This window comes from Accipiter gentilis, chromosome 4 (assembly GCF_929443795.1).
Source record: "Accipiter gentilis chromosome 4, bAccGen1.1, whole genome shotgun sequence".
NCBI lineage: Eukaryota > Metazoa > Chordata > Aves > Accipitriformes > Accipitridae > Astur > Astur gentilis.
In genome coordinates, this window is record NC_064883.1 from 13,346,130 (window position 1) to 13,418,218 (window position 72,089).

General features: G+C 40.3%; 2 protein-coding genes across 6 annotated transcripts; both read left to right on the forward strand.

The window, feature by feature from the left end:
- The first annotated feature begins 13,200 nt into the window (after positions 1-13,200).
- TMEM196 (transmembrane protein 196) lies at positions 13,201-34,975 on the forward strand. Of its 5 annotated transcripts, none has more exons than XM_049798724.1 (5): positions 13,201-13,553; positions 25,456-25,512; positions 27,335-27,589; positions 29,474-29,547; positions 31,848-34,975. In XM_049798724.1, exons 1-5 carry the CDS (start codon positions 13,389-13,391, stop codon positions 31,852-31,854), a joined length of 558 nt encoding a protein of 185 aa, XP_049654681.1. In that variant the 5' UTR covers positions 13,201-13,388; the 3' UTR covers positions 31,855-34,975. The 5 variants fall into 5 exon arrangements, with proteins under 5 accessions (XP_049654681.1, XP_049654682.1, XP_049654683.1 ...); XM_049798725.1 differs by having other exon boundaries at positions 13,201-13,547; XM_049798726.1 differs by having other exon boundaries at positions 13,201-13,535.
- A 20,760-nt stretch (positions 34,976-55,735) lies between these two features.
- Positions 55,736-59,561, forward strand: POLR1F (RNA polymerase I subunit F). Its single transcript, XM_049798723.1, has 4 exons — positions 55,736-55,967; positions 56,133-56,274; positions 57,463-57,671; positions 59,095-59,561. Exons 1-4 carry the CDS (start codon positions 55,765-55,767, stop codon positions 59,486-59,488), a joined length of 948 nt encoding a protein of 315 aa, XP_049654680.1. The 5' UTR covers positions 55,736-55,764; the 3' UTR covers positions 59,489-59,561.
- The last annotated feature ends 12,528 nt before the right edge of the window (positions 59,562-72,089 follow it).

Here is a 72,089-nt window from a genome sequence, read left to right on the forward strand (position 1 = left end):
AAGAAAACAGGCATGTTATGAATTCTCAAGAGTATATATACAGCATTCTCTCTGCTCAACAGCAATGATTAAATAAAAAAAAGTCTGTAATTAATGTTTCTTTTTACATACTTTTGTAAATGGAGAGCAAAAAAGTTTAAACCAAAAAGCACTCATTTATTTCCAAAAAAGGAAAGGCTTGTTTAGTGGCTCTTCAGTTAATTGGAGGCCTTTATCTTGCCCGAAACGAGAATGGAAGTCAGGGACACAGCCTGTCCTCAAGAGCTGGGGCGGTTATCATGAACCATCTCACAAGGAAACCTTAAACAGTTGGGGATCTTCCTTTTAGTGAGGATACTCTCTTGCTGACAGACTCTGGGCCGAAGCATCATCATGGCTGTCCAAAACAACAGAACATTGTGCCTTCAGCTGGCATCACAGCAAAACCCTACTGATTCAGACCTGGAGGGACAACACGTACTGCTTGCTTCTACGTGAGCAAACAGCACTGGAGTAGGCACAGTGCTGACTTGTAACAAGAACCAGCTGCTGAGAAGGGCATGCTCTAAATCGAATCAGACAAAAAGGAAAGCACAAGGATTATTTCTATCTTGCAAATGGGAAGTGCAGAAAGAAAATAAGAGCCTTTTGAGAGGGCTCACATGGTGTCCATGTGTATAAATACCCGAAGGGAGGGTGCAACGAGGACAGAGCCAGGCTCTTTTCAGTGGTGCCCAGTGACAGGACCAGAGGCAATGGGCACAACCTGAAACATGGGACGTTCTGTCTGAACATCAGGAAACACTTTTTTACGTTGAGGGTGATGGAGCACTGGCACAGGTTGCCCAAAGAAGTTGTGGAATCTGCCTCCTTGGAGATATTCAAAAGCTGTTTGGACATGCACCTGGGCAACTGGCTCTAGGTGTCCCTTCTTGAGCAGGGCATTGGACCAGATGACCTCCAGAGGTACCTTCCAACCCCAATCATCTTGTCATTTTGTGATTCTGTCTCATCAGCACATCTGGAAACCGACCCTGCCACTGCTCATCCTCAATCCAATGGCGCAGGAAGCCCCTTCCTCTGTGCCTCAGAGCCAAAGTTATTTGTGGAATAGTTTATTCACTCATTTTTATATTGTTTTCAGGGAACAACAGGTTCTTACTTAACAGACTCCATGACTTAATGAGAAATAAATACTCTGATCCTTATATATATTTAGATCTCTTTATGTTGCTCTGGAAATGCAGGGGTTATACATGAGCATGTGGTGTAGAAACAACTTACCTTGTCAAAGAAGTGTTTTCTCTCATTTTTACGTCTGCTGATGGCACACTAGTTTCAGTCACATATTCCTGATTTATAGTGATATTAGGGAATACAGAGTATATCTGGATGGGGCTTTTTTTTATTTAACTTTAAATGTGACTAAATTTGGCTTAGTAAATTTGTGGTGTATTTCACTAGCCTTGCAGATTTTACTCTGGTGAATGTTTTCTGGTTTATTTTTCCAAGTTGCGATGCCCTGTTTTCTTCTTTATCAATATTATATAGATAGGGCCACGTACAAATGGCTTATCTGTCTTTGCATGCTAGGAAGTTTTCAGAAAAGGCTTTGTTTAGATCCTAAACAAGTAAGAACACCTTTTGGTTGACATATTTAAATTATTTGAATGCTTGACTGGGGCAATCGCATTCTTCACTGAAAGTGCAAATATTCCTTCTATATCGGTAACCAGAACGAGGAACGTTAAATAATTTGAAGCAATGCTAAAACAGATACAATATAAAAAGACAGTCTCCTGTAAACAACATGGGGTTTTTTTCTATGTTCTTCAAATTCCGTATCTTGGTTTGTAATCTATATCTACAGTGAGGGGAACCATAAATGAATTACGAATGACAAGACAGTCTTACAGGGGTGATGGTTTTCCCTGAGGTACTACAACTCTGAGAAACAGCTGAAGAATAAAAAGGTGTATGTGACATGGTAGGAGTAGGCAAAGTTAAAAACCATAATTATTCTCTAATTAAATACGCATGCAGCAGGCTTTTATTCATATCCATTCCCACAAGGTGGATTCTTGGGTGATAATTCATTGGTTCAGCTCCACCAGATTTAAAACAGATTAATGTACTCAATTCTTAATTTTAAGTCTATTTAAGTCTGTAAATGACAGAATTTTATTTGTTTGATCTAGATTGAGTTGCATTTGACCACATTAGCTGGAAACCAATTAAAATATGCTTATTTCAATGATATTTTATATTTGCCTTCCAATTCCCAAATATCATGGCGGAGTAAGCAGAAATCTATGCTGTTATTTCTAGAGTGCTATTGAAGGGAGATGAGGTACCATGGCCAGAGGGAAAATACGTTTTCAGTTTATTATGTTTAAGCAACCTCTCTTTATTTCTCCAAAATATTTTTTTCATAAAAGCATCTGTTCTCTGAACTGTCACCGTTTTTCATGTAGGCATCTTGCAGACATGATACATTACATTATATTTTAATTTCATTTTAAAAATAACTTTAAAATATCTTTTAAAACTAGAAGTACATTTAGCATTTCATTTTCAAAAGGAAAATACTGTTTGGGGGGCATTTAATTTAGATTAAAAGTTATTTTTTGAGAAAAAAATATACAGTTCAACTGCCTTAAAAATTATTCCTAATACACTTGGAAGAAAAGGCTCAAAGGGAAACATGCTGAAATGGCTGGCAGGTCATAAAAATACTTTCCACTTTATTTTTTTTTTTTTTTCATGGTAGTGTTAAAGTAGTCAAAAGATGCAAAGCGAAATCAGTACTTCTGTGGGTATGGTTTAAATGGAGAGAGCCTGGAACAGCAGTGAGGGAAATCATGCTTTCGTGAGAGACAGTCTGTTCAGGCCCAGTGAAAGAAAAAATGTAAAAAGCAAATGGGAATGAAGTCTCCTAGAGATGGCTGAGATGGCCTAAGGCAGTGCCCTTTCTCCCCTACCAAAGGTCTGATGGAGTCTCTCTCTCAGAGCAGCACAGTCCCAGCTCTGAAAGAAAATGTCAGTCCCATGAAGATAACCTGCTCCATTCCATCAGAGGCTGCGGTGCTCGCAGGTGCATTTTAAGGAAGGCACGAGAGAGTCTGTGAAGGCTTTTAAAATACACATTTCTTAGAGTACTATTGTTTTATTTTAAGATGCTTTGATTTTCTCTCTACACACACAAAAAATCCCAACCCTCAAAAACAATTATGCAGTAATAAGCAGTTTTTAAAGTAGCTTGGTGTAATTATCATACGGAGATATAACACACAATGTCAAGAAATGTATCAGGAACATACGTTGGGGAATGAGCTTTGAAAACAAAACGCAGCTCTGTGATCACCTTTTCAAGACAGAAAGCACCAGGCAGAAGTGAAAATACTATTGCAATATAACTGTTAGAAATTATTACAAAATCAGTCTTTACTATTAGCTAGTACTCACGGTTCTGCTAGTTGGGAAGGTATGGGGTTTTTTTGGATTGCTTAGCTACAGTAATTGCTGCCAGATGGATGCAATTTGAAGATCATTATTTGTAATCCTTCCTGTGCCCTCAGTATTTTATCTTGAAACAATTGCAATTAAGATGTTTCTCAGTAGTTTTTTTGCTGAGACACATTCTTTTCTTGCTCACCCAGGTTAAAATGCTACTGAATTAATCATTGTACAATTTAGCTAAGGAATATAGCTTTGTTGATACGCTGTTATTTTTAACATTTAATTAGAAAGAGTCAGAGAGCTGATTAGCAGTACAGTATGATAGCACAGATCATTAAGACTCAGATGCATACCTAAGTGCACTATCTTGTCCCACCACGTGCAGGTGGCAATTACCTGTGTAAGCAGAGCTCTCCTGGCACAAAGTGCGGCAGTACCTAAGTGAGGTGAGATTTTGATGATGGGACCTCATTTCTTTGTCAGATATGTGTGAACTGAGCTGACTGAAACCCATGGGAAACACGTGCACCACGGGCAACCAGCAGTCCAGAGGACTGGTGGTGTGTCTCTAGGGATGGTTATTTCAGATACACTTGCTCTTCAGAGCTGTAAGACCAGATTTCTAACTTATAATATTATATCTACAGCATATATTCATATAAAGCCCAGATGTGATTCTATGAGGTGAAAAAAGAGCCAGTGTGCCTTTGGCTTCCTCCTGCTCTTAACACTGGCCATTTTTGCATAAGCTCCCTAATCCCATGAAAGTGATGTGACTGGACAACTTTCCCAGCCAGACTCCAGATCGAGCTGCTGCTGCTGCTAAACCGTCATCAATATACAGAAATTATTGACCAAAAATGGTCTCAGCGTTATAGATGGATGCAGTAGGATTTTAGTCTAGCAATATACCCTGTGTTGTTTCAGCTGTAAAAACTATTTGTAAATGTTTACCAACTAATAGCCATTACACAGGTATACCCAATTCAAATTACATTTCATTATTTCATTCACTAGAAAGATTTCTACCAACTAGACAAAGAATTGGATCAGACTATAGATCTTTGATAAAATCGTATGTTACAGAAACTAACAATTTGCTGGGTGTAGTCCAAGAAAAACTGATTTCCAAGCATGTTGACAAATACTCGTTCAACTCTATGCCCTCTGAGCTTACCATTTTGGAGTCCTTTTTCACTTTCTCCATGCAATCTGTTTCTTATAAAACATTATTATTACTGTTTGGTAGAGAAAAAGGGTGATAGAGGCATGTACAGCTGAAGGCAAACCCCTTTGTTAACCATTAATTCCTATTTCTGCCTAACATTGAAGAAATGGGAATAATTAAAGTTTAGTCCCCAAATACTTTCATTTTTATTTTGATTTCTTTTCTGTACTCTACCTTGGGCACAAAAGTTTAACAATTGTTTTGCAGAAGTATAATGCAACAAAAGAAAACCCAATTCGAAATCTCGTCAAGTAACAACTCAGATGCCCCATGCTGAAGGACTTTGCTAGACACAATGCATCTCATCAGTGGAAAAAATTACTCAGTGGGAAATTCTGATCTAATTAAAAGAGCTGGCAAAGGAGAAATAACCATGCTCCTTATTCATCTGCAAAACTATCCTAACAGGCTTCAGGTTAGGGCTCGTAATGGTTCGTCCCAGCTGTTATCTCTTTCATGACTCATCCAAAGAATATGAACAGGCAGGAGCTGGAGCCTGGACTCTGCCTTTTTCTACAGTGTATTGGATGCCCAAAATGGGAGCAGATACTGGTCCTGAGGTTCTCAAGTGCTACTTTCTGGGTTGGCAGTTTTCCTAGTTACTGCAGCAGAATAAATCCCTATCGTGCATGAGTTACACAATCTGTCAGTCCACTTAAAATGTACGGGTTTGTTCTAACCCTCGTTCAGGCCACGCTCCCATTTAGGCAAAGGTGAGCTGTGTGAATCTACATGATGGAGGCTGTAATGACTCTGATTCAGCAAAGCCCTTTAGTTCATATTTAGCTGTACATGTGTTAGGTTCATCCTCATTCAGGAGAGCGTTATTCATAAGGTGAATTTTGAACACACACTTGAGTGCTGTACTGTATGAGGGCTACTACTAAGACACCTTCTAACCTTTATCACTCAAATATGCTGCAAGATTCTTAAAAATTATGACAGATCTATAACGTACTGAGGTTCTAGTTAGACATTCATTTCATGGCATTTTAGGTTTGAGAATGCTTTATTACAGCCTGTACTGTAAGAAAATATTTTGACTGCATTCAGATTGGAAGGGTTTAATTGAATCTCCATTTAATGGACTTCTGTGGAATATGAAACTTACTTACCCACAAAGTGAAGGCCAGAGACTGAAAGATGGCAGAATGTCAGAAGGGTTATGTAAGTCATGCAATTCAAAGAGCACTTTAATTTACTATCCTGCAGAGACTGTTTATACATTCTGTTTATATAGCAAGACAGTAATGATGTTATCTCACTTTTACTTTGTTTTGAACATCCAAGGTTAATGTATTAAAGCAAAAAAAAGGTGACTAAGTCAGGATTTTTCCTGGGCATTACATTGAATGAATTCCATAGAATAAAGATTTGTGTTCCTCTCTTTATTTCAGATCAGTATGCTTAGTGTTAATCCCAACCAGCAGGGTAAATGGGTGAAGACGTCTTACAAGCAGAGACAACATAAATGTCATTTGAAAACTGCTCAGTTTATTTCAGAGGACAAGATGAAAATGAGATGTGTTCAGAAGATGTCAGTGAGATCCTTGTGGCATAGCTGGTGCTAGGAACTGTATCTGGTAACTTCTGTATGCTTGCACCTAGTATGGTAGTCCATACTTAAACTGCAGTAGCTTCAAGACTGTAGGCAGATTTCAGAAATTGTCTGAAGAAAATGCTCACTGTCTCAGTAGATTTAATGATTACTGAGTAGAGTATAAGAAAGCACTGCATAGCAATGGCTTCTTAAATTTGTAGAGCTCCTATAAGCATGCTATATACCTCTACAAAACCTCTCCATAGCTTCACAGCTTCATGAGTGGAGCTATGAGATGTACTATAGAGCTATGGAATAACTTCTCTAGTGGTTCAAAATGAGAGTGAGAAATTCAAAGTGCCTCTATTTAGTGTATTACTGCAGATGACCTTCTTGGCAATCATCTAGGCAAAGGTCCTAGATAGAACCTTTCTTTCTAACTTAGATCCAGAGGTGGTGTGAAAATCATCCTGTCCTGTCTTGATTTCTTCAGAGCATCCTCTCCTACTAAGAAACCTTAAGAAGTGCTAAGATGTGGATTGTAATTATACACATCAGAAAGAGAGAAGCTGGAGATTTTGACAAGGACTCACTCCTTCAGTATGAGACCCCATCCCAGCCTCAGTTTCTCATAAACAACATACATAATAGCTTAAGTCATCACTTTGCTCAGGGGAGCAGATTATTTGGTCAGACAAGGGACTTAATGGATCAACATGAATCTCTGTTCCTGCACAAAGCAGTTTTTGCCCCAACACTTTTTAAGTCACAGCCCCGTGGCATCAAAACGAAAAGTCCTCAGCAAGGTTCTTCTGAATTTTCTATGCCACGCTATTTATACTTTTACCTTCTTGTGGAAGGAATGGCATTATGTGACCCTTCTATTCCACTCACATATTCAAGATATTCATGTGTAAGGGCTTGGGTTTGTAGCAAGTCCATGCATACTTGCAAGGATAAACAAGTGACAAGACCCCGCGTTACTTTCTAAACACTCTCACTTGCCATCCCCTTCATGCCCTACTGAACTGTCCCATCTTCTTTCTCACAGCCCTAGCCCACCAAAGTAACCACTGATTCCTCCTAAATTCCTTTACCCCCAGGAGCACTGCTGACACTTCCCAGCCCTGTCAGTCCCCACTAATCCCTCTCCATTCTCCTCCTCACCCTTTGCCAACAAGCTATGCTGTCATCATCACAAAATTGCATTTGCTATCCCCAAAATAAGGACAAAAGTGGGTAGAAAAATGTAACGCTTGCCTAGATTGTTAAGAAGACAAGTTTTGGCTTTGTTTTCCATCCTCATGGAAACAAATACAACAGGTTCCATCAAAATGTTCTCCCCCTCCAGCTTTTAGCATAAAACAACCTCTCGTCTCAGAATAATAAGTTTCTGGCCTCCGGTCTTGTCAGTCCTGAGCCCTCTTTGCGTCTGACCCCCAAAAGCAGATAGCTCCAAGCCTTTCTTCTCCATGGTAGGGAGAACTTTTTCTTCATTTTTCTTTAATCCTGAATCCCATGGAAATGTCATGTCAAGACCATTTTTCCGTACATCTAGATCTTACTCAGCAGGGTACAATCCTAGACAGATACCATCTCCAGAACCACCCCACCCCCCCCCACCACCCCCCTTTAACAGTTTAAATCACTTCTTCCTACTAAGCAGGGAGAGCTCCTTCTCAAAGGAAACTGTGCTAAGAGGCCATCACTGGCCCTAACCACTTTGGAAAGTGTGTACAGTTGAACTCTTCTATCTCCCTAGTAAACAGCCTGTCCATCCTGTGAAAGAAGGTAAATATTTTAATAATCGTCTGATAAATATATAATTACTTCATACACAGTGTTTGACCTTACAGTTCAAAACAGTTCCTAGAGCAACCAGTTTTCCATTCTGCCCCAGATTCCCCAGCGGGTGGCATTTCCTTTTAGTGAATCAGAGTTGATGGGTCTACAAAACTTATCCTGTGGATTACCGAATGTCATTTCATCTGATTTATATCCCCCAGATCTCTATGACAGCCTGTTTAGCATGGCACTACTGCACCAAGAAATGCACAGGAACTGTTTTACAAGTACCAAATTCATGTTAGTAACGGAGGAGTACTTGTTTTCATTGGGCATTTCAGTGCTGTATATTATACTCATGAACAGAACTGCTGGGTGAACATGGGTCTGCAGATGTGTCCCAGGGTCTTCACTGGCAAGGAATTATCTGCTGTAGAGGCAGGGAATCACAGTTCCTGTCTTTTTGGATGATCATCCTTTCTTGCTGTTTCCACAGAAACCATATTAATGTAGAAAGAGCGTTTATTTAACAGGACACTGATGTTGGATGAAAGAGACCTCGGTTCAGCTACAGACTTTATGTACAATGTTAGACAAGTCACTTTAAAGATTCTGTGACTCATAACCTCATATGTAACATGGGCATAAGTAATTTCACATGTACTCTTAATTAATGTTTTGATAAATAGCAGGAGACTGAAGGAGAATCCTTCTCCCATCTGATCAAGCTAGTAAAAGATGCCTTGAGGGGAACAGACTTTTTTACAGTTCTAGACAAAAGGGCATAGTTAAGAATAAATCCAAGAAAAAATAATTTATACCCACTTTTAACTTGGGCTATATAGAGTCCACCCAATTTTCACTACCCAACCCAAAGCTAAAAACATGCGAGATTTTCCATCCAACATCAATGACTGTCACAAATCCTCTAGCTTCTCTTGAATGAAAACGTATGCCAACTAGTTTTAGAATTTTTCATCAGGTTTTTGTGTGTGTTATAAGCCAATACCTTAATGACTTGGTCCAAGAAATACAACTGAGACCTAACAACCTTAACAGCCACATAAGTGCCACAGATCTCAGCTTTGCTGGGGATAAGCTACTCATTCAGCAGAAAGTTTGTCTGAGTATTGAATTTTAAACAGACAAAATCAATGACAGTCCCTTATCCTCTCCCATACAAGATTCTGACGGGGTTTACTTCCCATTTTAAAACATTAGTGCATGCTAATTTAGAGTATGAACAAACTAAGGAGTAAAATGTACTAAGAGCTGATTTTGCACAAAAAAAGAGGGAATGTTCTAAAGGCTGTTTTGTACACATTTCTATAGATAGGACGCAATTGATACAGCTGGTTTTAGAATGAAATCAATAGGCATCTCTTTGTAGAACCCAAGGCACTGTATCACTGCAAATACTTAAAAGGCATTTGTTAGAGTGCTGCTTTCCATTGCTTTTGCTTCAGTCAAACTTAGTTGAGGGGTGACAAAACAGTGTGAAGTGATGGAATCTGCAAAGTAAGGTGAAGGCAGGTGCCTGTGAAAAGAAGAGGGTTTGCAAGCTGCCCTTGAGGCTGAATTTTTCCATTTCCTAAAGAATGTCCTGGTAGAAGTCATTTAGTCTACGTCATTTATTCCAAGATAGCTCAACAGGTATTCCTTGGGACTGGCTAGAAAATAAATCCACAAGTTAAAACAGTAATCCATCTTCCAAGATCATGCAAATTTCTGTTTATTTGCCCAAGACTGCTACCTTATACCTGCATATTAGTAACACCTATGTTTAGGAAGTGAGTACCTCCTCTCTTGGAACGGCACCAACTTACTTCTCATCTTCTAAGCAGCCATAGGATGGCTGTACGGTTTCCATTTTATTCATAATTTACCTAGGCTGAATTGGATTCAGTGGCCTGAATTTTGATTTAATGCTACAGGCCCAGTTCTTATTCACAATAAAGATCTTTACAGTGTTGTTTTAGAGATGCATGGAATTAGGGAATAAATAAATTCAACCACTTTAACAGTATGTATTCAGCTATGAATGCATGCTCAAAAGTGTTACATAGACCTGGTCATTTCCAATGGAGAGGCTATCACCTTCTCAGCGTCTCTTCTTCTGGTCATCAGAGGTGTGTAAGAGGGACTTAGTATAAACAAATCTTTGTAGTCTGATTTCAATTTCTTCATTGCCAGTACTATGTCATTCAGTTACCCTTCATCCCACTGCGTGACTAGAATCTTTTTTGTCATGAACCATTTTTAAAGTCTCCAATGATAAAAAAGAGGAAAAAAAATTCCTTCAAAGAAGTCAAGAAGAGTAAGATTGATTACTTTTGTTCATGAATCCAACATTTTAAATTAAAAAATCCAATGCCCTCATGACTCTAGTTAATTGTACTTTGGAGATGGGATTTCAGTATTTAACTTTCTGCAGTCATAATGAAAACTTGCCTGTACATTGAATGATTTTTTATTTTTTTCCCCTAGTACTTCATCACAATCATTTTGTTATGGGAATCACAAATACAGGAAACATTTCAAAACCAGCCAGTTGAGACAGCAAGCAGTTAAATAACTCTGGAAAAGAGTGCCTTAATGCTGCAAAGATGTAAGCATGTGCTGAAATGTATGCATGAATAGTCCCATGTGTAAAGTTAATTGCCTAGATCAGCACATAATGATGATGCAGCACCATAGTACAAATAAACTAAAGTGATTACATGGACAAAGACTGTATCTTTTCATTTTAAAAAGATAATGATTAGAATATTACATTTCCTTCCTGTCTTTATTTGAAAGGGTGCAAACCAGAGATAACTCACGCAGCTCCTCCTGGGCAGTCTTATTTACTCTGACTGAGGTCTTGCTTAGCTCTTCAACTCTCTGCAGCCTGCAGATTAGAAAGCAGGCACCCAGAGCACTTCCTCTCCTGCCACTGGACTCCAGTTTTATATCCCTGTTTTAATAACTGTCGCATGAAGTGATCGCCATCTAGGATGCACTTTTCACAAGGTCTTTTTCCCACCGTCTCTCTAATAGCTTATTATGACTGAAGTGGAAATGTTACATAAAACAAGCTGTTTATGGAAATCTTATTTCTGTCACATGAGCTCTACCCTGATATGATAGGCGCTCTATCCGGCTGCAAGTATTAAATATATTAATTATATCTGTCATTATGCAGTTCCCCTTTTACCACCACTGGTTTTTATCCTCCTGGTAAAATATACTCCGAGCAGTAAAATCATTGCACCTTAGCACACTTTAACGTTTATAACAATCTGACATAATAAGGATACTGTCATTGCAGAAACACCTTCCTACACCCATGTGGGTACTTGAAAATCTGTGCTTTCTCCATCCTCCTACATAAATGAAGTAGCTTAGGAACTTTTCTGCTGTGCCTTGATTTTTAATGATAAGAGATGTCAGGTACCATTTAAAACATAAGAGATGAAAAGGGGACAATTCAGCTTTAACTATAATGCAGCTTTCCTTCAGAGGTAGTCACCTGTTCTGCTTCTGTGAAGTGGGAAAAGTGTGAGAAAATATGAAACAGATGAAGTTTTAAACTAGAAAGCATTAAGATCCTATCTCAGGACCCCTTTCTCCCACTCCTGGATACCTAAAGAAAGTAAACAGCTTAAGGTGACAGACTTTGATGCCAGTCTAACTCCACTCACAGCAATTAAGTATGCAAGACTTCTACAAATGAGATCTAAACTCTGGCCTGTAATGGCAGACCTAATCTTCTGAAGCATATGTAATAACTACCTATAGCTTGTTCTTCTGCACTTTAGCAAGTGCTTATGACAGTGATTCCATGGCTGCCTTCTCAAAACACAAGACACAGGTTTTGGAGCCCAAAGAAAAAGTTCAGTCAGGACCTTGCTAATCTTATGCTCTTGCCTCCAAATTGCACCATCGAAATAATGGCTCAGTCTAGGCTGCCCTTCGGGATTCTGACGCCTGAGTGTAGTAGGAATTCTACACAGGTTAAGAATTCTAGATTTTTGCATACAAGGAAAAATTCCATATATGTTTTGTTTAGAATAAAAAAAAAAAAAAAAGCACGTATATAGAGAAAATTAGCTAAATCCTGGAGGATGCTGACGATTTTGAATCGCGAACTAGATTTGGGGCATGTAATTGTGTAAGCAGTGCTTTTGCCCCGTTGTTAAGGTAAACGTTCAAAGGTTGGTGATCCATATTTAGGAGAGCCGAGGTGCTAGGTTGAGTGCTGGAGTGTTACCACGTTGTGCGCCACATCCGGGTTGCAAAACTGCAGTCCGAGTGGCGAAGCATTCCCTGTATCTGAGCCACAGCAATAAAGGTTGGTACCAAGCGATCCAGTACGGCTCAAGTAGCAGCTCTGGATCTCTTGCTATGTTTTGCTCCGCTGCTCATTTGCTTTAGGACTGACACAGTTCTGGCCGTTGTCAGAGTGACAGGGATGGCTACGACAGTGTTTTGGAAGAGAGCAGAGAGTTTTGCAGTGGTGAGACATGATGGACTCCAGCCCTTTTACTACTACAGGAGGAAGACGGACTTCCTCCTGAATTTTGACGGCAGCCACTTGGGAGGGGGGAGGCCTGCGCACACCCCATCGAGGGGGCTCGCCTTTTAGGGAAGCCTTGCGCGGCGGCAGCCCGCGGCTGGCATCGCCAGGGCTCTCCGCCTGCTGCCGCCGGCCCGGTCGGGCGCGGGACGGAGGAGGTGTGCGAGCCGGGGTGCCGGGGGGAGGACCGGGGGAAGGTGCCGTGCCTTGTGGCCCTGGGGCGGGGCTGCCGTAGCGCCTCGCCTGTGCATTGGGTCTAGATTCATACATAAATATAGCCGGGGTGGGCTCGCCACACTCCTCTCCCCCCCAGGAAGAAACGGCGGGGGGGAGGAGGGGGAGAAATAAGGGGGGGGTGTGTGTGTGGGGGGGGGGGGGGGGGGGGGTGTGGATAAAAAAAGAAAAGGGAAAAAAAAAAGTCCCAGTGAGGTCATTTCAATGAGAGCGCAGGAGGCGATCAGACAAGGTCGACTTTTCCGGCGGAGGCGGAGGCGCAGCCCCTGAGGAGCGTGCTGCTGCATACGGCCCGCCGCGCTGCCCAGCCGGCCGGCAGCGGCGCCCTGTCCCCGCCGCCGGGCCGGCACCTTGGAGAGCTCCGCGGCGCCGGGGCCGCGCTCGCTGCCGGCGCGGCGCGGCGCGGCGTTGCGCGGGGCCCGGCGGCGCCGGGGCCGCCCCGCCGCCCCTGGGCAGCGCCCGCCGGCCGCGGATGCGGCGCTCCGCCCCGGCTGCCGGCGAAGGAAGAAAAGTTTGGGGGCGACTTAGGGCCGCGGGAGCGCCGGAGGAGAAGGAGGATGCGCGGTTTCCCCGGCTGAGCGGGAAGGAAGGATGACCGAGGGAGGATGTGCACCAGCAGCCAGATCATCGGGAGCCTCCTGGTGCTCTCCGTGCTGGAAATAGGGTTAGGGGTGTCCAGCGTGGCCGTGGGGGCGGTCAGTTTCAGCCTGGTCCTCACAGAGCATAAACCTCAGCTGGGAGACTCTTCTCCGGTATGGAGCGGGGTGTGTGTACGTTAGCCATTTCACTCTCTCTTTAACTCTTTATGGTGATGATCAGACTGTGCGAAGGCATCCCCTTCCCTTCCCTTCCCTTCCCTTCCCTTCCCTTCCCTTCCCTTCCCTTCCCTTCCCTTCCCTTCCCTTCCCTTCCCTTCCCTTCCCTTCCCTTCCCTTCCCTTCCCTTCCCTTCCCTTCCCTTCCCTTCCCTTCCCTTCCCTTCCCTTCCCTTCCCTTCCCTTCCCTTCCCTTCCCTTCCCTTCCCTTCCCTTCCCTTCCCTTCCCTTCCCTTCCCTTCCCTTCCCTTCCCTTCCCTTCCCTTCCCTTCCCTTCCCTTCCCTTCTTCCCTTCCCTTCCGCGTGTGCATGCTGCGCCGAGAGCCTCACCGGGTCCATTTCAGATGTGCATGGGGTACGGTCGGGATACTCGTGGGGCGAGGGGGGGAGGCACGGAGGGGAGAGATGATGTGTGTGTTGTGGGGGAGACCCCTTCTTTCTTGGTCCTTTTCATTTTTCAATTTTGCTGTGAACAATTGAACTTTCTGCGAACCCATTCTCACACCTGGGAAAGCCCGATGCCTCGAGTGGCACATGAGCCATAGCTTACAATCTTTAAATTGACTGTGAGTTTTGCTTTTAAAAAAGAAGAGCCCTGTCCCTTATGGCGAGACTGTCAAAAGGTGTTTTAAAATAATGTCAAGGGTACGACAGCTGAGTTCTGAGCTTTTGGAGGAAAAAGAGAAAGAGGAAAAGGGAAGGAAAAGGAAAGATATGTTCTCATGATCGGGGCACCCCAAGCTTCTTGTAAAATGAACAAAAAAAATCAAACACCAATAATGGGTTAATAGAAGCAGCATGTTCATATCGCAGAGCACTCCTCGCTTCTCAGAAACCTTTCTTATTTTTTCCAGTTTGAGATATGCATGTTTCTAGGAAGAATTTTCCTCCAAATGGTTATTTATACTTATGAAACAAAGAGTAGGAAATATTGAGTATTCAGCCTAAACATGAGTGGGCATTTTTGAACTCCAAGGCTGGTTTTCGCCAGCTTGGATTGTACAGCAGTATTTCTAAAAGGATTGTTTGCTTTGCTTGAGATAAGATGATAAATGCAAAACACTCTTGGTTATTCATCAGCGTAACCTCCTGTAATTTATAGATTCATTCTGACAAAGTGCTTTGTGTAATATTCCCACTGTCAATAATTTTTAATTATCGACAACAGTCATAAATATTTTTGGCAGTATATAAACACACACGTAATTCTGCACTGCAGAACAGGTAGGTGAGAAATGAGAATGAAGACCAGATAAGATAAGGCAGTGGCCAACAGGTAATGATATAATCAAAATCACTTCAAAGACGGGGGTTTCTGATCATTGCTGATGAAGAAAAAAAGATTACTCAAAAACATGTGTCTATCTGAAGATTTAATGACAGAGGGCAATATTCTGGGTTTCACTGAAGCCAAAGAGTTTTGGCCAGTCAGTGAGATCGGTATTTTATGCAGTGATTGCATTTTGTGACAATGCTATCATAGCTGATACCATTTCATGACAATGCACATTTCCTGCACGACTGCCTCATTCATTTTTATGGTTTCTGTTACCCCAGAGTTCGTACTAGCCATAGATTAAGATCTTCTTGATGGCTTGAAGGACCTACAATCAAAGCAAGAGACAGATGTAGGATAAAAGGATGTAAGGGAGTATAAAGAAACAGCAGACCAAAATTGATTGGTGTAACAGGTGGTTGCATTAACACAGCAGCAGTCTGGCTGATTTCAAGCTGTTCATAGGTAGAGTTTTAGAGAGGAATAAGACAGAGGACAATGAAGTGATTTTGCAGATGCTTATAGGAAATTCTTCCCATATGTGGGTGCAGAGGCACCGAAAGGAACCCCAAGGGACTTGTTTGAAAACGTAACAAGTGGGTGAAGGATGCCCACAACCAACGCCAGCAGAGACAGGCATCAGCTGCTAGGAACTGAGCAAACAACTGCAGCTTGGGTAGGCAGAGAGAGGCCACAAAGAAACTGTAAAGTGGAAGCAAACAGCTTATGCTTCATGTAGTAGAGGAAAGGAGAAATCACAGAGATATGCAGGGTGGGGTGACACGGTTATAAAGGCTTACTTACTTTGCCTTGAACTAAAGATCTTTGGTGTAAATTGTCACCATTATGGCACCCTCTCTGTACCACTCCAGCCATTCAAATGTCTCATAGGTTGTGTTCTTCTGACTAGAGGACTAGCAGGTGCGACAGGACAAGAAAGCGGCCAGAGATCTACCGTCCTCCAAGGATGCTTAGGGCCATGGGTAACTAGGTCCAAATTAAAACATCTGGAGAAAGGTTTGTTTTCACAATCCTCAGAATTGTCCTGCTGCAGAAATGGCATAAGACGCCTTTCTGCTCACTGGATCTTACGCTGACCTTATGTTGCCTGTATTAAAGAATATGTCTTGCATAAAATTTGTTATTCTGTTTTTTCCAATTCACACTCTTGAATCAAGGTTTCCCTTTGAGAAATGAACATGAAGGACAAGGAAGGGACATTAAAGGAAAAACTAACACTTTGACACATTAGGATGCAAAACACTGGAGTTAAGTTGAACAGTGTCATGTCTCCTGCTGTAATTTACCTGGAAATATACTGAAAGCTTTTGACCCTGTTCTATCCTTTTATGTGGGTGGAACTCAGCAGAGGCTCAAGTTCATAAGGAAGTAGATGAAGATAGCATCACCATGGAAACCCTAACCTGAATTCCTAAAATTTGGGCATCTTAAAATCATGCACATTCTATCTCCTATACTCGCCTCCCTGTGATGCTTCACATTTGATGCACATTAGCTTTCTTCTTAAAAGACTTGTTCTTACTGTTCACTGTCTCCATTCAGCCAGATAATTTACTAACATACCTAACTTTAAGCATGTGAATTCCACCCATAGGATTAGAGGTACAAGTGAAGTTAAGCATGGGCTGAAGTGCTCTGATCGTTGCATGCCCTGCATTATGTATAAGCAAGCCAGGGAAAGTGGAGTAGACAAGAATGAAGAAATGGAAAGCCTAGATAATGTCTGCATCAAAAATGCATGGAAATGAGAAAACAGTTTCTAAATTTGTTCTCATTGGAGTCGAGCTGGATTAAGATAGTGAGAGTTGTTTAAAAAGCAGCCAAAAGAAAACAACTGAAGGTGTGACTGACTTCCCAAATTATCTGGAGCATGTTCAGATGACTATCCAATTTATTTTACATCATATCCACGGCTGCTAAATTAAAAAAAAGAACAAACACCATCAGGAATCTAAGGTGAACGTGTTGTTGATTTCTGGATTTTCTTTCTGTTTGTTGTGACTCTATTGGTATAATCTACTCCACAGGCTGTACTCAGTGTCACTCAGATTTCTTTTTTCCAGACATTGAGATATTTTTCTGAAATCCACCATTCCAGTTCATTTATATGACGTACTATAGAAATGATCCAACCAATGAGCATGCTGAACCACTAACACTAACATAGCAAGAATGACAACATCCATAGCAAAGGCTTTTGCACAAACAAACAAACAAAAAAAATCAGAAGATAATAATTCAAAAAGTACTCACAGATATTTTTTAAATGGTCACATACTTTCCCATCTATATTTAGAACATAATGGTTGCATCACTATGAGTAGTGACTATATATTCTCACACACACACACACACACACACACAGGTATATGGCTCTAATTCTCATTTATTCTGTAGTGATGAACAAATTCTTGCTATAAATGAAATCCTCTCAGAGAGAGAGAGAATGAGAGACAAAAGCCACATCTTTAGTCAAATATGCCATCTATCTTCATATGCAAGAGAGATACCTGATGATTCACTTACAGCTATGCCCCTCAAGATTAATAGTTTTTTCCCTTACAAAGACAAATATTTAAATGTATTTGAGAGAGATACATTCTCTGGATGTTTCTTGGTCTGTCCGCCTGTCTGTAGGGGCAGAATTATTTCCATGATTTGTGATTTTAGCACAATGGTAGTCTTCCTGCGCATTAAAAATCTGCATTCATAGTTTGGCTACAGAAATCTGCTCCAAGTTAGCACTTGAAATATTTCATTTCAGTGACTTTTTTTTTTTATCCATGATTTGAAGGAAAAGAAAAAGGGACAGTCAGTGTGGAACTCTCCCAGAGCAAGAACATCATTTTAGACTGTTAAATCAATGTTGGTGGCCTAAAATTTTAAAACATTAGATTTTACATCTAGTTTTTACTGCTGCCAAGTTTCCTTTGGAAAGAACAGTCAAACTAATTTTTTTTTTCTTTTTCAAAAGAACACTAAAAAATTCACATTATTGTTTAGCATGCAGACAAAATGCAGATGTGATCCTACTTTATTTTAACATGTGCATTGCATTTGCATCAAACTGACCATATTTCTGGCTGGCTCCTGCTCCTGATGAAATGGATCGTAGCACTGTCAGTGAGCTCAGTGGAAGCTGGAGGGAGTTCTGTATCTATAGACGAGGGAGGATGTATGAAACGTGGGACCTTCTTGCCTTGCATGGAACCAGGACTATTCACACCAGCTGAGAAGTCTTTCAGTAGGTTTTCTTTATCATTCAGACCCTCCAGAAGTATGTTCTGTACCTATGGATGAGGGAGGATGTACCAAGCGTGGGAGCTTCTTGCCTTGCATGGAAACAGAACAATTCACTCCAGCTGAGAAGTCTTTCAGTACGTTTTTTTTTATCATTCAGACAGTCCAGAAGCATAAACCAATCTGGATGACGGTCTGTCCAAGGGGACTTGTAGATGCTGGGTTGTATTTAAAATGATCTGTTGAATATAGACTGACTTAAACATATGCTTAAATGTTTTGCTAAGACTTTAGTTCACCTGCAGGGAATAATCTTTAATTTATTACTTCAGAGACCCACTTCTAAATTTCCTTGTGTGTTTCTAAAAACTATTAACTATTTTTAAATCATCTCTGCAGGCCTAGAATCCAATGAATGGAAACACTAATCACAGGGACTGGGATAGAATTTAAACTGCTTGAATATGGCTTGAATCAGTGGGAATTGTAGCAGCACCTGAGCTGAAATGACCAAACAGCACACTGCCAGATCAAGGTACTAGCTCAGATTAGACACATTTTAACACTATGTCTCACTTCAAATAGCAAAGCCCCTCCGCTCATCATGACAGAGTCAGTGGGACACAGGGTTAGGTTGTGGCAATGCTGTTACTTCTGGTTCTGCATCTGGATGACTTGTAGCCAGCTAGACATTCCTCTCCCCGCAACCCTTTGCATTGGACGCCACCACCATTAGAAGTTTTCATCCCCCCTTTGCAAAGTTTATTGTGTCTCTCTATGGAGGTAACAGGCAAACCTACCACCTAGGCTTGCTTTTTTTTGCCCATTGTCATTTTTTTCTAGTTTGATGCCTCTGTTTTCATGAGTGGATTCTGTGCCCTTTATGGCTGGACTAGGAAAACTTAAGCCTTGCTCTGAAATACTGCTTTGAAGAAGAGTTACAATTAGAGATACCTTGTCTGCTCAGTTCATCCCTTAGGGATTTCAGCTTTTTTCTCATTTGGATGGAGTTGAAGCAATGAGATTATTAAATACAATGGTCCTTTCTAGACATTACTAATTTCACATTTCTGGGTATTCTTATGGCAGTCACATGTTTATACAGTTTTAGTGTAAAACAGATTTTGTGGTTTACCACCTGATAAGAGTAGACCGAAGGGAAGCTGTTGATTCTGTCTTGATGGTTTATTCTTCCAAGTAGAGGATTATTTGAATAGGTATGAAATGCTTGCATTTTCACTGTGTTGTATTCAAATTTGGAATAATTTCCCTTCCTCTATTTCATCAGATACATATGGATGACCCAGAACATGGGAGGGCTTTCCACAGAGTGTATGTAGTTTAGGCTGCTTCTTTGTCAAGAACAATAACTAGGGATCAAGCAGTCCTTATATTCAACAGGTTTTCTCCACCATCTTCTTCAGCCTCTCTCCAGAAAGATTTTTCCATAGATAGTTTTCATTTTCTCAATGGAATTACACTCACTATTGTTTTTGCCTCCTCAAAACAGAAGAAAGAAAGGTTTCTTAGCTTCAATATATAAAATAAAAATAGTTCCTTTTCATCTGCATGATGGAAACCAACAAATGTTTGGCTCTCTGCAGATACAACTAAAACTGAATCTTTTTTTTCAGACTACCAGTAAGAAAGCCCCCCTTTTCCAGGAGAAAGTGAAAGAGGCCAAGTCTTTTGTTCCAGGAAATATGAAATAGGGATGGATCCAAACCACAGAACTTGAATCTAAACTGAGATTTCAGTCTCCTTACCAAAATTTCTGGGTGTTTAGATCTGAGGTTTCGTTTCAAACCCATATTTAATATAACGTAAATTAAAGCAGGCTCAAAATAAACATTCTCCTTTTCTGGGAGGTCTTTGGTTCTTTATTCCAAAGTTCAACAGACCAAAAGAGAGATTTTGAAATATGCATATTGAACATAAGCAGGCACAGCTGCAGGGTGAATGGCAAAGCCTTCACAGACAAATAGATGCTACTGCATCACCTTGCAGTGACACTAGTGCTATCAGAGGGACTCTGACTCTGCTAGGTCCCTGGCAAATCTTCACTGAGAGGGGAACTGAGGCACCCACAGCCTACTGAGTCGCTAAGTAGCTTTTGTGCTTTGTAGTACCTTTCTTTGGACTTTCTACCAATCACCCAAGAGCGGTTCTGCCCCTATCTATCATTGGATGATACATTCAATCCCTGCCTCCTCTGCTAGTCTTGACATGAAACATCATGTATCATAGGAGGTATGAATAAGTCTGCAACCAAAAGTAACCCCAGAAGCACTGGGAATTGGTTGGAAGTAGTGATCTATGTAGGTTTTTAAGTAAGATTTTGGAGCTTTCAGCCTTTTATGATTTTTCTGATGAATAATAATTAAAACAAAAGTCCAACAGTGGAACATCTGTTTCAACAACTCCAGCTGAAGGTCCTTTTCTAGCTCCCAGGGCATTTTTGAGGGCTTATTAATTTAGTTTATCCTCCATGAAATGTTTTAGCCTTGTTGTCGGCATGAACTGTGAACACTTCAACAATTGATCATTCCTTATAAGGAGCTTATCTTCAGTGATACATTTCTTTTCCACTCCTGATTTATTGTATTTTCAGTGTAAGTGTGTTAACCTTAACTTACTTCAGGTTTGACATGGTTAGAAAATGTAACTACATTTAAAGAGCCCAAGAGGTTGGTAAAAATCAACTGAGGATAATCAATGACCAAATAGAAAGGAGCAAGTCCTCACCATGACAGCATTAGTTAGTCATGAGTAAACTGTAGTCCAGAGTAGCTCAACAGTTACAAGCCAAGTTTAACTGGTATGACATAGTGACATGAAGATTAAGTCTTTCAGGGTAGCCAAGAATAGACAGAGTGGCAAGACAACAGAGCCCCTGGTGGCTGTATTCCAGTTGGCAGTATGATAAAATAGAATAGTTCAAAATTAAAAGACAAACAGGAACAAACATAGGAAGTTCCTTTTGAGTCTGATTTGTACTCATATCTTTTTTCTGGTAAAAAGAGCTAGTGTAGTTTCTCCCATCTACTTTTCGCTACTACTGATCACAACACTGAGACATCAAAAATTTACAGGAAATTACTATAGCATCAACAAAAAAAAATCCCGAGTCCCTAGCTATTCTATCAAAAAAGCAATGATCAGAATCATTCACAAAATGTCCCACTAACTTCCTAACCTTTCTAGAGATCTCCACATTGAGAAGCCTGGCTAAGGCAACTCTGCATGAGCAGTGTTCCTGAGCCCCAGGTATTGTTAATATTCTCTCTGTAAAGCAGGTTTCCACTGCCTCCAGTGAATCAGAAGCCTCTGTAGCCTCAGAAGAGAGTGGTAAACTTGGCTGATCATTTTCAAAGCTTTGCACAAGGTTTAATCGCCTGACACTGTGGCTCAAATTCATCCATTACTTTTAATAGCAAAATGCCTGCTGTCATAAATAAATAACCATACTGGGTTTTGGGCAAGCCTTTTCTCTGTGAATGTAACACACTGACATCTAAAAAAACCACCCAAATAATATTAATCTTTTGCTACTGTCCAAGTGCTTTTCTTCCAAGGTTTTTAACATGTTCAGGCACACTAGTGCATTCAGCTTCAGCACTTGTTTGTCTCATAGTCACACAGATTATAAAATTTTGGCATGACCTTCTCAAGCTAACACAGAAGAACGTGGAAGAACCACGAATACCCAACTCCTCTGAGTTAGAATAGAATAGAATAGAACAGAATAGAATAATTTCAGTTAGTTTTCTGTTGAGTTCTTTAACTACAGGACACCTTATTCCTTGCATATATGTATAAATACTATAGATGTACAGAGAGAGAAAAATACATATAGAGTACACATACAGACCCTGACACAATACAATATTATCATAGAATCATAGAATATCTCAAGTTGGAAGGGACCCATAAGGATCATTGAGTCCAACTCCCTGCTCCTCGCAGGACTACTTAAAAATAAACCATGTGACTAAGAGCATCATCCAGACGCTCCTTGAACTCTGACAGGCTTGGTGCTATGACCACTTCCCTGGGGAGGCTGTTCCAGTGCCTGACCACCCTCTCGGGGAAGAATCTTTTCTGAATATCTAATCTGAACTTTCCCTGACGCCGCTTCATACCATTTCCATGTGTCCTATCGCTGGTCACCAGAGAGAGGAGATCTGTACCTCCCCCTCCACTGCCCTCCTTGAGGAAGTTGTAGGCTGCGATGAGGTCATCCTCAGCCTTCTCTTCTCCAAGCTGAACAAACCAAGTGACCTCAGCCACTCCTCGTACGTCTTGCCCTCGAGACCTTTCACCACCTTGGTCACCTTCCTCTGGACACACTCTAACAGTTTGATGTCCTTCTTATATTGAGGCACCCAAAACTGCACACAGTATTTTAGGTGGGGCTGCACTAGTGCAGTGTAGAGTGGGACAATCGCCTTCCTTGACCAGCTAGCTGTGCTGTGCTTGATGCACCCCAGGACATGGTTGGCTGCCAGGGCACACTGTTGACTCATATTCAACTTGCCATCAAGCCAGACACCCAGATCTCTTTCCATGGGGCTGCTCTCCAGCCTCTTGTTCCCCAATATTTATATATAACCAGGATTACCTCGTCCTAGGTGCAGAATCCAGAACTTGCTCTTGTTAGATTTCATACGATTGGTGATTGCCCAGATCTCTAGTCTATCTAGATCTTTCTGTAAGGCCTCTCTACCCTCGAGGGAGTCCACAGCTCCTCCTAGTTTAGTATCATCGGCAAACTTACTTAATGTACATTCATCTCCTGCATCCAGGTCTTTACTCCAGGTAGTCCCTCAGATACTTTGACAACTATGGAATACAGTAGTCACCCCTTGTTTTTGACGGGCCAGTACCTTAGGGATGGCTGATAGCTCATTCACTATTCTTTGGGTTTCAACTGGTAAATACATTAGGTAATATATATGTATATGTCACTAGGGTGTGTGTCCTGTCCTTGAAAACCAGTAAAGAACAGCAGAACTGCCCAAACTGGTAGGTTCTAATGTTGAGTGAATCTGTAATTTACTTGTTGCTCCTTTGGTCATTTGCAAGGTTAATATAACTTGTTCGTTGCATTCCCTTCTGGCTAGCAAAGACTGTACAATGGAAATAGAAAGTCTTCTTCAATTGAAATAAATGGTAAAAAGAAATCCATTGACTCTAATAGGAGCAGAATTAGAGCATTCTTGAAAAAAATGGGTGACCTATTCTTTCAGCTTTGAAGGTATATTATCAAACCCTCAGCTTTTTAAACTAGCTAACATACACTTGTTACAAGTTGAAACTATCTTTGATGATATCTTCCAGATTCTTTCTGTAAGCTTTCCAGAACTCATGAAGTTTTCTTTATACAAAATTTTCCTTTCAATTCTATTCAAACATTACAGAGAGAAATTATATTATTAATCTGCTTTATCAAATCTTACTGAGTAGAACTTAATTACAGTGATTCTTTTTTTGAGGTTTCTGCATTAATTTTGAGAAATACAAAACACTACATGTGAAGATCTGAAGCATGCCTTCAGCTGAAGGCAATCTGCAATGACAAGACTGGGAGTGAAATTCCAAAACTTCACAGAAAGCCTGAGTGAAAACTTAAAAGACAGGTGTGTGAGTTCTGAGCTGCAATCTCCTCTACCTGTAGGAAAGGGGCAGAAGGAGCCCCACCCATTGGTTTTTCGATTGTTATTCCAATGGGTGAGCTCTAGTAGCAATTACCAGTTTTATGTCTTAGCATGTCATGAGGCATTCAGCTCCATGGTCTACATGACCCAGCCCTTTCCATAATCAGATTGGTATTAAGTCCACATCCCATACTTAGTGTAGAGGTTAATAATATACAAAATTTAACCATATTCATTGTGGGGAACTGATTCAATGGTCCTAACTCAGAATAAAAATACATCTCAAGGCTTATGCTTAGCTATATACATGACCTGCTTTAGTTGGAGGGAGATAAACTATGTATTAAAGCACCTCCTCAACTGATACTGAAGCTGCAAAATTTTGGAGGGTAAATGAGATGTAAATGAAATATGGTACACGGACCCTGAATGCTGTATAGAAACTAGGGTGGGTTTTTTGTTTGGTTTGGGTCTTTTTTTCCCATTTCTTATGTAACAGCCAGATCTGTTCTGTGATTTAATCCTAAATCAAGGTCAAGCAGAGCTTTTTCCTAGGAATACCATCTCAGTGCAAAAAGGATGTGGAAAAACCCAGTTTTAAAACTACTGAATTACTTCCCAATAGGGGTGTAGGGTTAGCTTTACTGAAAATAAGCAGCACAGATTTCTTAATAAAGGAGTTTATGAGGTATTGGAGGTATCAAAGAAATCTTTTGATAGTATTACAAACACCTGGAGAAAGCTCTATTGCTTTCGTACCACTGTTGTAGTTCCTACCATGACTGCTCCCTCAGGGTCTATTCACCATTTCTCTGGTTCAACTTTTTTGTAGGAGAAAAGAGAGACATCAGAGAGCATCATCAGTTTTTGATGCAGGTCACTAAAAAGCATCAACATCTATTCATATCAGCTGGTAGGGGTGTTCCTGGTGTTGTTAATTAGTTGTTACCTAATGCATGATGTGACAATTAGCAGATCAGCTTGTGAAAGGGAACTAAATGAAAAAAGTAGAGATACCTTCATGCTCTCTCTTGCAAAGTGGGCTATCTAGAATCTGAAACAGATTTTCCTGCATGCTCAGTGTAGCCACACCAACAGAGGTACTTGTATTTACACCTGCACTCACTGAGGTGACTGAATTGCATTCTTGCCCAGAGTTCCACTGTAGTGAGGACAACAATCCATGTATGATCCCCCCGTGGTTCAGAGAGTAGGATCAGGGCATTAAGTACCTCAGCTATGCTTGAAAGTAGATGATTTGGACCACTGACTACTACCTTGCTAAATTTTGCTGAGGAAAAAAAGTAAAGAGTAAAAAGGCCTCTTTTGCTTGCAACATTAGGGCTTTTTTTTTCATGTTTTGTTTACCCAAGCTATGCTTCATGTTTTATTTACCCAAGCAGCTTAAAAGTAGGATTATTTTTTTTTCTTTTTTTTATGAGTAGTCATCCTCAGTCTGACCTCTCATTCCAGTTTCTTCCTCTTGGATAAGCGTGCTTATGGTTGAGTTATAACTTCCTGAAAGATAAGGTCTGTGATAAAAATGATGACAATTGTAACCATTGCCTAACCTACTGTTGTGGTCACAACTACAGCAACACAGCAGGATTTAAACTTGAGACCTTAATTGATAATTTAATTGTGGGTTGTTTTTTTCTTTGCAGTTTCTGCTTTGTGGCATATGTGGAATATTGTGCGCCAAAAAGAAATCTGGACTTGTTGTAAGTTTTTCCACTGCATATATAATACATAAGTATTGGAAAGGCATACTTATCTAACTTAAACTCCTTATTGGGGTCTTTCTGTGTCCAAGTGTTTCTGATAAAAAGTCAGTAAAAATTATTGCAAGTCAGCAGTCCAAAAAAGCAGTCAGCACTTTGGGTTAATCAAGTAAAACAAGGCAGTTCTGAAATGGCCTACTTAGGTCATATCTATTTAAGCCATGCATCCCTATTCATACCTGCCTGGATAAATTTGGATGGAAAACCTCTTGACAAAAATTTATGCCAAATCAATAAAAAGTTCCCCAATAATGTCACTGGATTGTGTCTTGTCTCCTTCAAAAACAAACACTGGGCTGCCACGTCAATGAGGCTGCTGACCAAGTTTGATTCTAGATATCATAGCTGTTCACTGTTTTAATAAGTTCTTTTTGCAATCAGAATCATGTATAAGCCAGTTTTAAAGTGATGGAGGATGTTTTCCGTCTCTTCTAAGAATCAGAAGTACAGCCATTTTTCTGACTGCAGCAAAATGGTGTTATTACTACTCAAGTTGTAGCAGAACTTCATGTTCAAGACATGATCCAATTGTAAGTGATAATGTCTGGCTTAATTTTCTGTCAGCTTGATTATTCTGCCATATACAGATGGAAGTCACATAAGTGTGAAGGGACTCAAGATCTCTCTCAGATTATTGTTGAATATCAATGAGTTATCCTAAACCCTGTTACAATTACAGTCTCATTTCTTAAAGCATATGGACCATAATCAGTTTCTAAAAGTTGTCTGTTCTGGTGGTCTCATAGAACAGTCAGTTCCCAGTGGACTGCATCATATAGCCTGAATGACACACTCCTGATGATGAAAGTCTCATCATGTGTACAGAAGTGGTCTGTAAGGCTCCATAAATTGTTTTTACCACAGTAGATAAGTACATATGCAAAGCCATATTGAGTAACATCAAAGGCCCATATAGGTCAACATCTGACAAACCAGCAGTATCAAGGGAAGTGAATAAGACAATAATTTAGCAGTGTCTTTATAATAATGTCTTTTGCTCCCAAGTAATTTGTGGCTCAAGGACATCCTGAATCGGGGTGGCATCTTTGTGATTAAACTGATAGGAGGTCTTTAAAGGTCTCATTAATTGCAGCCTGTTTCACATCCTTCTGAAGTTCCCAGAAATATTTTAACCAAGTTAAAAACAAACAAACAAACAAACATGTAGTCACCACACTGACCTGTAGAGCTGCATCACAGATTTCTTTGTTGTTTCTCTTGCTTCTTTGTCCAGCACATTCACCTCGAACACTTTCGAAGTCCCCACAAAAGCTGTAGAATGCCTCCAAACTGCTCTCTGACTGAACAAACTAGAATTGAACAGGAGACAGAGTCAGAGGGCACACAAAGCAAGAGAGATTCACTGCAAATATGAGGCGTTCACTCCTGAGGAGTGGTGAGAAACTGCACAATAGAAAATTACAACATATACTGTCATGTTACTGTTTTAAGTAAAATGCTGCAAATCAGAAGATTTGTGTCCTAGTAGTTCTTCCATTGACTAGCTTTTAACATGACCAACTCATTCTACCCAGCTTGATCTTACACGCAACATCAGTCTTAACTCTTGTACACCAGAAGGTATTGTATTCTCTTGGAGCTCTGTGGGAGCTGAGAGAGTTAAAAATTAGTGTCTGTGCAGTGTTTTGTATTCCATGATGCTATGGAAGCATTGAACTATGGTTAGTCTCATTTTTTATATGAATGAATCTGTCTCTGAAAAATGTTACTGTGACATAACGTCTCTTGTCTTTCCTGACAGATGATACTTTTTTCTGCCTGTTGCATCTGTGGACTAATCGGAGGAATCTTAAATTTTCAATTTCTTCGTGCTCTGACAAAGAAGTCGTCTGCCCTCTATTCTTTGCATCTTGCCTCCATGTCTCTTGCATGCATTGGAATTGGTGGTTGCACCCTTTCTTCATGGCTCACTTGTCGGCTAGCCAGCTATGAACAAAGGCGAATGTTCTCAGAAAGAGAACATTCATTGCATCACTCCCATGAAATGGCAGAAAAAGTGAGTTGTGTGCCCTCTCTTATTTGTTCTGCTTCTCCTAAAATGCTACTGTATGTGTTAATGTTTACAGTTGGCAAGAGATGTATTCAGTTTTCAGTTTTATATAAGAAAGAGCTTCTGGGAAATGAAATGCTGCCATTCTGTGTACGCTTTATTATGTTGCATTATATTGAGCTATTTTTAGGTACTGTATATTTGCAGTACATCCATTTCAATGAAGTACATCCATTTTCAACATAAGTCCATTGTATAGCTATTCAAGGGCTTAGCTGCTAAATATAGCACTTCATAAATAATTGGAAGCCTTATTAATATGGATTATCATGTATTGTACTATGAAAAGGCACAAAATGCTTTCTGTAACCACATCATTGCATGCTTCCAGGATTTAATCAATTTCTTCCTCTCCCAAGTACTCAGCTTATAAAGTAGGTTATTTAAACACAAAAGCCACAGTTCACAAACCTAGATGACTAAACCTAAGCACCTAAGGCCATATTTAGACACCTAAATGAAACTGGTCTGATTTGCTGCAGCACTGAGCATTTACTGCCTTTCTGTGTTAAAAGGAAGCTTAACGAGGCATCTAGGTCTATGTTTAGGTGCCAAAACTTAAGCTCCTGCAGTTGAGCACATAGGGCCAAAAGAATTAATTGAATAGAATTCTTGAAATCAGCATGGGATTTACAGATCTGATTAACATTTGAGGAGTAAAATGTTCACTGACATCTTGTGCTTTACATTTGGACTTCATATCCAATGTCTTTCATTTGAGAAATGAGTAGAGAAAGGAACAGAAGTCAAGTGGACTGCCCATCTAAAGCTCCATGTGCAAGTTTGCATTGCAACTCTAAAAGTTCAACAGTCTGTACCATATCTACTGAGACCTCTGAACAGCAGAGCGAGGATTAATTCACTCAGACTGTAGAATGTTTTCAGATTCCCTGACAAAACATGATATAGCAGTTAATTGTGCATTAAGTAAAAATTACTTGTCACTATTCTTTAGTTTCTTAACTGAGATGAGACTCCAAGTAGAAATATAGACTGAATTCACCTTAGACTATATTTGAAATGTGTTTTAAAAAGTTAAATAGTACAGGTTACAACAGTAACATGAAGCAGGGTGATAAAATCGAGAGAAGAGATACATTTCTCCCTCTCATTTGAAAACGAAGCAGAACTCTGGTGAGCTATGTAGGCAAGTATGAGCATGGTCTTGCAGATGGTAGGCTAGATCTTGCCTGTCAAAGAGGCTCTTGCCTCATCAAGGACAAAGATGAAGCCCATTTGAGAGAAGAAGAGATGGCCTGGGAAGGAAAACTTTTCAAAATACAAACACCTTTCAACCCTATCAATTGGTTTGGGCTGAAGATGACCATGTATAGCAGTAGTTCACTGCCTCTTTTCCTGGGCTGTTGACCTACTGAGCTTTTAGAGACTTAGCAGCGAGGACTGTCAGATGCCCACTTATCTTGGGTGAGGGGCCATGATGCATGTGCAGAGCAACCCTATTGCACATGCTCAGCGAATGTGGGATGTGGCCCACCGATGGTGGACTCCCTGTATGTGTGTTGTAGAATCAAGTATGCATGCATAGATGGTCTGATCTGGGACTTCTTAGACCTACAGCCTGTGGACTGCCTCCTGCTGGCAGGTTTGAGTACGTTAGCTCAGGGCATGCCCCTAAAAAATAATGAAGGCTACTGAAATTACTGAAATATTAAATTTACATTAAATTAGGCCCTGATTTAGAAAATAGCTTTAAAGTGTTTCATATATGAGACTATTTTGTATATTTATACTGATATACAGTAATATAGACATGTACTGCATGTGCATTTTTGTGCTATATTTATTGTATAATTGTTATATTTATATTAGAGATTGAGGGGTATTGAAATAACCGACCTGCCCAGCTGCCCGGTGGTTCCCCCGACACCAGAGTTACCTCCAAGGTACGCTGAACACTAGGGAGCTACCATGTTGTTATGTCACTTCAGGAAGGGCCACCTCTAAGAGGAAGTCATAGTTTCAGCTAATCAAAGTTGGCTGATGCTGTGATGTCACTCTGAGTCAGGAATGGTGCTTCCAGGTAGTGACATAATTCTACGTGGTGAACGCTGCAATCTGGAAGTAAGTTGAGTATTTAAAATATTCACCCTAGTTATAGACATCCAAATGCTCCTATTTGGATGTTGCCACCATTGACTCACTCTGCTTCTAATCTGTGTGCTCCTTCATTTCTTGAATTCAGCAACATTTTTTAATTTATTAACACTTTTATTTTTGAAAATAGAAATATTGGGGAAAATAAATGGTTTTTAACATTTTCTGAAACTATGATGATATTCTAATAGCTGATGTCTGCAGTGATTCAAGTGATAAAGCTGACAAAAGGAAATTTACACTCACTCATGAGTAGCCTTCTGACAGATCATTACCTGTGGCTGACCGATAGTTAATATTAAATGTCTTTAGTATTCTTGGTCCCTTTCCCAGCTGACTGATATCTTCAGCGTAGATCCAACAAAGGGTTTAGGCACCTACAAACAGGCAAAATACAGCGCTTTGTTTCAGAGCAGACAACCCACAGACTGGGATCCAGAGTCCAGCGTTAGGCATGCCTGTTCCTCCTCAGTATATGAGGAGAATAAGGCACCATACAAAAGCATCCAACACCATCACCTGCCAAATGGAGAGCTGGGTAGTAGAAAATGCTCAAAATTCAGTAAGTTTACACACCTTATTTTCTCTGAAGCTCACGCTCGATTCAGGAGTATTAATTGGCAAGGCTACTTGGTTTGGTGGTTCTAAGTTTACTTTATAGAGAGAAATAGGATATCCTTTCTTTGAAAAACTGTGCAGGGAACAATTGTCTTGTGATCTACTTTAAAATGTAGCTAGTAACACCTAAGAGAGGAGGCACTCTGAGTTCTGGTCTCTGCCTCGCAAACTATTTATAAATCAAATATTGTGGATTAAAAGAAGAGAGAGAAAGAGTCAGACTAGGAATAAAGACCAGGTCCCAGAATTTTCTTCTCTTTACCAAGAATGTCAGCTACTATGTTATAGAGCCTGACTCACTCTTTCTGCCTTTCTCTGTTTAGCCCAATGAATCTTCCTTTACTTTCTTCATAGAAATTTCCACAAGAAGGGGGACAAACAAATCCCTTTCCTTCCACATTTTCTCCAAAGTGTAACTAGGGGGTAGAAGAGGTGAATTTAACCCTTCCATGCAGAGAAGAGCTTCTGGTTCTTCTGCAAATATTTTAGAACTAGCCTAACAGTGACACCTCTACCTAAATTTTAAAAAAGAATAGCCCACACTGCATTTTTATGTGTGCCCATTCCTCTTGGCATAGCTGGATGTTCTCTGGGATCTGTCATGGGACAAAAGCAGCAGGTCACTTCACTTCTGCATCTGGATTCAATTTGGTATGAAATAGGCCTAGGACTTCTCAGAATAAGGCCATTCTGAGCATAAACTCTATGTGGCTTTGCAGCCTTGAAGGTCAGAGAACTGCTTAATTAATGTAGCTATCTCCAGGTTTAGACAGCTGCTAAGTAGGTATAGTTTGGATTGCAATTTGAGAATTAGAAAATCTAACTCCAAACAAATCTTGGTTTGGGTACTTTAGGATTCTGACTCATGATCAGGTCAGTTTACTCCAGGATGACTCATCTGCCACTTGAGTAGCAATTGCTGAACTGCTAAAAACTGTAGTCTGGCATATTAAGGGAAAACCAAAATCAGTCCCATCCCAAGACAAGCAGTCAAACCCCTTACATTCTGTTTGGATCTAGGCCTACTTCCCAAATGTCTATCCCAGCTAGCATCAAATGGTATCTGTTTGTAGCAGGTCAGCACAGAAAAAGGTTTGAATGGAAACAAAGATTCAATTACCATCTTGTTCCTTTGTAGATTACCACACAAGCTTGAGTTGATGCACTTTCAAAGGACAATGTCACAAAACTTGCATAGACGCCATCAATGCTATATATGTTGTCTGAGAGTAATGTCCAACTCAATCAGTATCAATGAGTCTATCAGCTTTCAAATGTACTTAATTTATGTAGGAAGAAATGTGATCTCTTTTTTTTTAAGTGAGGTTTATCAAGCCAAATAAAAAATGTAGTTTTTCTGAATGTTTGAAATTCAGAGTTTGTTAAATTTTTATTACAACCTTAGTTAACTGAATTTCAAATACCATAAAATAATTGTAATTTTAATCAGTGTTTTCTATTCTTGTTCTAGGAAATGACAGACAACCTAAGCAATGGTGGCCCACACTTGATTTATAATGGAAGTGTATATTAAGAGATTTTAGAAAGTCATGGAAAGAAGAGGTTTTAGAATTTTCTTCAGGAAAAAAATAGACTCCAAGAAACTGAGACAATGGAACTATCTTAGCTTTTATGGCTCAAATGTCACAACTGCAGAACAGCACAGTTGCATTTCCCTCTTAGAAACATGTTCAAAACTTGTCTTCTAAACATTTTGCGGATATACAATATTTATTCACTTCCTGGCTACTCTCTTTTGGTTTTTTGTCTGAATAACTTTTCAGAATTGTAATAGTATTTGAAATAGACTTCTCAAGACTCTTCTTCTCATGAAGATGCAAAAACCAGAAAAAAATAATTAAACTGGACCACATTTAGCCTGGTCACAGGATTCCTAAAGAGAAGAGAAGAGGGCAGAGGAAGGATGGCTGAGGGGAATTTTTTTCTCCTCCCCACTTAGCAGCATCTGGTGTAATATGATGGCTTCAGGTCATGTGGCATGGTACCAGCAATGCATCTGCACAGTCCCCCTCCCCACACTGCGAATGCATCCAGCCTCACTTTTTCCAGTAGATCGTATCAAAAGAGAGTGCAAATTACTCTTCCAAAAGGCTCCCATTTCACATTCAGAGTGTAAATGAACAGTGTGCTGAAAACACCACCCAATGTCTTTGTTTTGAAAGACAGAATGCTCTAAGAATGCCATAAATCAAAACCTCAACAATGCCTTGTTGTAAAGAAATTGTAAATATTTCCAATTTGTGAATGAAGTATATTTCGTAATTTGTTCATAAAAGATGACAAATAAAATTAAATCTAAGCCAGAGATTTTAGAGAGATATTTTGGAGTTTTTTCTTGTTAGAAAGATGTTGCAAAGCTGAACCATCACACTTGCAGTTTTGCACAACACATTGAAAGGATCTTAAAGAGGTGAAGCAAGCTCAGAAAGGAGAAAAACGAATGCTGAACAGAGGTATGGTCAAGGTCAGAACACGCTGGGAATTCTGCACACCCACAATAGTTTGGGGTCTGTTAAAGCAGTGTGTATGTTAAGGCAGCAGTTTTAACTGACCCCAAACTTTATTGTAAGACCTACTGGCTCATATAGCCATGAAAAATGGAAGATGTAATCTGTAACAGAACATATACAGCATAATATTCATATAAAATATTCATATAAAATCATTCATTATTACATAGTGAGTCTATCACTGTGCTGTGAAGCCCAGCACTTCAACATGAGTTTGAGATGTGAGCATTATTGATGACTGGCATTCGGTGGTTTATACCTATGTTCCCAGATGAATGTGAAGAGAATCTTATTCCAGCCATGCCATAAAAACCTCTAGAAATTATATTAAATTGTTTTGTGAATCTATATGGTATAAAATAATCTTTAATCCAATTTTTTTTAGGATTTTCTAAGTCTGTAAGGGAGCTTCCTGTCTAATTACAACATATGACACATCTTCACTGTGATGTAAGTCTCTCCCTTAAACTTCATGCAAATTAGTTGGATGGCTAAGCTTGTGAGTCAAAATATGGTCGACCTTATAAGGCTTCTCTTCACTTACCTATTGTCTCAAAGGATATAAATGTGGTCATAGCAAAAGAATTAGGTGTTAAGGCATCCCTGCTCAAGGAAAGTGATTCCCTTCCCAGGTCCTACCAGCCTTTAGACTGTCTCCCTTACTAAATTCCTGCTTATTTAGGCTGTTTATAGGTGCCACTGCCTCTTCAGCTTGATGCTTCTCTTCCTCAGCAGCAGGAAAACATGGGATATATCTGTCTCCAGTATGTGCCCCTTCTGGGAGCACTTTTGCTGCAGCTCTGGAGACAACCTGTCAAGGCAGGACTACCATCTAAAAGGGCTGCAGAATTTCATACAGGTTGAAGAAATCACCAGAGGTCATTCTGTGAGAGTCCCTTCCTCATTCCACCAGTAAAAAGCCTGTAAAAGGGCCTTATCAAAGAAAAGCAAAAGTAAAATAAAAAATGACTCAAAAATCTACATCAGAAGTACCAGGCTGAGGTTCATCACTAGCTCTGTAGGACAACTGTAAAATCATGGTTCGAACAGAGGTATCTTGTGACACCTCAGGACTAGGAATGGTAGTTTCAGAGAGTGGTTTGGAATTGCAGTTCATAATCTGCTCAGGAATGACATGAAAGAACAGACCATAATGCCACCCATTTACTTATCACAAACATTTCACTTCCTGGCATGGGAGTAAGAGTATGGGATGGTGCGGGGGAATGGTGATTATTCTATACCCAACACAGTAGTCCAGGCAACAGCCCCTTTATCATGCTTTGGAAGGGAAAGGAGGACACATTCTCCAAGCTCACAATGTTTGAAGCCTTACTGTGATTTATGAAATACAACCACACCACTGCTACTGCTTTTCAGAAGGTGCTGGGAAGAGAGAGAGAGGATCTGGGTTCCAGAGAACAAAAGATTCAATTGTTTGGGGTTTTTTTTCTTCTTTTGCTGCCAAGCCTGTAGAATGCAGAAAAACTGGCTGGTCCCTGCATTAATAAAAGCCTTGAAAATGCAAAGCTGGAATTCAAAAGACTTAGGAACAAATGTGACAAAGATGACTGTTCCTACCTGAGACATACAAAGAGGATCAGAATTCTTAAATTCAAAGGAAATTACCATAATATATGGATGTGGTAGGGGAATTCTAGGAAATGTTTCTGCATGTTTTCATTACTGGTACAGCTGAAAGGACACTCATTCCACTTATCCAAATGTATGAAAACCAAAACTTTCAGTTTTCAGAATGTGACCAGCTAACATATCTACACCAATAGCTTGAAGGCTGGGCACCAAAATCCATTTTAATCTAAATAAGATGAAGCATGTATTGTCCTTGACACAGTTATTTCTGATCCATGCTGCTGTAAAAGCAGATGCTGGCTCAGATTCTCTCAGAGACACTCAGCCGTTATGTATTAGGTCAAGCAACACTCTTCCTGAAGGGGCTTACTTATTGAACTTTGTGCGTAGAACTTAGCTGGTAAGTCCTTAATGTGTATTTTAATATTTTAGGCTATATTTTAGGCTATGCTTGACATTTCATAGAACCTCAGCATATGAGAAACACACACTTGTTTTAAATTTACAACAATCAACAGTTCTTATTGCAAACTGTGCAAAAAGTGCATATAATATGTTTTAAATCTTTGTCTTGCATAATCTTCAATATATATTTGTTGCATTAAGACATATGATTTTCCCTTCAGATGGTCTAGGGAGGTATGAAGAACAGTGGACCAGGTCAGATTCAATAGAAAATTTATATGCAGTAAGCCATAATCACATTCAGTCATATCAAAATTTTCTTTGAGAGTGTGATTTTGAAGATAGAGGGAAAAGAGAGTGTAATGGCTTAAGCCATTTTTAATCCTTTCAGATCCCAGTCCCAGGCAAGTTAAGGAGTTAAAAGGAGCCTTTTATAATTAAAAGCTTAGAAATATCTAAAAGCAGACTGGTATTAGACTACCATACCATTGTAGATATTACTGCATAATCGTTCTGCCTAAAATTATTCTAGCTAGCTTCCCTTTCCTGTATCAAAGTGACACCTTTAGCTCCACTATAAACCTCCAACAAGTTCCACAAAGCTGTTGTACATGCACCTGGAGACAGATTTTGAAGAATATTTTTAGAACTTGTACAAGGGCTAGCCAGACAGACTCACAGTCTCGGGGGGGGGGGGGGGGGGGGGGGGGCGGGGAGAGAAAAAGAAAAAGCAGAAAGTTCTTTGTAAAATATAATTTGATTTGAGTGAAGATGCTAAACGCACCCTAGTTTAATATCATCAGCCTGAGGAACTCTGAGTGAACTTGGGAAGCTTGCTCAGGGAGATGTTTTTTTCCCCCTAATTATAAAATTATGAAAATGTGATTCAGTGTTCTGAAGGAAAAGAGGGAACTGGGTGAGATGAATCAGTAGCTGGAATTTCAGCAGAAAGGTGTGTGCCTGGAGAGACTTGTTTGGCTGTGAAAGTGTTGTTCTGCTTCAGAAAGAAGCAGCTTTGATTTGGAGCAAAAAGTCCAGCTTTGTAATCAGTAGAAGGTTTTTTTTTTCCCAGAGATCCTTTCTGAAATCCAGTTTTAATCCTGCTATAAACTGCAAAATGTGTCATTCTAAAAATATATAGTTATGGCATGTTGAACAGGTTGACCACGTACATTAATTAAAAATATCTCTATCCATGAAAATAGCTGTTTTGATGAACTGGCGTAATGTGCAATGGGAACACGCTGGGAAGGCAGCCAGGAAGAGGGACCACAAACCCAACTGAAAAAGCCTTGAACTGCAAAGTGTCATAACAGTGCTGCATATAATTCTACTGATGTAAACCAGGTATATGAGTCAACACAACTTCTCTTTGTAACCCTAAGAAAGCAGACATAGATTTAAAAGGAGCTAAGAGCCGTTAGGATTTCCTGCCTTATTTCTCACATCCCATTACTAGTAGCTAGTGTGAGACAAATCAAATGATGTAACTGGGCCCACAAACTTGTGCAGATCCTCTCCCACATCATTAGGTGAAACTTTTTTCTCTCCCTCCCACTTCATGCTGGTTCAAGCTAGGAGGTCATGTCTTATATCTTCCTTTATCTCTTCTCTTCTGTTAAAATACAGCTGTATCCTTTAAAGTCTTTAGTACTGAATAAATTCTTACCTTCCCTGCCCAGAGAAAGCAAACAGATCATTGCCTTCATTTTACAGGCAAATCTAAATCTAAACCATGAAGTCCAAACACCCAGGCTGACAGTATTAAATTCCTGTGGTTTGCTACACTTACTGATATCATGGCTGCCTTCCCCCCTAAATCCAGGCATAAACTCCAGGACTGCTGACAGCTAAAATTTTTCTAAGGACTATTTATTAACTGTGTAGCACCCTGGAAAAATATGTGTATCAGAGCTCCTTTGGTAACCATTACACATAAAGGACAGGAGGTTAATACTGATACCCACACTGTGGTGGCAGCAGCAGAGAACCTGAAAGGGCCCAAGAGTTCTGGATCTAAACCTCACAAAAGGCATGGGATTTTGTATGATCATATTTGTGCAAGGGATTGTTTTTCTTCTATTTTATCCTTGCTAAAAATATTGCATAAAACTATGAATAACACTGTTAAGTTTGTAAATTATGACATTCAAACATGAAGAAATGTCTGAATGGATTTTAAGACTAGATAGCACCTTATGATCAACTAGTTTTTCCTTCTGTATAGCACAAGACATGATACTTCATCTGACAATTCCTGTATCAATCACATAACATCTGGGTGAGCAACATATATTTTTAGAATGAAATTGGATCTTTATTTAAAGACTTCAAAAGATGTAATCTATTACTTTCCTTATTCCAGTGAGCAGAAACTTTCCCACTTTAAAGTGATTTATTTCTATGCAGAATTTTTTTGCTTTATTTTCCAGGCACTGGCTCTCACTATGTTACTGTCTGCTAAATTAAGGAGCCTGGGATAAACTGGGATCAAGTCATGTCTTAACCTTCTATTGGGTCAGCTTCTTAAATTCCCTCACTTTGGGCAGATTTCCAGACATTAAATATATATATATATATATATATATATATATGTTTTATTTCTTTCCCAAACCTTTTCCAATTTTTCCATGTAAACTTATTCTTTCTTTCCTGTGCATAGGAATTATGTCAGTACCTTTAAGTACTTATCCCATTCACCCCTGCCTTACCAAAGTTACATTGGACCAACAGCCAGCAGGCTAAGAGTTCTCATCTCATCTCTTTCCCCGATTGCCTTGAACTAATCTTTATACTATAAGAATCTTAAAATTCAAAAAAATTTCATACTCTCTTGGCTTTCTTTCCCCAGTTTCTTCTCAGACAAATGGCCTATTTTACCCCTAGGAGTAATGAAGAAAATAAGGAATTCTTTATGTTTTAAAATCTGTCTCCTTCCCTGATTTCTATCAGTGGATAGAAAAATCTTTTGTGTGGATTTGTTTCAGGCTGGCAAGTTTACTTTAACACCGTTGCTTATACACCTAGGATCTTAAAACGTTTACACCATGCAATAAGGAATTCTGCAGAACCCCCGTAATCCTCAGATGCAGAACCAGTTACGGTGTAGTTGTATTAATGAGACACTCCTAACCTGAGCTAATTAGCCATGCTGAGAGGTAGGGCTGACAAACCTGAACATAGAACCACACACATACGAATATATTGCTTCTGCACATTACAGATCATGTACATTAATGCACTGTGTGGCACAGGCACACCTGTAGTGCTTCAAATTCATGCCTAGCTCTGCTATAGCTAGCTTTCTAAGCCAACTGTCAAACAAAGCTGAAAGACTAGACAATTACATTTCCATCTGTCAAAAGAAAGACATTTGCCTTATGTTAAATGGCATGCTCAAGAGGGAGTCACCTTTCTTCCCCACCTTATGGTACATGTGAGTTTTTTCAGAGTCTATGCTATGGACTTGGGTCATAACAGCCTCTTGGCAAGTAATGGAGCCGGAATGAGCATCCAACAAAACAGCTTCAAGGATATATAAATACTAATTTGTTGCAATTTGCCATTCAAGAAAGTGTTGCAACATTCTTAACTCTGGTAATTCTACGGCTACAGTGATGAGCTTGTGTAGGCACAAAGGAACCAACTGCATCCCTGTTGCAAAACTGGAAAATTTGGAAAAAAAACTAATTCTGAGAAAAAGAGCTGAATGATGTATTGGCACATCATACATCTAATGGCAGTAAAATAAAAAAGGAGGAAAAACAAGGTAGGTTTATTCAATATACTTTTAAATTCTTCACTTTCATTTTAACATTTTTTTGTGTGTTCAATTTATTCTTGTATGTCATGTTTGTGAGTCTCCTATCCTGTATAGTATTATATTCAACATTTGGTTTGAAAATCACACACACATAAAAAATAATGACATTAATTGTTCATGCTTTATGAACAAAGGGTAGTATGTATGTGTATCTTGGGGCCCAACTTCTGAAACACTAAATTAATGTTTCTTTTGAGGACTACATATAAATATGTGCTTAAGGAACTGCTTCCACTGAGAGCAACGAGACTGACTTATGTTTAAAGTTAAACCTGGACCACTGTCTCAAACAAGGATTCTTTTGTGAATGACAGCCTAACACTGATATGAGTCCAATGACTAGTAACACTTGGTTTCCAGTGGTGTCAACGTGAGAATCAGGCCCTTAATCTGCATCGCCCTGAACTCTGCAAAAATAGCAACTGGATGTGCAGACCAAAGGCACAGAAGTGATCAGTCAGAATAAATGAATTTTATAAGTACAGATTTATTGGAGGGAAAAAAAAGGGAAGAGACAAACAGAGGGATTTCTACTGCCTTCTCCCCATCTTTCCATTAGCACCCAATAGTGAAAAATGCCCATTTGTATCAATCAACGCAATCACAGCTGTCTTGCCTGCACAGTCCCCCACGGTAGACTGCACCATCCCTCACCCCTCACGGCACCTACAATTATAGTCTGCAATACCTGCAAGTCTTTAAGATGCCTCTTTTTAATGGTTCCCCCAAACACACTGCTCCTAACCCCAAAAAAGGTTCATGCATGAACTTGGAAGGTTTGTTTGGAAGGATTTACTTGTGATTTCAAGTAAATGTACATTCTGGGGACTTCCAGGATATTCACTGGGTCTGTCAAGGAGTGGAAACGTAACAGATGCCCACCAGCTTACTGGCAAAGAGAAGAGGTTCTGTCAAAACAGCACATTTATTTGGAATTTAGAATCTAATTTTAAATCTCCTTCTTTGACAACACTCATATCTTTGGCATTTACATTTCCAATGTTTATACTACTGTCTTAAGAACACTTAAGTAGAACCTTTATTTCCAAATAAAGTTTCATAACTTGGCAGGCTCATGCTCACTTTATAAATATAAGAACTTTAAATCCTTTCCCATATAAACATATGTAATATTTCCTACCAAAAGTGTGTGACAGCCAACAAGTTCAATTATTCTCAATCTATAAATCTGTACAAGACAGGTCATCCAAAATAATGCATCAGCCTAGGCATAATTACAACTATACATGTCCAGTAAATAAATAACATCTCAGTATGAAATAGCAGCAACTTGCCAGGAAAATTATACTGTGTGTTAGAATATCCCCTAGGTTCATTGGAATACAGTTGCAGTGAAAAATGACAGGAGGCCTCTTCCTCCTAAGAGCGTTCACAGTTCTCTGCTGAGTCGGAAATCAGCAAAAAGTGAGGAAGAGAAAGACACCCCAAGTTGTCCTCTTCACCACTGTGCAGGCAGCCCGGCGGGGAGGAGGCTGCCAGGGAGAGCTGTTCAGTTCCTCGGGTCAGCAAGCGTCTGTGGAGATGGTCCAAAGATCCGCAACACTGATGTGGGCACCTTGCCTTCTGCTCCGAAACACGGAATGAAAACAGAATGACAAAAAAAAGAGTGTATTTTTCCAGCTGACACCCTCAATACACAATGCCACATGAGCAGTCCCACTGATTGCACAGGGGGTGATTACAGAAGCAGGCGCTGCTCACCAAGAATGAGGACGGTGCTGGTTTAGCCCAGATGACTTCGCTTTTTGGACAGCTCAGCAGCAAGAGATTAGGAGCAAGCCTAAGCATGGGTTTAAGTGTTCCGGAACCCTGTGGCCTTCACTGGTCGTAGCTCCCACCGGCTGCCAGCCTGGCCGCCGCGGCCACGCTGCCTTGGCAGAACTGGCCCTTGGCTGCCTGGGAGTGGACCGGGCTGCATGCAGTTGCACCACGCCTGACTCCTCTGGCCGTGAAGAAGGTGGGAGATAACTAAAGCATGCAATGTCCTCCCACCACTCTCCTCTGGAGTTTGGCTTGAGCCTGGTTGCGCTGGTGAAGCAGAGTTTGACAACAAGCCTGGATTTTCTTAGAAAGCCTCCAACGGCAATAGCATAACGTGACTCAAACTGAGGCTAAGCATAACTTAAGTCCATGTAAAATTAAATCCCACTGATGAGTCCAGTACAGCGTTAAGAGGCATTAGGTTCTGATACATGCTTTGGGTAGCTGCAGACTAGGCCTTGCAAGCCTGATATCTTACGTGCCTTGTTCTCAAAGTGGGATATCCCAAGTTTCTTTAGATATTTGGCTAGTCAGGGAGAAAGGGGAATGTTTCCAGAGGAAACACTTCCTGTTCTCAGGATCCAGAGCTCTGAATCTTTACCTTAAATTGGGAACCTGTGAAGGAACCGGGCACTTAAAAGCTCAGGCTGCTTCGAGACAGCTTCACGGTTCTACCTCTCGCATCACAACTCGACAGCAAGAGCCCCTTTTGCTCAGCCTGAATGCATTCAAGCTCCTATCCCCATTTCTCAGCGTGTTCACCAAATGTCTTGCTAAAGGTTAAGCTGGGAGGCCCTCTTCTGTCGAAACGAAGCAGGCATGATTTACTGCACAGAACAGCACACAAAGCGGCTCAGCTCTGGGAACTACTGATTAGGATAGTCGGCTACAAGCCCTGAATTTTGCTGTCAGCTTGTCGCACCGTTTCTTTCAGGTTTGGGTGTTGGGGGTTCTTTCCTCCACGACTGCCTAAGCAAACCTGAAAGCAGAAGCAGACTACTGAACAAAAATCAGCATTACTCGGTGCCACTCCCCGCTCCAGCAGCTGCAGGAGAGCTCAGTTTTAACCCACTTTTTTCCTGTCCTCCCTCAGCCATACAGCTGGGTTGTTAAAGCGCTCCCTGATACTGCAGTTTTGCATCTCCTCTGTCTGGGAAGGGAATCAAAGCCACTTCCCAGTTCACTCTTCTGGCCGCTACGTAAAATAAGGGCTTGTCATCCACCCGCATTTGAAAAAAGACTACAAGTGTGTTGCAGGGAGCAGACAGATGATACTATCCATGTATTTTTACAGGTATTCTCATTATATCGCACAGATTAGGGCCTGTTCTGCTTAGAGGCTGGGTCCTGGCAATGTTTAGGATGGAGCTGGAGAAGGAGCCTTTTGAAGCGGGGCAGGTCAGCCCTGTGCACCACACTGAGCTTCAGGCAGCACAGGACAACTCATACTGAGTTTTGTCCCAGGATTAAAATGGAGTTTCTGAACTGGCACCTGAAATCCATCTCAATCCCATTTTGGCTGTCCAAGTCTTTCAAAGGATCCGATTCTCTTTGTACAAGACAGTTCAGAGCTTTGTTTCACCAACACAATGCAGCCTAACAACAGTTCCTGCACTGGTATATACAGGCATGAACCTGTAACATCACTGATCCTTTGCCCTTACCATAAGCAATCCAGTAAATAAAAGGGAGACACCCTCCCCCCCCATTAGTTGAAAATTCCATTATAGACTTAATTGGCAAACTGTTTTTTCACTCTCAGAAGTAAAGATTTAAACCAAAATACTCAGATTTGTTATCCCCTTTCTTACCTTGGCTGAAAAATCAGTATTACTTCTATTTAAGTCAGCAAGGTTAAAAGCAGACATGGGAGAAGAATCAGTTCTTGAGACCCTTCCAAAAACCTCCAAACCTACAGTGCGTGCATAAAGTTAACTAGTGAGGTGTACAAGATGCAACTGAAAATATAAATAACTTTGGCAAGTCAGTGTTTTTTGAGGTTGTTCCTTCCTACTATTTCCTAAAACAACCATGTCCAATGTTTCTGTGTTCCTTTCCTCATTAGAGTATTGCCCAAAGGAATGATGATAACCCACCATAGTGATCAGATCACCTGAGAGACTCTATTACTCTGCAAAACATGTTCCACTGGAATTACTTTAAAGATTAAAAATATCTGCTTCTCCTACCTGTGGTTAAAAAAATAATTAAAAAAATACTTTCCATGAATGAAAAGACTTTGGATTTTGATAATTATTGCAATACACCTGAGGAAGTTACATCATTACTAACCTGCAGCTTTTGTAGAAAGCTGTTGCTCCTGGAAAGCAACTCAGAGTTCAAAGGCTTCATTTATTGCTTTTTCTTTATCCTGTCTAGCTGAAAAGAGACTGGGCAGATTTTTTTTCCCCATTGTTGTAGTGTCAAGCTAGTTTTCCCCAAGATTTTGTGTCCTATTGTTGCTGTAGCACTATCTGACTCTTTGCATGCTGACAGCAGTATGAATCCTCACACTGACTTTAGTTGCCAGTTTTTCAAGTCTAAGGTTCTCCTTACCTACATGTAATTCTGTCCCATGGTTTGGACTACTGGAAAGAAAGGACTTCATTGTGTAGACTTAAAAGCAGTACAACTGCTGTGACATGGCAAAGTATGAGTATTTTGATTACTCATATGGTCTTTTCATAGTGAGATAAAGTCCCTTTCTTTAATAGTAACAATGCAGCTGTAGTTCAGTCTCTCTTACCAATGAGTACATATGTAATCACCTGCAAATGCTGCCAAGGGAGCCATGACTACACAAAATCATTGGTTTTATATGAGGAACACTAAAAGATGGGGTTCAAATTCTATTTAAAGAGTCAAATATACATGCCATGTTACTGGCTCAGTGGCTGAAATAACACTGTGCAAAAATAATATGTTATGATAAGTAAAAAAGCATATTTCATCTAGTAATGTCAAAGTACTTAATGAGCATGAATTAAGACTTAAAACATCTGTGTGAGGTTGATATTATTGTACCAAACTGATATGTAATCTGAAGTCAAGATAAATACAGTCAAGCTGATGGGCCCAAGGTCTCAAACTCAATCACTGACAGGGCCCCGAGTACATTCCCTCCCTCCTAGGGGTTTGGCTGCTTGGGCTAAGACCCAACCTCAACAAGCAGCTCTCAGGCCTTGAAATGGTTATGAAGAAAGAGGTCTCTGAGAAAAACCTGGAAGAAGCCTCAGCAGAAGCTCTCCCCTTTTCTTGGGAGATTAATTTAAGTGGAGGCTCAACCTTGGTCCCTGTTGCAGGTCCACATGTGCTAGGTCTTGAATCTCTCTGATTCTGAACCTGACCCTGACCCAGCAACTTGACTTTTAGGCTTGACCTCACACTTGCCTCCTCTCTACAGCCCTGTTGGGCTCATAGTGGACCCCAGCTGGCCCTGGTTACCATCAAGGACATGCTCTGCTCTTCTAGCTCAGCTCCTGTGGGACAGTGCCCTTGCTGCACCCTGGCAGTCACTAGCAGGGCCAACTGAACAAACCAAACATCTAATTTTAACTTTAGCTGTTGGGCAACATGCCTTTACAGACACATGTACACACATTTCAACATAAAAACAAAGTCAGGATTAAAACAATGGTATAGGAAACATGATCCAATTACATGATCATAATTTTAAAAGAAAAATTTGTTGTATTTCCAGAGTGTTAGGTATCTGAGAAACTCTTTTATGGCAACAGCAGAAAGAAGTGTTTTAACAGCAGTAATATATGGCTTCTTATCACTGCTAGTAAGAACTTCCAGCATGCTTTGCCTCACCAGTTCAACAGGGCTATTATACCCTCTAGCTACTTACTAACCCAACCAGTAGTGGCAAAAAAAAAAAAAAAAAGGAAATCATATACCAGGAGCTTCTTACTAATCTTAAATAATGCCATAATAATAGTAGCCAGCCCCAAGAGGAATGCTTTTTACTTGATTTTGCAGATAGAATACTCAAACGGCTAAGCTGCAAGTTTAACTGGTGTATTTCAGGAAATCAGATCATTTTCTTTCAGCATATTTGAGTTCCTTTATTGATGAGAGCACTTGCAAGCATCACAAATAGCTAGAGGTATTTATAAGAAATTAATTTAATTAAAGAAAACAAAAGCAAATGTTTTTAAAGCCATGCAAAACACGCTAATATAGATGTTTACGAAGTATAAATCATGGGTAATGTCTGTTTGCTAAGTGCAAATTATTCTAATTGCACAATTCAATCAAGCTGTCTGTAGATTCAAATTCCTCCTTAAAACATACTTGTATTCTTTAAATTCTTTCACTATTAGCTCATGAAGCTCCAAATATAAACTTACATAAAGAAATACACTTAGCATTTCAGCTTCCCACTCACGTCTCTCATCTATCACATATATCTAATATGCACAGTCCTTATCTTGCAAAAATGCATGCAATGGAGAAATACCCTCTGGGAAGTTACACTGATTTCAAGAAAAGTTCTCATTTACATGTCTTACAAGACTTATAAGAATACATAAGGGGAACACAGGGTCTGCATATAGACTATTGCAAGATCAGCATTAGGTGCAAGTAGTTAAAAGACTGTTCTGTGCTCCGCTGTCCTGGTCTAGACTCCTCTCCTCCCCACACTCTCCACAGTAACTGTCCTGTGCAGAGACTGCAGAGTGTTGGATGAGCCCAGGAGACTGGTTCACTGGTGAGAGAATAATTTAAACTCCTAGTTCAAAGTCTTGCTGGATTGCCCTCTATGTCAAAGTCCAGTCTCGCTTGGGAAGCGACACTGCTTGTGGAAATACCTAAGACTCCAGCCCTTGCCAACACTTTGACACGTGCTTATCTGTTAGCATGAGCAGTTTCATTGAAGTCCATTTTCAGAGCAAAGCGTTCTGTGTGCCTAAGTGTTGAAGGGCTGAGATTTAAAATGCTGCGCAACTAGAGGCTGGCAATGTGACATTTCCAAATTTCCTTCAGCACCTGATCATTGGCAAATATCAGCAATGTCACAATACTGAGCAGCGCTGAGAGTTGCAAATGGAGGGTCACATTATTTTTGGAGCACAGAGTGCTTTTAAAAAGCCTATTTCAATTTGCAAAGTACGCTGATGCAATACACTGCTGTTGTGCTGAGTAAGCATGTTAGTTACGCTTTGCCTCGTCCAGCATATACTACGCAATCTGAAATATCTGCTGAGCAGCAGTACAACAAACGTCATTAATTAAATGTCAGTGAACCAACAGTAACCACATAGTGGCATCTAGGACATTTATTTCCTGCTTCAAGTTGAGATGAATATTGCAGAATTCTGTAACCGCAGTGTCGTAATTTTTGGTGAAAGGTGGTTGCTATTTTATGGATAACAACCACAGTGGCATTACTGTTTAACATCTGTTTAACTGAACAGTGTCATCCTGTTTAACATCTCCATTAATGATGTGGATGATGGGGCACAGTGTAACCTCAAGTCTACAGATAACAAAAGAGGAGGAGGAGTGGCTGATGTGCCAGAGGGTTGTGCTGCCATCCAGAGGGACCTTGACAGTCTGGAGAAATGGGCTGACAGGAACCTCATGAAGTTCAACATGGAGAAGTGCAAAGTCCTGCATTTGTGAAGAAACAATCCCATGCACCAGTACATGCTGGGGGCCCCTCAGCTGGAAAGCAGCTTGGCAGAAAGTGACCTGGCGGTCCTGGGGGACACCAAGTTGAACATGAGCCAGTGATGTGCCCTTGCTGCAAAGAAGGCAAATGGTATCCTCGGCTATGTTAGACAACATATTGCCAGCAGGTTGAGGGAGGCTATCCTTCCCTTTTACTCACCAATGGTGAGGCCACATCTGGAGTACAGCTGACAGCCTCCAGGGTCTCTGGAGAAGTCTCTGTCCACGACAAATTGACACAATGGAGTTACGGCCTCTATTTGTCCAGGAGCAGGAGTATAGCGATGTGTATCCTATACTATCTCATCTCGCAACTAGAGAGTACTTTGTAAGCACTCCCTGAGGCATCTAGAATGCTTTTGTTGATGGCTGCCTTGTAGATGTATAAATAAAGAGTTTCTCAGACCACAGGACAGATTGAGGGCTGCTGCAGGGCACAGTCATATCTGTTCTGCTTTCCTCAGCTTTTACTAGTATGAACTCTGATTTAAAAGACTGCCATGGCCCTGATTTAAAAGACTGCCATGGCCCTGTTTGTGTCACTGTCAAATACTTATTTTTCTGTAATGAAGCTGCCATTCAATCTAGAATCACAGAATAATTTAAGTCAGATGGAACCTTCGGAGGCCTTCCGGTCCAAAGCATTTTTTTAGTATTTCAAAGAACAGGGATCCCACAGCTTCTCCAGGCAACCTGTTCTAGCGATTATCACCCTAACTGTAAAGAATCCTTTCCTTGTAACATGTAAGAATTTCCCCTGCTACAACTTGCAGCCGTTGCCTCTCATTCTTTCACTGCACACTGCCACAAAGACTATGGGTCCATCTTCTCCATAGCTAATCATTAGGTTGTTGAAGACAGCCAATTCATTCCCCTGTTGGCCTTCTCTTCTCCAGACCAAACAAGCCCAACTCTCTCACTGTGCTATTGTTTCCCTGTGTCAAATATGGCACAGCAGTGTATGTCCGTTAGTCGCTGAAGATATAGTAATATTTCATTTGCATTGTCATTAATGTTGATGATGCAAACCTGGCTAAGTGGGACTCAACTGTCTGTGTCTTTACTAGCCAGAGTGCTCAAGGATTGCTACCGTGTTAATCCTGTGTAGTAGAGGCAGAAACCATTTCTAAAGGCCCAATCCAGAATGCACTGCCATCAAAGCAGAAACTCGGTCTTAAGTCAAGACACTCCAGTTTTCAGACCCATTTTCACAATGAAACAGAAAAAGGAGTTCTCCCCATTCAGAGTCAACTTGGTATTTCTGAATAGGTCCAACAAACACTTCAAAAGAGTTCCAATGCATTATGTACAAATGGGAATTAGAGACAGAGTAGGTTATTCCTAATATATAGAACAGAAGCACTTCACAATATATTCTTAAGTCTTCAGATCCCTCTGTAGATTTCTAAGGCCCAAACAGAAGCACAACGGACTTCCTGTCCAGCTACCTGGTGCATAAGTAACTGCCTATCCTGTGTGCAAGCCAGTACTGGCAAGGCTGGCAGAATACTATCTGTTGGATTGGAGTGGAAATGCAGAGCACTGCATTGTCCAGGTGGCAACCAAGGGTTACACTTCTATCAAACAGACACCTTTGCCTTGGAGAACGGGTGTGACATTTAGGGCAACACTTGGGTACCTCTCTGATGGAGCAAGCATGCCGTGCTGGTCTTTGTTCAGACAAATTCCTTTGGCTTCAGTTGAAGTTTGCTTGAGTGAAGACTAACAAATATCTTGGGATTTGACTATTGCATCTCACTTGCTTCCAGGAAGATGGTGATGGTAAAAATAACAATGAGAACCTTGTGAATAATGCCATATTTAAATTTGCATAAAGGACAATGCTGCACTTCAGAAATTTCTCATGCTCTTAAGGGATTTGAGTAAGTAAAAAGAGAATCTGAAATGAGAGCAGGATTTTGCCCACACTGCATTTATTTTTTTACTACTTTCACCAGTCTAGGGAATATTAAAATTGTACTTTTGTCATGACTCTCACAGAATAATCCCTGATTCTCATGTTTTGTTTTGCTTTGGTTGTCGGGTGGTTGGTTGTTTGGGCGAGGGGGGGGTGTTTTGATTTTATTTTTTTTTTTACTATAACCATGACTTCTGTTATTTTGGGATTTTTGCATGTGGGTGGGTGGATGGATGTGATGGTAAACAGTTGAACCAGTTCAATGAGAACCCTGTGAGCTGCCAAACTAAACCATGAACTCAGCAGGAAGTTAAGTGAGAACATAAAATTTTCTCTTTAAACTAGGGCAACCTGGCAATTGCCTAAAAATTATGCTATGTCTGTTCTTACGCCTTATGATTCAGAGAGATCATTCAGGCATCAAGTGATACCTAGCACTGAATCACTCAGAGGTGAGTGACACTAGAACACTTTTTTAGATAACAGCTACTATAGGCACAGTACATTGGAGATTACCTAAACTACTGCAGGTGCTTTTGCTTCAGCACCTAGAGCTGCAGTACTCAAATGCAAATGGAGACATCTGAGCTCTTCGGTATCCACTCAGAATAATGACTACTACCCTTTATTTGCCTGAAGGTAGGAAATGCTACTATTGATAGTCAAAGGCTCAGCTCTTCTAAGAAAATCAATGACATTAAAGAGTTTCTGAAGTAGTATACTCTGCCTGAGAAGGGCAGCAGAAAAATAATAAGTCTGGAATTGTTTCACACTGATGACTTTTTTTTTTATGCTCGCCTTCAAGTGGAGAATGAGGAAGAATTTCTTCATCATTTAGGCAGATCTTTATATATCATATACTGATTCAAAATAATTAAAAGCTTATCTTTCAGTTAACAAAGGATATTTCTGGAAAAGGAATGCCAGGATTTTTTGCAGATTTTGTTCAGAATAAACAGCCACATGTTATGATGTTTACTCAGCCTCTTTGGTTTACAATATGAGAACAAAATTCCCATCAGGTTTGAGGTATTATTTTCATGCTTGTAGGTTGGAAATACAATGAGAAAAAAATTTTTGATGGTATCCAAACAAGTTCATATTTGAGCCAAAACAAAACCACATAGTCAAAAGACAAAAACTAATTACATTTTTGAACCTCAAAAATTAATTGGCTCTCATTTCCATTACACTTGGGGTAAAAGCTTCAGTTTTTCTGGCCTTCCAATAGAAAAGCATACAACTTTAAAGAAATAGAAAGCATGTAACTTTAACTGCATCAGAAAATATAGAAAAAAGAAAACATAATAATTTGTTACCATAAATACAGGTGATACTCAATCTACCTGTTAAAGTCTGTAGATGAAAAGAATAAAATAGCTACATAACTGAATCCCTCATTCTCCTTTTTAATACTTCCCAAGTGTCAACCCCACTTTTAAACTCTATTTTAAAAAAAATAAATGAAAAAAGTAGTAGATGCAAAATTGGGAACAGCACTATAAATTAAAAATTCCTGTGTCTCACCAAAAACTATATATAGTTTCAAGAGTTTTGTCTGAGCAAGAATTTAGGTCTAAATGTCCATTTAAAAGATAGAGAACTAGTAGAAACAGATCATTTTTTCTGCTGTAGTATCTTGAAAAAGTACAGGGGTCATAAAGCAGGATGGCAAAAAGACATTTTCTACTTTTAAAATTAAAAATGGCTTTTCTGGAGGCAATCCCCGTGTGGATCCTTAATTCCTATCTTTCCTGACAATTTTAAAAAAGCTGAAGTAAAAGGTTGCTTGAAGTTTCTCAGCGTATGAATGGCAAAATAACACAGCCAGATTGTTAACAGACACCTCATTTACCCCATTTACAACCTGTGCATCCATCTCATTTGTTAGCACAATTCATCACAAGCGTTTACAATGCTGTAGAAAAGCCTTTGCTGATCTTTATGTTGGCATAGACTGCTTCCCTCCCTTGCTTTTTTGGCAACATCACCTCTTCTATATATGGCAAAAGTCACATTCTCACATTAGTTGCTGTACTTTCAGCCAGTATCTGAACACGCTTCACTTATTGGCTGGAAACACGGAGGAGAGACTAGGCATCAGATCAACAGCCAGATCTCCACCGGTCATGATGTCTCTACCATTGAAACTCTGCCTTCAAACACCAGCAAAGCTGGAGAGGGGCATCACAGCCAGCACCAGCCATCCTATGGCAGGTTCTCTCATTTACACAGATGTAAGGCCAGGGATCTACCTAGATACAGTTCTTTCAGTAATATATTTGTGCATGAGCAGCTTTACCTCCAGAAGAGGGATACACACTGTAGGCAATACTGATAGCCATTTCCTGGCGGGCAACAATCTACTTGGAGAATCAAGGGCCAAAGGCAAATCTAGCGAGTCCCCAGTTGTTAGATGTCCATCCCAGACATCATAAATGTCACTACAAATCAAGACAGATTATTAGCTGAAAAAAATTAACGTAATTGCTGTCTTATCCCATTTCTTTCCCTTAATGTTTCTCTAAGTCATTTCCTAGCTATTAAAGATTGACCTAGTAATTACCGACAAAACAAAGCACAGTCTTCATATTGTAACACAGATTAAATTTTCAGCCTGCCATGCAGTTACTATCGTTCTCCTGGATGACGGCACTTTTTCAGTATCAAGGCTTTAGTGTGCCATCTGGTGGATTTTCAGCATTTGGTACATTTTATGTACAAACCCAGTGACGCAGAGACGCCTGATATACTGTCAGGAGTATCTACCTTTTTTGGTCAATGTCCTTGTTAGAGGAAAAACCAGCATTGTTGATCTTATCATTCCACTTATGGTCAAATTATATTTTTGCCTGAGAGTAATAACTTAATTCCTTTTACATTTCCAGTCAAATGAGTTTTTAATACTGTAACTTTAGCTAATCCCTTAACACTGATTGATTTTATATGTAATTGATTTATGGTGCTCTCAAAAAAGGCCTCCACAAACCTAGCCTAAGAGAATTACATATTTAGGGCCGCAAGTTGAGACCATCTATGACACTTAGAAGCTTAATTCTGACTGACCAAACATGCTAGGATTAGTCTCTATTTGGGATGAGGGTCAAAGATATTGAAGCAAGCCTATTACCATACCACTTCAAACGAAACTGACAGTCTGAGTACTGATTCTTCATTCTAAGTACCACAGCAACAACTGTCATTAAAAACACTGTAGGTTTTTAAGATACCACATGAAAAATGTGAAGCCAGCTAAAATATTTGAAAAAAAATTCTGAACATGAGTTTTCTACTGTATTCACCCTTTCTTTGTAACTGTGAGGCATTTCTTCATTTCTTTTTTTTATAGAGCACGAGTTGTGTGATGAGGAACCTGGGATGGATTCAATTTCAAAATGCACCAAGTCCTTTGAGCACACGGCCCTAAGAGGGAGTGCGTCTTCTACTCCAGCGCAATGCCACAGGCACTCTTTTACTCCGCACAAGATGCAGTATATTCCATTGCAGCTAAGACTTCCAGGATTTTAATGCTAGATGGAGGCTGCCCTCTGAATGAATGAGCTGCAGCTGCCACAAAAGAGCATGAATGGACAGTTGGATGAGGCTTCTACGCAACATATGATGTCAATTCAGAAACCTGGACTAAAGATGGCAATGTCTGTATGGGAATAAAAGAAAAGACCCACTGAGAGGTGCTGGATATGTGGCTGTTAATGAATCTCCTTCCTGGAGTCTGGCCTTCTTTCCATAAAGAGGAAACAAGACAAACACAGATAAAACAGAAAGGAAAAGAAAAGCAGTGATTGAAAATGCAGCTTTTGTTTTTGGTCCCAATTGCTACTGGCAACCTGACCACTAGAGAAAAACAGGCTCAGCATAGTTTTATCAGCCACTGCGGGACTTGGCAAATGTACCAATGCTGTGCTGTTTTAAACATTGATTTTAGCTGTCTTTTTGGACACAGGCTTGCTGCAGTGCTGCTAAAAGGTCAGCTAAGACAGCCTGTTTTTAAACTGAAAGCTAACGTCATGAAGTGAAAGGAAGATATACAACTAGGGAAGAAAAAGGAAGACAAGAAACAAATGTGGGGGTATCGGAATGTGGGGGTATCGGGATTTAAGTGGTATGCTCCAGGTGGTTTTCAGACCTGAACTGTGACTGGGGGAGGTGGCAGTAGCACTGAGATTCCTGTCTTTGGTCAGGACGCCCTTTACAATCAGGTAATGAAAGATGAAGTCATATGATAGGTCTGAAGTCTCTAGGAGACTGCAAGACAATGCTGCTTTTGGTCCGGATATGCTATGTTGCATCAGCAAGCAGTGTGACCTGACAGGTGTGGATTCACAGAGAAAAACAGCTGGTGCTGGGACTAGGTATCTATACTAAAAGTTTAAAGGGGGTTATTTTGAATAAGCTATGGCCTGACTCCATAGACTTAATGACAGTTAGGATTTAGAGTTCACCCTCCAGATTACTTTAGCCTGAAAGGAAATCTGGAAGTCCCAAGAGCATCTTGCAATGAACACCAAAGCACAGTAGCAGGGATAAATGGAGATTCAGTTAGAAAGTGCAGACCTGATCTCCGTAGGGAGTTTTCTGGTGGCAGAGGTCCATGGGGATAACCCCGGATTGCTGCAGGATGAGAGAGAGGAAGCCCTTCTAGCACCATCTTGTCCAACCTACAGGGAGAAAGACAAAAATCCACATTTTTGTTCACGTTGCCTTTCCATCTTATTCTGAGTTGTTATTTAAGGAGCAGAGTTAGGTTTTTATTATCATGGATAAAGTTGAGTGTAGCCCTTAGTGTATTATATGTTCTCACTGCAAGCTAAATCCACTCATAAATGAGTTATAAAACATATATTTCATTTAGGAATAGAAGGGCATGCAGTTATTGCATAAGGTCTTTAACCGAGATTGAAAGCACATTACAAGGTTTAAATATGATCTGAATAGATGAAATAAAAAATACAGACATTACTTCCAAAAAGCTGAGGGCGTATAACATACAATTAATTTCAACAGACATTAAATACGTTGGAGGATTAAAGCCACAAGAGAATACTGATTACAGTAGCTCAAGACATTTACTCTTTCAATTTTGCAAGTTCAGTATGATATCTGGAAACCATTTTTATGTCAGTTCTTTCACACTAATCCAACTTTACTTGCAGTAAAGTACTGCAAATTATACCATTTGTTTTACTCGTGAAAATTAACAATGTCCTGTCTTCACAGTATGTTCAGTCAAAGGAAACCTTCTAGTGATGTAGTATCTGAGTAGTTTCAAAGGCTTTTGCATCACTTAACATTTTGTAGGGAGTTCAAGTATTTCTGATATCTGACATAAGGCTTGTTTTTACAGAACAACAGTGTTTCTGAGGCCTCCACAGAGTAAAGGGAATTCTAACACCTTTAATGACATTGATATATCAAAAATTTATTTTGATAACTGCCCATGTGGATTCAATCAGTGTGAAAGTGTACATTTATTAAAACAAGTTAAGCTGATGTAAATTATATTTAAATCAAAGAAAGAATACCTTTTCAAGGTTTTGCACCAGTTCGGTTAAATCAGTTTAAAATAAAATCTTAAGGCAATACTGTGCAACTTTGTGCTCATATAAAGTCTGACCGACTTCTCTGGACAAAGCTCTCACTAACCAGCCACAAGTTCCATTGGCTGCAACAGGACAACAAGGGGTTTTTTTGCTATTACTATGGCTCACTTTGTAGGTCATTGCAGCGTACAATTGTATTGGGTTTGCGTGGCAAGGTTTTGGTAGTGGGGGGGTTACAGGGGTGGCTTCTGTGAGAAGCTGCTAGAAGCTTCCCCCATGTCCAACAGAGCCAATGCCAGCCGGCTCCAAGACAGACCTGCTGCTGGCCAGGGCCGAGCCCATCAGCGACAGTGGTAGCAACTCTGGGATAACAGATTTTAGAGGGGGGAAAAAAGTTGCTGCTGGCACAGAAACTGCAGCCGGAGAGAGGAGTGAGAACATGTGAGAGAAACAGCCCTGCAGACCCCAACGTCAGTGAAGTAGGGGAGGAGATGCTCCAGGCGCCGGAGCAGAGATTCCCCTGCAGCCCGTGGTGAAGACCACGGTGAGGCAGGCTGTCCCCCTGCAGCCCATGGAAGTCCACGGTGGAGCAGATCTCTACCTGCAGCCCGGGGAGGACCCCACGTTGCAGCAGGTGGGTGCCCGAAGGAGGCTGTGACCCAGTGGGAAGCCCACGCTGGAGCAGGCTCCTGGCAGGACCTGCGGACCCATCGAGAGAGGAGCCCACGCTGGAGCAGGTTTTTTGGCAGGACTTGTGACCCCATGGGGGACCCACGCTGGAGCAGTCTGTGCCTGAAGGACTGCAGCCCATGGAAGGGACCCACGCTGGAGCAGTTCGTGAAGAACTGTCTCCTGTGGGAAGGACTTATGTTGGAGAAGTTCATGGAGGACTGTCTCCTGTGGGAGGGACCCCAGGCTGGAGCAGGGGAAGAGTGCGAGGAGTCCTGCCCCGAAGAGGAAGGAGCAGCAGAGACAACGTGTGATGAACTGACCGTAACCCCCATTTCCCGTCCCCCTGCGCCACTGGGAGGGTACGTAGAGAATCTGGAGGCGAAGCTGTGCCTGGGAAGAAGGGAGGGGTGGGGGAAGGTGTTTAAGAGTTGGTTTTATTTCTCATTACCCTACCCTGGTTTGATTGGCAATAAATTAATTTAATTTTCCCCAAGTCACGTCCGTTTAGCCTGTGATGGTAGTTGGTTGAGTCTGTCCGTATCTTGACTCATAAGCCTTTTGTTGTGTTTTCTCTCCCCTGTCTAGCTCGGGGAGGGGGGGAGCAAGTGAGTGAGCAGCTGCATGGTGCTTAGCTGCTGGCTGGGGTGAAACCACGACAACGGTGCACCCGCATCCCTTTTTGTGACTTTTATCTTTCTTCTATCGTCTAGTACGTGGTTCATAAAAGTGTTAAAAAATTTCTCATTATATGCACGAATTAGATCCAGGCCCCAGCAACAGAGAAAAGTCCCATATAGCAAGACCACCATTTAGGGTGATTTGACATCGTGTCTTTTGGTCTGGATTACGCCGCGCTCGATTTAAATTTACGACGGCATCGTAACACGGTCTTCGGTCTGAACTACCAGATGTCTGACTCGGGTTCGCGGCGCGACGGGAGGCGCGAGGGGCGCCGTTAGATGCAGCATCGGCTGAAGAGAGCAAACAGACGACGCTGATCGCGGAGGTACAATCGGAGGCGGCATTCCACGGTGCGCCCGCCCGGGACCGTACGGACGGATCACCGAGATCAAGCCCCGCTCCTCGGTGCTGCCGCAGACTGCCCCATCAGCCCGGTACCGGGGGGGAGAAGGGGGGGGAGGGGGGGGCGGGGGGGCGCAGCCGGCCAGCAGCGACCCGGCGGGCCGCAAGCCCCGCGGCACTCCGACACCGAAAGAGCCAGCGCCGCCGCTCGGGGCGGCCTCCCCGCCAAAGGCCCCGCCGCGACCGGGCCGCACCGCCAGGCCCGCGCGCCCCAGCCGGCGGCGCTCGGAAACGCGTCACTCCCCCGCGGCCGGGACCCCGCCGTTCCGGGCCCCACCGGATGGTGCGTGACGCCATCGCGGCGCGCCGCGGCCTCTGCCGTCGCCGCCGCCGCCCGCAGCATGGCCGTGGCGGGGGAGCCGCCGCCGCCGCCCGCCGCCATCCCCTCCTTCGCCGTGGCCCGCGGCCTGGTGGGGCGGCGCTACTCGTGCCTGGTGGTGGCGCCGCACCGCAGGCACGTCGCGCTGGCGCCGCGCTACCTGGGCCGCAAGCGCACCGGCATCCGCGCCCAGCTCGACGCCGAGCTCCTGCGCTACTCGGAAAGGTGCGGCTGGGGAGGGGGCTCGGCTGGGGCCCTCCCGGGGTTGGGGGGAGGGGGGGGGGTAGGCCTCAGCCCGCCTGGGGGGCCCAGCGCCGCCGCCTGGGCCCCGCCGCGGCCGGGGCCGGCCTAAGAGCTGACGGTGCTCCCCCCCCGCTTTCTCCTCCCCAGCCTTCAGGGTGTGCCGGTGGCCTACGACAACATCAGAGTGGTGGGTGAGCTCGGGGACATTTACGACGACCAGGGATTCATCCACCTGAACGTCGAGGCGGACTTCGTCATCTTCAGCCCCAAGAAAGGGAAAAAACTGGTGGTATGTCAGCATGCTGGCGTCTCGTGGGGCACGGTTTTTTATTGAGTAGTCAAAGCTTGGCCTGCCTCCGTCATCAGCAGAGGTCTGGGACTTAGGTGGAGCTATATTTTAGCTTATATGGGTAGTTTATTCGCCTATGAGTAGTTTACAGGAGTTTTATTAGCAGTTGGTAGCAGCAGGTTTTATTTTCGTCCGTCTCTGTACTTGTTAAATTTATATTTAGTATTTACATATTATTATAATACTGTATCATAAGGATTGCGCATTATTAAAATACCGTATCATAAGGTTTACAGATTACTAAATACTGTATCATAATTTTGCATATCGTTTATATCGATCGATGCTTCTTTCTGAAGCTCAGATAATTCTCAAACAGGTGTGTTAATTCTTATGGAGTAGTGGCAGGAATGTTTAGGATGTTCTCATGAGTTTATTTCCTTCAAGAACAAGAGCAGTACATCAAGTTGAAGCCTGCCTTTCAGTAAAAGGAAATGTATGGCTTGCAGAATAGCTTTAAGCTTCCTAATGCGCTTGTGTTGGTACTTGCTGGGGAAAAATAGTTGAGGGTTGGCTTACTTTTGTTGTGCCATGCCTTTTACAGCACAGCTTACGTCTTTCTAAATGTGATTAAAGAAATGAATGTGTCCCCTTGTTAGGAAATGAATGGAAAACCCCTCAGTGTCTTTCTTTCATCCTTGGGGAAGACAAAGGTGAATAACGTTTGACATGCAAATGTGTCAGAAAACCACTGAATGGAGTACTTAAAAGCTTTTTATGTGTCATCTGTATCTTTAGCTGCTAAGTAGTGCTGTGCCAGCATGAAGACTGTTTTAAGCGAGTAAAGCAGAATTAAAATAGCTTTAAAGCAAAGTCGATGGCTGTAGTGTGAGGAAAGACTTACCTGTTCTATTCAGGTATTCACTGTAGCCAAGTCCCATGTTTTGACTTTCTTTTGCAGATACAGGTTCAGTTCTATTTTGGGAGGAATCGTATGAAGAGTATATAGGAGTAGCTTCATTTTTAGTGAAGAAGAGTTAGCTGATTTGCTAGATAAACTGACTTCGTAACTTGTGCGTAAACTCTTGTCGAAAAGTGTCCACATAGGAAACAAATACATATCATGTGCGTTTAAAGGTGTGGTCTTCTTGACTATAGCTTCATATGACTTTCTTTTTCTGTTTTTAGGGTGTAATTAATAAAGTGGCCCCTAGTCATATTGGCTGCCTGATACATGGATGCTTCAATGCTTCTATCCCTAAACCTGAACAAATGTCGATTGTACAGTGGCAAGACCTGGGGTTAAAAATAGGGGATGAACTCAAATTTCAAGTATTGCACTTGGATTCTGATGCAGCTGGGGTGTTCTTCATTCGAGGGGGACTCACTAAAAGGAGGTATTGTGCCCTACTAGAGAATATTTTTAACTGTTTTAATCGGCTTGTTACAAGCTAAATGATTTGAATTAACATCTTAATCTTTAAGCTTTCTTATTTTCACACAAACCCATGTCTATATATAGCCTGTGTTAGTTATCTTAAACTAAACTTTCTACTGGTAGGGACTCACTTGGAAGTTTTCTTTGGAAAAATAAAAGTGGATTTTTTTTTATTTTTTTTTTTTAGCTTTAAAAATCTGCATGTGCTGACCTATGAACTGTTGATTGTATAAATAACACATGTTCAAAATAGCACCCCCAAATGTTTAGAGCAGCTGTCTTTATGAATGTGCATAGGCTTTTCAAGTGAAAACACTGCAGTTCCTGAACACAATGTTGACGTTGGTGTTTACACACACATGCGTGCGCGCACATTACATAACCACAACTAGTTATATGTGGACGACTTAAATCCTTGCTGAAACATAAGAATATCAAAGATTATAAGAGAAAATGTATCACTTTCCTCCTTTCACTTACGCACCTCTAAATTTTTAGAGCAGTTTGCTAAAAATCTTAGTAGTGATACTTTTAAAAGAATTCATTCAGATTTTTTTTTAAATGGTCATTTGCTGAGCAATTTTTTTCTACCAATGTGGTTATGTTTCTAATTAAATGTATAATATGACTACTACTGACAAAATCATAACATTTTTTGTTTGGTTTTTCTTTTTTAATCTGGAAGGATGCTCTGGATTGTTTCAGTGAACTTACAATGAAACTTAACAATTTTGTCCTCAGCGCCTCTGGGGACATCTCCTCCTCCATGGTTTTTAACTGTGTTATTTCCATATTTGTCTTCCTAGACATTTTCTCCAATGCTCTCAGTTGCAAGGTACCTGCTGGCTTTTTTTATTTTGCTTGGGTTGGGTTTTTTCTTCTTTTTTTGACTTTTCTAGCATCACCTTTGTTTTAGCTGTATAGACTTCAGCAAGGCAATTGCTTGGTAAAAATCAGCAGTGTGTCTCATGTAAGACTGAACAGGCCATTGGCTGTGTGTGTTTGTGAATAACTTAAAAAAGCTGTGCTACAAAACGTGTAATTATGAATTAGTGGATGAAGGAGTATGAGAAAAGAGGAAAATCAAAATGGTCTGTACAGCATTTTAGAGAAGAAATTTAGGCTAAGATTTGAAAGAGAATCTTGATTCTGTGGTAAGAAGGAAGCTAGTCAGGTAATAGAAATTACCCTGAAAGTATTAAACTGGCTTTATGATTTCCTGTAACTAAAGTATCATGTTCTCCATTTGTTGTTGTTTTTAGTAAATGCTTATCTTTTATCTACCTGATGTAAATACTGTGTTTTGGCAAATTTTGATATTCCACTGTGTGAGGTGCACTTAGATGTCTCTACTTCTGCTTATTTTGTGTACTTCTTTACAGCATGAAGCCCAAACGATCTGAGACTGTCACTGACAGTACAAATGGAGATGAAATTCAAAAGCTTGACCACCAGGAAAATGACTTGAATGACTCTGGGGGAGATAATGTCACAGAGGAGCCTCTGGGTGAGACGGATAACACCAGGAGGGAAAATGGAGAAGAGCAAAGTGTTGATGCTGTGAATGGATTGTGCGATGATAAAAACAAGAAGAAGAAAAAGAAAAAGCATAAGCAAGAAGAACAGGAACATGTATTGCCTACCAGTGACTCCAGTGGTTACCAAAGTGACCATAAAAAGTCAAAGAAAAAGAAAAGAAAGCATTGTGATGAAGTTGAAGAAATTGAATTATCTCAGCTGTCACAAGAACCCAAAGCTAAAAAGAAAAGAGACTAAAGTCTGAAGTGCCTTTGCTGAATAAGAATTCAGATGTTTTTGATAAGCTTCCAATAAAATCCTGTTTTCAAAATGCTTATGTATATTTCTTTACTAAACAATCTGCTCTGCTAGGTGGAATAATGTTTGTGTGCATACGTGCGCCAACAGCTTTAAAGGCAGAAGCTTTTAAAGAAGTGATAGAAGAAATGGGATAGAAGCAATATCTGCCTGTTTTATTTAGGGGAAAATAAGGCACAGAAGAACAGTGGAATGTAAGTACAGGACGACATGCATCACCTCTGTATCTGCTTCCTGGTTCCACACATTAACCAGTAGCTAGTTACGATCTTTACTACTCTTAATTCCATCTTTGCTGCTCAGTATCTTGATTTTGTAAGAGTAGATTAGGTTTACCTTTGGGGTTCTGGGGTACCTGAATACCCAGGGGCTGAGAAGAGATTATTTTTTTTTTTGTAGTAGAAGTAGTAAGGGACCATGAATGCCTGTAAATGAAACTCTGTAGCCTGGCTTAAAGATTAAGCAAACTCAAGTGTTTTGGATCTTTCAAAACACCTTTTGTGGTACTACAGGAAAAACTGATCTGTTGATTCAGAGCAAGCAGGAAAGACGGGAGAAGATTAATGTAATCGAATGTAATGAAGTACCACTTATAGGTTAGAATACCACTGAGATATAGGCTGATAAAGCAGTTGGTAATGGGACATACTTTGATAAAGTTTATTTTTATGCTGTTAAGCTCATTGACTTCACAGTTTTCTTTTAAAAAAAAAAAAAAAGCTGAAGTGCAACTGCCAAATTTTTGTGCTAGTTGTAACTTTCAAACACTGCTCTCTACAACAGCAGGTACCTATTGTCAGTATTTTCCAAACTGTTGGAATTAATGTTAGTGGGAAGTTTTGACAACGAGAAAACAACAGACGAACATTAACAACTGTGCCTTTATTAAGAACTAATTTTCCTGGTGTGCATGTATGATAGTTTTTTGAGTATCAGTACTTTTGGTTGCTGCTCTCTTCTGTTGTGAGGAGTTCTGGAAAGAATTGTAGTGTAACATGGTCTAGGCTAGATCTTTAACAGAGGTAGGAAGCAATGATTACTTTGGTATTGATTTACCTTATTACAAGAAGACATAACCAGCTCCTTGGAAGCCTTGTAAGTAAACAGCATGTATGTGGAAACTTGCTGTTTGTTTGTTCTTAGGTGACAAAACATTTTGCTCTAGCGATTATGCTGGTGCTATTAGCTCAATTTACTAGATTTATATACAGTGCCTAATAACATATCCATTCACATTGAACATGTTTTGAATTTAAAATGTGACAGTACTTGTTTTAGGGCTCACTTTGTGCTATATTAATGTCTTTTATGTATCTTTAAAGCTCCAAACTTATCAAGACAAATCTAAGATTCTGTCTTCCAAGCTTGATGGTGTGGCAGTACATCATAGGCATTCTAAAGTTGTAATACCAGGAAGAACCAAGTTAAGATTTTTTGAAGACCTATAAGGTGAGCTTAAATAGCTGTTTAAGGGCAGCAGAAACTTCAGTATATCCTGTTTTGCTTGGTCTTCAGCATACTTGGTCTTGAAACCAGTTTCTGGACAGTCCTGAGATGAACATGAATTGTCCCTGTTGTGTTTCTACATGTGACAATGCTGACACTTGAACTACATGCAATTTCATGGATACTGTCTCATCTGTCCATTCTTCCTGTACTGTGACAAAACCTGAAAAGTCAGATAGTGTTTGTAATGTGTTTCTAACAGCACGCTACAAGATCAACTGAGGGAGTATTCTGGTGTGTTAAGTGTTGCAGAGAGTGACACAAGTCCCACCCTAATGTGCTTAAAATTTAAATACACTGGACAGGCTGGAGGTTTGGCCATAATTTACAGTTAGAAATTATCTGTTAGCTCTCCACCGCCCCCCCACCACCCCCCCCCCCCCCTTTTTTTTTTTTAGCATGGATTGATATAGACGGAAGAAGTTAGATGGGCAGGTGCAGATATTTTTTGTTGATGCCCATGGGAAGAGGAAGATGGAAGCAGTTGCTGTTGCAGATGAACCAAAGACTGAGAGTCGTATCACTTCATCTGTTAGTCCTTAATAATCACTGTAGCTTACTTTCCCTTTTAGGGAAGGGAAGCGCATCTCCAGCAGACCTGCTGTTGGTGACTGCAGCATGAGCCAAGACCTGCCAATTCGTAGGACCAGCTTGTAACACCAGGAGTTTGTCTTGCTCTGTTCCAGGTTTTCATCAGCATGGAGAGAAAGGAGATGTTCAGGGAGGAAGAACTGAAGTTGCAACTAATGAGTCAAGTAATACAGTATAAATGCTTTCCGCACTTTGGATGCTCTTTTTCCACTTTGCTGCTTTACCATTCTCTTACTGAAAGACAATTGCCTACTGTAATTTAACAAACTATGCAAACTGTTTTTTGAGGGTATTAAGCAACTTTTCTGAAAGCCTAAAGTAATCTGTCTCAGTTTTGGGCCTTACTTAAAGCCAAATTTTTTTTTGGCACACAAGTGGGGCTGGTACCCTCTTGTATCGTTTTTTGGTTTTCTTTCTTGGATTACAACAGAAGAGAACAATTAAAAGTAAATTAAATGCAGGAGCTAGCAATTCATGATTGCTGAACAAGTTGTTGGTCCAATATTACGAATACTATAATATGTTACATTAAATTCTTGCTAGGTTAATATGCAAATAGCAACTGTGCTACAAAATAAAATCGTAGATTCCTTTGCCTGAGAATTGTACAAAGCAGTTGACTGTTTTCTGCTGGTTTGTGTCTTTGGAAGGGGAAAAGTGAAGAAAAGACTTTTTAAAAAAAAAAAAAAAAAAGACAAAAGTGCTTTTCACAGCTGGAGCCAATATTGGCAGCCTCACAGCTGCACTGTTGATGTTGCTGTAGACACTGTTTCGGCATTAGCTAAATATGGCAAGAAAACTTGGATTTTCAAAAGTGAATTGTCACTCTATTCATGACTTTAAAACACTTCCCTTTGTTTTTTTTCCTCTTAAAAAAAAAAACAGTAAGATTTTCCAATGCTTGAAATTAACAAAGGAAAGAAGCTGAACTTGACATTTTCCATAAAAGTTTCTGACAAGTTTGATCATTATAAATGTTTAGCTTTCTGTGTTCCTCTGGACTACAAAGGAAGAATTGTATTGAATTTTGAGTTGAGCTGAGATTTTTGAGTATAGAGAACAAACATTTGCAAAGCTTCCAGTGAGGCCAGGTGACTTCATATTTGTTTGCATGACCCTTCTGTTCCTTTTTTTCAGAGTGCATTCTAGTGCAACTCACTTCTGTCACACAGCAAAGAGCAGGTTAGAAAGTAAAATTGTATTTTGTCCTATAAGTATATTGATAGTTACAGCCAGGTAACTGTCAGGTGATCTACAGAAAACATATGCTGGTTTTTTTTCCTGTTGTAACATTAAATTGGCAACAAAGCCAATATTCACTTCTGTCTGTGGTTGATAATCTTTTGTCTGTATTATGAAAAGTGTAGTTCCAACTTAGCCAGCTATAATAAGTTTCTAAAGCAGGGACTGGTTTTTTTTCATAGTATTATAAATATTTTGATTTTGCAAACATGTTTTTCAGTGTATTGCATGCCTTTGGCAGAAGAGCAAGTGGTCTTAGAAGAAAAGTATTTTTAGCTCTCATTAAAACAATTGTTTTGTACTCTCTGAAGCTTGCAGTGATCTGCAGTGTTAACTTTTGCTCTTTGTCTTTTCCTTGCTTCTCTTAGAAACAAATTCTTTGCTTTTGACTTGGCAGTTTTCTGCTGCTTGAAATATGCAGCCCAAACAGCCCAGTGGATGAGCTCTAGGGAAAGGATTTTTTCAAGGGCCTAAGTAAGCTAGCTGCCATTTGGAAAACATGAGCCTTGATCACATCTGCCTCTGAATAAACAGTTTGCCTTTGGAAGCATCTGAATGTTTGATAGCCCTCAGATAGTACAGACCTTTGTTGTAAAAAGCATGGGGGTAGTTACGTACCCGAACTGTTGGAGTCGTGGTTTTTTTCCATATACCTGTGAAGAGGTTATGTGCTCTGATGCTCTCACAGTTATTAGGGTTGATTATGAAAGGATTGAAATAGTTTCATTCTAATAAGGCATATATTTTTCTTACCATAATGTTGATTCTAGTCTGCTATTTAGCTTTCAGGAATCCTGTAATTTCAATAAAGCCTGAAGTACTTCAGTATCCGGTAGACTTAGTCTGTTTATAGGGAGAAGATACTTTGTCTTCTGTTTTCACATGAACAAAAATAAGACTGAAAATCAAGCTGTGCACTTCTCCAACATTGTTAGTAAATAAGTTTTTACAGACACAGATCATGATTTTCGTGTCCTTCACCACAACTTTACATGTAACTAAGTTGGGGCTGGCTTAAATTCAGCTGTAAGTCTTGAAGCAAGCTGTTCAGTTGACCTGTTAAGCAATTAGGAGTATTTGCAGCCTGGCAATGGATTCAAGTTCCCCTAGAGCCCACTGTCCCAGGTAAGATGGGTAAGAAGGAATGGGCTTTTGTTTTCCCACTTTACCTATCCTCAAGAACTTTTAAAGGACCCCTACACTGAGACATTGAATACATAGACAATCTCCTCCCATCTCCCAAAGTGATATGTCTATAGTGTATTATCGTAGCTGGAACATTTCTGTTTTCGCCAGAGACAGTTCAACTCAACAAAGACTTCTTTGAGAAATCTATCTACAGAAACAGCTAAAATAAACTTTCTCTACAGAAGATGAGTGAACAGTAGAAGCTTTTAGTACATAGCAAAGAAATCTTATGAACAGAGGAAAGAATCTTGATACAAAACTCATTATCAATACTTTCCTCTTCTGTGGATTATTTTAGCGTATTTCACATGACTAGAAGGTTGAGCTGTGATCTTTGGTGTCTAAAGCTATATGATACTTATTAAGAGTGCAGGTACCAAGATATGACAGACTATTGCTCCTAATCCTCTATGCTCCTTCTTCCTTTATGCTTTCTTTCACTGGTGGCTTTGATGTATGGGGACTTCTCTAGGAATATTCTTACTACACCTGAAACGTGAGGCCTCATTCAAGAGCAGGACTTCATTGTGCTCCACAAATTGATTGAGGAGGACCATGTGTTTAAGAAGCTCTGGTAAAGAGCTAGTCTGTCAATCAGTGTGTTGTTTAGAATCTCACATTAGGCATGGTTGATCCACTAGAATTTTGGACACTGAAAGAAGCAGTTCTTTGTCAAATCCCTTGACTGAGTTGCAATTAAGGTTGCATTCAGAAGTAATATTGCAGTTCTGTCTGCAAAGCCGTGATCAGTGGGCATGACCTCATTGTGATACGTACATGCACAGCACACACAATTTCTCCTGAAGACCTGGGACCAAAGCAGTACAAGTACAGTCCCAGATTTGATTGAAAGCATTTTGTCAAAACCTGTGGGCAATAACTCATTCATGAAGCTGGTTGAAGCCAGAGTTGTCTTGTTTTCAAGGAGAGTTGGACTGGGGTACAGTTGGCCTTGATAAAGTTAACTGTTTAGGCTTGTTTGTTACTGTGTATGAAGACACAGTCTATGCTTTTATTTTCTCATAATAAAAGTGTTAGTGTATGGATAAATTAAAAATTCTGTATGGATCAGTCAAGCCAACGTTTAAAAGCTGGATTAAAAAGAAGTGCAAAGTTATGCTTCATCATTAATTAATATGAGCATCAGGAGAAATAAGATATAGTCTAGGAGCACTGTTAAATTTTTGCAATAGCTCCTTTTTTGTTTCAGATAACAAACCAGTGACATCTGACCCTCTTTCAGGATAATGCCAGTTTATTACATTCGTGCTTGAAGACTCATTTTTTCTCCAGAGATTTAGTCAGCTCTCCATGGACTCAAAGATCACCAGTGTTTTGAAGCACTTTCCTGGAAGGACAGGTATTTGTCTCCCTACTGAAAAAAACCCCTCAACCCCCAAACCGCAACAACAAAACAAAAAGTCCACAGATTGTGTAGGAATTTGAAGTTCCTTCATGGAGCCTGTTGACTTTAGCTTGTGGCTTTGTGAAGAGAGGCACTCCTTTGCCTCTGGTGTATCTACAGCCTACACAGAGAAGCAGTTGAGGACCTCTGCCTTTCAAAGAAATTACATATGTAGTGGCTAAAAATAAGTACCTGGAACAGTCTGATGATGAATGGCATATGCTGATAACTTGTTTTGGTATGATTTTCTTGATGTTAAAACTAAAGTTAGCATGAGTGACCTACTTTGTGTCTGTTATTACTACTAGATCCCATGTTTTCCTAATTTTATCAGAAAGGATGATTCCTGTTCCATATATATAATTTCAAAATTCATCTTTTCATTTAGGGATAGACGTTAGTTAAACTTGAACTCTTAGTGTCCTTGGGCCCAGTGAATGATATTATGAATAGTTGTAAAGTTTCTGAAACAGCAAAAAGTATGCATGTATTACAGATTCAAGTGCATTTGAAAATTTGTATTTTTACCCAGGTAGTCTTTATAAAGTACTTAGCAAAATATGCAGATGCTCATAGATTAGTTCTGTCGTAATTTGTGTTGTTGTTATTTCCATCTCACTTTGATGCCTGGTTTGCACAAACATTGTCAGAAAACATCCCAAAAGAGAGCCCAGCATCATCTTACTCATTCCTGATTTATATTTATCCTATAAATGTGTGGTTGTACAGTATTATGATGATGAATGTAAGGACAAGCTGTTGCAAATAACTTTATAACTTCCTATTAATTAAGTACAGCAAATGTCTTTACTTAGGCAAAACAAATTCCCCAAAGGCTGTTTTCTCATTTTATTAACAAGTTTCTCTTTTATTAACAAGTCTTAGAAACAGAAGAGTAATTACTGTATTTGTGAGACAGGCATTCAAATTCCTGAATTACACTTGAAAGAAAAAATAGTTGAAAGATCTCAACAAACTGGATTGAATTAAAATAGCAACAACAGCAATAAGGGAGAGCTCTGTTTCGTGAAGGAAGAATAAAAAGATTGCCAATTTTTAGCCAAATAGTAGCTGTGGATGTAAGGTGAAAAAAATAGACTGAATACCTCTGCAATGTCTTGATAGAGTTTTCACTGAGCTTGAGGTGCAGTCTTAAACACTTTGAGGTTGCCATGCAGCAAGGCACGCCAATATCACCAGCGAGGGACTGTAGATACAAGCAGCGCTTCTTCATATGTGAAAACTTGGTGAAGGATTCTTTCTCTCAGCAATTTTCTATTGAACGCTTCTAATTCTATAATGAGAAATGTAACAAAGGGGAAAAAACGTATTTTCATTTTCTGTAGCATTTTTAGTTTGGTGTTGGTGGTTTTTTCTTGTCTCTGAACAAAAATGACACTGTAAATAATATTTCTAGTGGTTAGGAAAACTTGAGTACAGAGAGTTCTGATACTTCAGGTTTTGGGGTTTTTTATTATTATTGCAATTATTTATGGTTAGACATTGTTTACTGGAGCATACTTTAGAAAATGCTCTAAGAAAATTCAATTAATTTATGGAAAACTGAGTAGGAGAGAAGGATTTTAAAAAAGAGAAAAACCTGGGGATTTCTTCACAAACCCTGAGTACAAAGGGTAAAATTTCAGTTTAAGGAAGTTTTTGAAATTTCAAAATCTTTCCTGAGAATAGAAGGCAACTTGAAGACTTCTCTTTAAAGGCATTTCTCTGTTCTCTCCACTAAGCATTTTCAGTCTATTCAAAATGCTTCTCCAGTATTTGGAAGTGTGACATAACATACTTAAAACGTGCAAATAGTAATTTCAAATAGAGAAGTATTCCGTTCTAGGTATCTAAATTACATTGTTAGATAAGGAACCAAAGGGGTTTTTTTACTTCCAGTTCATATTGTGGTGAAATTGACTGAATTTGTTTTTTTTCTTAAAATGTGTCAGAACATGATTCCAAGAAAACTATTCTGTTCCACTCTAAATTTACGCTTTATATGTCAAATCAGCGTAGGACTTGGAAAAGTCTGGCTTGCGGAAGGGCTCTGCCTGTTCTCATGCAATGCCACATGGTGGAGTATTGCTTTTTCTGTTGGGCCTTTTCCCCACATCTGTCATCTAAAGAACTCAAAACTTTTGTGAACTGGTATTTGATGAGAGGAAGTTTCTGGTAAGCAGAAGATGTTTTACCTTCAGAGCATTACTATCTACTAGCGCTGTGCTACTGGAGCAATTACAAAGTCCCTTGTCACGAACACAAAAGGTTCTGAATGACAAGGGACACTCCTGCACTTTGTTGTACTTTTTGATTGCTGCTGTTCCACTCTTGGACTACCTTCATAATGATTCTTTTAAATTAATAAAGTCAGGGAGAGCCTGCAGACTTATTTCATTCCTTGCTTTGGAATATAGCAGGGTACTTCTGTATTACAGTTGACTGTAAAGAAAACTTGTTTATTCAGGTGGAAAATGAACTAATATGCAAAGCTGTGTTTTTTTAATCTAAGTAATATTTTAGCAGAGTGAAGTATAATACAGCCACAAATGAGAGGACTAGAGAGCTAACTGAATTAAGACTGGAAGAGACAAGCAGAATTTGTATGTGCTCTGTATTTCAGCATCAAAACCTTTGTATCTACCCTAGCTGTGGTCATCAGGTTAGTTTAGTTTATTTTCTAGTTTCATATATCTCAGAGTGCACTTAATACATGTATTCATCCAGTTCTTCACTGGTCATATTTCAGATTCTTTCCTTAATTTGGTTGTATAGGAAAAGAGGATTATGTGGCCATGCTGTGAATACAAGCTCATGCAAATGCTGTGATGTGTAGGTGCATTTGTTTGTCCTTCTTTAGTAAATTTTTAGTTATTGGCCAGTTTGCAGGCTTCTTAAATGAAATACTGAATTCCTATAACTTCCATGGAAATGAGTCATTGGGCAGAGGAGAGAAATTATGTTAGTTCCCGTGTTTGAAAACAGTCACCCAAGTTCAGCTGTGGTGAGCCTTGACCCTTCTGTGGACTCTATGGCAGTAGGAAAAGCTTCAGGCAGAACTTTGCGCTTTATTAGGCAGTAGGGGATGGGAAGGGAGGCATCCTTAACTCTGGTGCTGAGAAAACAAGTTGGGTTTGTCTTCACTGCACTCGGGGTTTTTTTATAACAGGTAATCATTTTGTGTTTATTCACGCCTCTGTTTTTTTCTGGGTTTGCTGTATACTAATCTGTTCTCCATTGCTCACGTGGGACAAAGAGGCTGAAAAGTCCATGGTAGTCTTCAGTTCATGAAGGCATTTTAGTTTTCACATAAGGCCACTGTTAATCATCACAAGCTCAGTATTGATCGTATCACGTCTCAATGGCTGGTGTAAGACCTGGAATTAAGATTTTAAAGAGCGAATTGGAGGTGGGGAAATTTCTCTCTGTACTGACAACCTGCATATGCTGCTGTGCCGTGACAATGCCACCTGTAGACACATTTGAATTATAGTAAGGTTAAAAGGGTGACATCAGATCACACTTGTAGCTCTCTGCACTATACCAGTCACAAAGTAAAATACAGAAACTGTCCTGGCAATTGAGACTGTAACCCCTTTGACTGCACTGAACTACAGTAATGTGCTTAATTATGCTTGTCCTTGTTCTGCATAAGGGTGTCTTAAGTGCTTGTCTGTAGATCTTCGCTGGGAAAGTTAAAAGGTGTCTTAATCCTGCTTAGCATGTTGAGTGATGTTCCCACCTGAACATAAATCCATGTGTTTTACATGTAAGCAATGTAATCATTAAAATTTTGCAGAAAAGGTGGATAACAAAATCTTTACCTCTAGTAAGGAATTACATTTTGAGAGCAAACTGAGGTCTGGTTATGGAATAGTTGTGGGGATTTGTCTTCAAGAGGGATTTCAGCCTTGGGGGGGGGACTCAAAAACATCAGTAGGATTCTGCCATGTGTGTGAGTATTGGTGATAGAATATGTAACTGTGTTTGTGGTACGTCGGTGCTCTGTAGTGGATGTGGATCTGGCTCAGATTGCTTCAGGCTTAGTCATGAAAGTATCCATTGACTTAGTTTAGGAATTGCATGATTTTTTTAAGGTTAACTAGAGAGTGGAATTAAGGGGATTCTCTAAAATCTCAAATATGAAAAGACTAATTCATAGCTTTAGAGGCAGCATTGAATAAATCTGCTATGAAAGACAGGTAATGGGATATGATGGAACTGTGCACTGAACTATGGAAGACGTTCACACTGCTTTCTAGTGGGATGCGATATTAAAATTAGTGTAAGACCCTATGAAGAAAAACAGTCTATGTGGGACCAGTATTCATGCAACTCTGCTTATTAAAACTCTAGAAAACACAAGCTTCTCTTTCACAGATACCATCCATGCCTGCAGACTTAATTCTGTGAGTCTTACTAAAAAGTGCCTTTCACCACTGAGCTGTTTCATCTGCTTTTAGTCTGAAGAACCAACAATATATTTTGCAAAAAATACTTTTTATTTAAAAAGCCTTTAGTGCTAGCAAATTGGCAGTGTTTATTTGTTTTCAGGTAGAAAATTTAATGCAAACCACTTTTTTCCCCTTTGAGTTGGCAGATTTTGTAATTGGAAAAGCTTTGCACACAAATTATGAGGAAAGTAGTATTCACACTAGTTCAATATAAAATTAACAGACCGTATGTACTAAATCATTACTAAAATATTGTTTAAGTGACAAATAAAGTAAATTCTTAATTTTGTGTGTCTATGCAATTTATGTAGTATGATTCATAGTACTATGCAGTAAGGCCAAGATGGGGAATAGCAGGTTACAGGAGAGTAAAACTTTGATCTCAGTCTGCTCTTCATAATATAGCATATCAATCTGATTAGTATCAGGAGAAAAAGAAATGGTGTTATCTTAATATTTTATGCTAATTTAAACCGAATGTCCTACAGTATTATTTTGGCACTGTGCTAGTGATGTGTCAGCTGTCTCCAGGGGCCCTCGTCAAAAGCAGAGGAAAGTCTCCTGCTGTGCCAATACTGTAAAATAAATAACGTTCTCAGAAGATTAATACAGAGCTGGAGCACAGAGTGTTACTAGTTGTCATAAAACAGACAGAAAAAGGGTTGCATTCTAAAAGGCAAGACTTAGGAAATGACTGATCCCAGGGAAGGGTAAGTTTGTTGATCTGGAAACATCATTTGAGAAAGAAATGATGAGCAAGTGTCCAACCGTTTGGAAGTTATGAAGGGACGCGTGTCCAAAATGCAGATCTATAGCTGAACTTCTTCCAAGCACATTTAACCTTGTTTGGTCTGGAAATCTCATGAATCTGAATTATGTTTTGAACTTACACTTATCAGTATTGGTTTTCCTTAGGCTGGATAGTAATTAAATGTTGTCTGGAGAGCCTTTTTTCCCTATATTGGTACTCTCATTTCTAGCTGAAACTAGTAAGACAAATAGTGCATAAATAAATAAATAAATAAAAGACAATCCCTAAATGTATGTATTGTGGGGTGACAACTAAATTTCTGTCCAGTTTCCTTGTGAGTGATGTTTTGCTACCCATTTCCAAACTGTGGTGAGAGTAACGAGACACGTCTCTCTTCATCCCTCTCTACCACTCCTCGTAAATCAGAGTGCAATCATCAATCCCGAACTGCTTACTGTGTGTCTACAGATATTGTAAGTGTTGCTTAACAAGGAAGTCAAACAGCTAATCATAGTCACGCACACTGTAGGTAATTTATGGCTATGCCAGGGGCTCTGCCATGTGCTCCACCAGCTGGATCCTGCTGTGGAGGATCAGGGAACTGTTGGGGTGTGCTGCTGCCCCCATCCAGTCTGAACCCCAGCTTTCCTCTCCATAGGCTAGAGGTGTACACATAAGCCCCATCTCATTTCAAAGCATGATTTTAGGTAGAGGAATGTACATTACCCAAGAACTGAGTGTATGCCTGATTAATTAAAATTCTGGCATAATTAAAAAAAACAAAGAAAGAGAAGCTTAGAACTGTCATCAATTTGGAGGAGAGCTGGCCCTTTGATGTCCTTCTTCATATCACCTTAAACATGTATGACTCAGTAACATAAATGATATTTCTTCATGTTCTAGTCATTAGCAGCTGCTCCTGAGACAGAAGTGGACTGTTGGATGAGGCAAAACTAATTTTTAAGAAGTCTGACAATTTAAAAAAGGTTCTTACCTAGACCATGCCAAGGGCAGGCTTTCAGGGCAAGCCAGGGGGTAGCACACATACAAGCATCCTGGGTGCAAGGAGACCACAACCTTAGAACCTACCCCACCTCATGCAGGTTTTGGTCAGGGAGTATTGGCTATAGGAGGATTGGAGAGTGATAGCATGTTATACTTCTTTTTACTCTAATTTTAAAATTGCTGTTTAGAGTGCAGTATGTTATAATGGAGTTATTGTATTAGTAAAATGGCTTTCTTCTAGAACTGTTTCTCAGCTTTCTATTTATTGGTTCATCTGTGCTTCAGGAGTTAGCACCATCCCCAACTCTCATTTTTGGTCCCATTCACCAGGTGCTCTTTCTGTCACTCTATTTTTCTCAACGTGACCCCAACGTATTAGGCCTATTCCTTGCAGTCTTC

Bases quoted from the DNA above. Each gene is read 5' to 3' on its own strand.
- TMEM196 (XM_049798724.1), top strand. From the start codon at position 13,389: ATGTGCACCAGCAGCCAGATCATCGGGAGCCTCCTGGTGCTCTCCGTG. The intron at 13,554-25,455 runs GTACGTTAGCCA...TTTTCTTTGCAG, and splicing joins CGGTATGGAGCGGGGTGTGT to TTTCTGCTTTGTGGCATATG. The intron at 25,513-27,334 runs GTAAGTTTTTCC...CTTTCCTGACAG, and splicing joins AAAAGAAATCTGGACTTGTT to ATGATACTTTTTTCTGCCTG.
- POLR1F (XM_049798723.1), top strand. From the start codon at position 55,765: ATGGCCGTGGCGGGGGAGCCGCCGCCGCCGCCCGCCGCCATCCCCTCC. The intron at 55,968-56,132 runs GTGCGGCTGGGG...TCTCCTCCCCAG, and splicing joins CTCCTGCGCTACTCGGAAAG to CCTTCAGGGTGTGCCGGTGG. The intron at 56,275-57,462 runs GTATGTCAGCAT...TTCTGTTTTTAG, and splicing joins AGAAAGGGAAAAAACTGGTG to GGTGTAATTAATAAAGTGGC.